At 43.4% G+C, this 63,437-nt stretch overlaps 1 protein-coding gene and 1 pseudogene across 2 annotated transcripts; both read right to left on the bottom strand.

Annotated features, from left to right (window-relative positions):
* Positions 1-4,351: 4,351 nt before the first annotated feature.
* On the bottom strand, positions 4,352-30,806 carry usb1 (U6 snRNA biogenesis 1). Of its 2 annotated transcripts, XR_013497619.1 has the most exons (8): positions 30,548-30,729; positions 24,966-25,117; positions 19,955-20,138; positions 17,504-17,557; positions 16,001-16,106; positions 13,708-13,788; positions 7,968-8,144; positions 4,352-4,634 (listed from the first exon to the last, which is right to left on the bottom strand). XR_013497619.1 is itself a non-coding variant. In XM_078211037.1 (7 exons), exons 1-7 carry the CDS (start codon positions 30,646-30,648, stop codon positions 8,040-8,042), a joined length of 783 nt encoding a protein of 260 aa, XP_078067163.1. In that variant the 5' UTR covers positions 30,649-30,806; the 3' UTR covers positions 7,310-8,039. The 2 variants fall into 2 exon arrangements, 1 of the variants encoding a protein (XP_078067163.1); XM_078211037.1 differs by lacking the exon at positions 4,352-4,634 and having other exon boundaries at positions 7,310-8,144; positions 30,548-30,806.
* Positions 30,807-57,579: 26,773 nt separating this feature from the next.
* LOC144493267 (U2 spliceosomal RNA) lies at positions 57,580-57,783 on the bottom strand (annotated as a pseudogene).
* Between the last annotated feature and the right edge of the window lie 5,654 nt (positions 57,784-63,437).

The raw sequence follows: 63,437 nt of genomic DNA, 5'->3' as shown, positions 1-63,437 counted from the left end.
TGATAGAGAAGATCATTTATTTTGAGATGTAAATTGAAGGATAAATATTGGCCAGGACACCTTGGAAAAACTAGTTTCTCTTCTTGGAAAAGTATGATGTGATCCCTTAAAGCCAATCGAGAGGGTAGAAAGAGTTTAGCAGCTCATTTGAAAGAGTGTACTCTCCTGCATTCCTTCAATATGGTGCTAGACGATCAGCCTAGATTTAATCTCTGGCGTGGCACTCAAACCCACGATCTTCTGACTCGAGAGTTCCAACTATAACCTTGAAGCATAAGGCCAACCATTTACGGTGGCAGCAACTACAAAGCAAGATTAGCTAAAATGCAACCCAAAGACTTAACTGTTTCGTCAGCTGAATGCGAAAGATGGACATATTTATGGTACAAGCATTTTATGCTTTCACATATTTTCCTACACTGAAACAGGATGATCCTGTCGAGAGCCCTCCTTCCCACCCCCATGACCAGATAAGTAAACTCAGCTGCTGCCTTGTGATCACAGCTCCACTCAATGCTACTATTCAAATCTATCACTGTGCCAAACAAAGCACAGAAAAACTTCTTTATAAATCTGATTAAAACATTGTTGAAATGTACTTATTTGAAATCATTCAGTTTTCGTCATCCTGGATACAGTGGTAATGTCACTGAGTCAAAAGGATTGAACTAATAACTTAAAGCCAGCCGCAAGTTCAAATTCCACCATGACAGTGTAAATGGGAACTCAATCAACTGAATAAGAATCAGAAGCTAACATCAGTAATGACAACCGTAAATGAAAGAATTGGATTGTCATAAAAATACACTGGTTCACCATGACCTGCTGTCCTGCCCTAGTCTGGCCGACATGTGACACCAGACTCAAGAATATGGATGATTCTTATCTGCCTGAGCAAGCCACTCAGTCGTATAGAACTTTTGCAGATAAGTACAAGTCAACCCTGCAAAGTCCTTCTCACTGAAAACTGGAATCGTGACAAAATTGAGAGCTGTCCCACAGACTGTTAAGCAACAGCCCGAAATAGTCATGCTCACTTTCATCATTGTCCCATCCCATTGGCCCCCTTGACTCCAGCAACACAATCTGAAACAGAGTGCTCTTCCTATAATTGCCTCATGTTGCTTGCGTGCTTGTAATGAGTGGTCAACCTCCATTTCCTAATTGATCCGTCACCTTTAATGCACACCACTGCATGTTAAAAGCACACCCATAGCTTCCTAACGCCACAAGAGATGACAATACACTTGCCCATGTCAAATACCTGCCACACGTGGGTAATTTATCTAAATGCACTTGCAACCTAATCTCCATCATTATTTTTGTATCAGTTACAAATTTAAGAATGGTTCTATTTCCTTCTGAAATTTAGTAATTTTTATTCCTACAAAAGCAAATTTAGAACCTTGGAGACAAGTCAACAGTTTTCTATTAAACGTCCTTCCTTTCTCAAAACATTAAAAGTGTATCTAATGTAGCCATTACACTGGAGCTGTTCCATTCAGCAGACTAGAGTTTCTAGCAATAAAGCGATGAGGCAACCAAAACCTCTTTTCTAGTCACAATCTACCATGCCAAATTACTCATGTTTTTGCACGCAATCCAACCGGGTGACTTAAATCAGGTGGTCAAGCAACAAACCTACTGTACTGCAAACCATACAGGACTCTAATCATGTCAGACGATGCGTAGCCCATTTGTCTGATTGCACAAACTATCAGCAAGGGAAACACATTTTCTGGAAAGATACAGTTCCTCGGTCCCATTTCTATTAAACATAGAAAAACTACAGCACCAACAGGCCCTTCGGCCCACAAGTTGTGCCGAACACATCCCTACCTTCTAGACCTACCTATAACCCTCCATCCTATTAAGCTCCATGTACTCATCCAGGAGTCTCTTAAAAGACCCTATTGAGTTCGCCTCCACCACCACTGACGGCAGCCGATTCCACTCATCCACCACCCTCTGTGAAAAACTTACCCCTAACATCTCCCCTGTACCTACCCCCCAGCACCTTAAACCTGTGTCCTCTCGTAGCAGACATTTCCACCCTGGGAAAAAGCCTCAGAGTCCACCCGATCTATGCCTCTCAACATCTTATACACCTCTAATGGGTCTCCTCTCATCCTTCGTCTCTCCAAGGAGAAAAGACCGAGCTCCCTCAGCCTATCCTCATAAGGCATGCCACTCAATCCAGGCAACATCCTTGTAAATCTCCTCTGCACCCTTTCAATCCTTTCCACATCCTTCCTATAGTGAGGCGACCAGAACTGAGCACAGTACTCCAAGTGGGGTCTGACAAGGGTCTTATATAGCTGCATCATTATCCCCGGACTCTTAAACTCAATCCCTCGATTGATAAAGGCCAGCACACCATACGCCTTCTTAACCACCTTCTCCACCTGCGGGGCCAATTTCAGAGTCCTATGGACCCGGACCCCAAGGTCCTTCTGATCCTCTACAGTATTAAGAGTCTTTCCCTTTATATTGTACTCCTTCATCCCATTTGACCTGCCAAAATGGACCACTATGCATTTATCTGGGTTGAAGTCCATCTGCCACTTGTCCGCCCAGTCTTGCATCCTATCTGTGTCCCTCTGTAACTTCTGACATCCCTCCAGACGATCCACAACCCCACCAACCTTTGTGTCGTCGACAAACTTACCAACCCATCCCTCCGCTTCCTCATCCAGGTCATTTATGAAAATGACAAACAGCAAGGGTCCCAGAACAGATCCCTGGGACACACCACTGGTGACCGACCTCCATTTAGAAAAAGACCCATCTATACCCACTCTCTGCCTCCTTTGGGCAAGCCAGTTCTGGATCCACCGAGCAGCAGCCCCTTGGATCCCATGCCTTCTCACTTTTTCTAGAAGCCTTGCAATGGGGGACCTTATCGAACGCCTTGCTAAAATCCATATAAACCACATCTACCACCTTCCCTTCGTCAATGTGTTTAGTCACATTTTCGAAGAACTCCACTAGGCTCGTAAGGCACGATCTGCCCTTGACAAAGCCATGCTGAGTATTCTTGAGCATACTAAATGCTCATATATCCTGTCCCTCAGGATCTTCTCCATCAGTTTACCAACCACTGAGGTTAGACTCACCGGTCGGTAATTACCTGGGCTATCCCTATTCCCCTTCTTGAAATTAGGAACCACATCCGCAATCCTCCAACACCTCTCCCGTCTCCATCAACGACGCAAAGATCATCGCCAGAGGCTCTGCAATCTCTTCCCTCGCCTCCCACAGTAACCTGGGGTACATCCCATCCGGACCCGGCGACTTATCTATCTTGATGCCATTCAAAGATTCCAGCACAATCTCTTTCTTAAAGTCCACATATTCTATCCTTTCAGTCCACCGCACGCCCGCAGTACATCCACCCAAGTCCTTCTCCTCTGAAAACCGAGGCAAAATACTCATTGAGCACCTCTGCCATTTCTACTGGTTCCGTACAGACTTTCCCGCCTTCACCTTTTATAGGCCCTATTCCATCACGTCTCATCCTTTTACTCTTCACATATTTATAGAATGCCTTAGGGTTCTCCTTAATCCTACCTGCCAGGGCCTTCTCGTGACCCCTTCTGGCTCTCCTAATTTCCTTCTTTAGTCCCTTCCTACAAGCCGTATACTCTTCTAAATCCCTATCTTCGCCAAGCTCTCTGAGCCTTTTGTACGCTTTCCTTTTCTTCTCGACTAGGTCCCGCACAGCCTTTAACCGACCAACACCTCCCTGTCTGCTCGGAACGTTGTCCTGTAGAACTCTAGACAGACATTCCTTGAAAAACTGCCACCTCTCTTCAGTACATTTCCCCGAGAATACCTCCTTCCAATTTACTCCTCTAATTTGCTGCCGAATGTCTTCATATTTCCCCTTACTCCATATAAACACTTTCCTAGCTTGCCTGATCCTCTCTTTTTCCAATGCAAGCCTAAAGGAGATAGAGTTATGATCGCTATCCCCAAGATGCTCTCCCACTGAGAGATCTGACACCTGTCCAGGTTCATTGGTCAGTATCAGATCAAGTACAGCCTCTCCTCTTGTAGGCTTGTCCACATGCTGTGTCAGGAAACCCTCCTGAACACACCTAACGAACTCTTCCCCATCCAATCCCCTTACCCGAGGGATATTCCAATCTATGTTTGGGAAATTAAAGTCTCCCATCACAACAACTCTGCTATTACTGCATCTCTCCAGGATCTGTTTCCTTATCTGCTCCTCCACCTCCCTGTTACTATTGGGCGGCCTATAGAAAACTCCCAAAGTGACCAACCCCTTCCCACTCCGAACTTCCACCCAAAGAGACTCTGTAGACAATCCCTCCACAGCATACACCTTCTCTACAGCTGTGACACTATCCCTGATCAGCAGTGCCACTCCACCCCCTCTCTTGCCTCCCTCCCTGTCCTTCCTGAAACATCTGAATCCCGGCAATACAAATAAAATACAAGTGTTTTATCTCTGTCTAAATACAATTATTTAAAAATAGTGAGACAACGGGCCAGAATTTGCTGGAGTGCCCAGTGAGTTAGATTTCTTTTTCATCATCCTGAAAACTTCTGTGCCACAGATTGGCAACGACATGGCAAAGTCTGATCCCAGAGCAGTCTGTCTCCTTAACCTATGAAATAGAGAAATGTAGTGATTCATAGACAAATAAGGTAATGGAGAGTAAGAGAGAGGGAGAGAAAGATTTGATTGAGAGAGGACAAGCAGGAAAAAACAAGTCTGTAACTGTAACACTATATTCTGTACTCTCTCCTTTCCTTCTCTCCCTATGTACTCTATGAACAGTATGTTTTGTCTGTACACGGCGCAAGAAACAATATTTTTCACTATATCCCAATACGTGTGACAGTAATAAATCAAATATTGGGCTGGTCTTTCTCTGCACCCTAGCTATGGCTGTGGCTCTGGATTCTACACTCTCTCCTTTCCCTTCTCTATGAACAGTATGCTTTGTACAGCACATGGGAGGCAGTGCTTTTCGCTGTGTCCCAATACATGTGAATATAATAAATCATCCCCTCAACTCAGGCTAACCTACAATAGGTGGAACCCGCCCAAAAAGAGCATAGGTGGAGCGGTTTTGATTTTTGATGATGTTTTATGTGCTGCCAGGGGTGATTATTAAGATGCCTTGCGTTTTGATAACACGATTTCCCTTTACTTGGAAGTATTTAATTTGGTGGGAAAATGGAGCAAGTCACTTCTGTTTCAACATATTAATATGTTCCATCTAGCAGTTTGCTAGCTCGAAAGGGAGTTGATGGGTTAAAATATCTATTTTTTTGGAGGGGAAGCTACGTGACATCAATATGTGGTGAGACGTTTGATGATTCGAAGATATATATGGTGTGAGTGTCAGCCAGACAACTCATTTAAGGCGCTATTCCCCTTGTATGTCCTTTCCCGCCCCACCCTTGAACATGAATTCATTTGATTGTGAAAGTTGAATGCAAAATGTGAAGGGGACGATTGAGAGGGAGGGGAGGGTCGGGGGGGGGGGGGGGGGGGGGGGGGGGGGGGAATTTTTGCCATGATCCCATCCCATCCCACCCTTCCATTAATGCTCAGCAGTTGACTGACAGCAGTTGGAATGTTTTGTTGAAGTTGTACAAGACATTGGTACGGCCACACTTGGAATACTGTGTGCAATTCTGGTCACCCTATTATAGAAAGGATATTATTAAACTAGAAAGAGTGCAGAAAAGATTTACCAGGATGCTACCGGGATTTGATGGATTGAGTTATAAGGAGAGGCTGGGTTGACTGGGACTTTTTTCTCTGGAGCGCAGGAGGCTGAGGGGTGATCTTATAGAGGTCTATAAAATAATGAGGGGCACAGATCAGCTAGATAGTCAATATCTTTTCCCAAAGGGTAGGGGAGTCTAAAACTAGAGGGCATAGTTTAAGGTGAGAGGGGAGAGATACAAAAGTGTCCAGAGGGACAATTTTTTCACACAGAGGGTGGTGAGTGTCTGGAACAAGCTGCCAGAGGTAGTAGTAGAGGCGGGTACAATTTTGTCTTTTAAAAAGCATTTAGATAGCTACATGGGTACGATGGGTATAGACAGATATGGGCCAAACACGGGCAATTGGTACTAGCTTAGGGGTTTAAAAAAAAAAGGGGCGGCATGGACAAGTTGGGCTGAAGGGCCTGTTTCCATGCTGTAAACCTCTATGACTCTATTAAATGGTTTATTTACTGTTGACAGGTGTGAAACCTCACTGTTATTAAACTTGCTTTTCTGGGTGTTCCGAAATTGCATAGCGTTGCATAAACAAAAGTCTTCTCAGTAAAAATGTCTTAATACTGAAATACCGGCCCTAATTTTCTGTGGTGTGTTCCATTGGTGTTTGCACAGCAAATCCAACAACCTCTTTAAATTCACAGATGGATTGATGGAGAGATCCCATTTTCACAAGGCTAATATTAGTAGCGATTCTGAATATTCAACATGAATTGCTGTTTCTTTTAAAAACAAATTAAAACATTAAACTTGCTGTTACTTCACCATAAATTCAGGGCCAGTATAATAGAACCCCTACAGTACAGAAGGACATTCGGCCCATCGAGTCTGCACCGACCACAATCCCACCTAGGCCCTATTCCCGTAACCCCACACATTTACCCTGCTAATCTCCCTGACACTAAGGGGCAATTTAGCATGGCCAAACAACCGAACCCGCACGTCTTTGGACTGTGGGAGGAAACTGGAGCACCCGGAGGAAACCGATGCAGACACGGGGAGAACGTGCAAACTCCACACAGTAGCCTGAGGCTGGAATTGAACCCGGGTCCCTGGCGCTATGAGACAGCAGTTCTAACCACTGTGCCACCGTGCCACCCTTGCAGTGATGTCACCCAACTGATAAGGAAACAAATAAAATAGCATATTCTTCACAATATATCCACAAATAAGCGCAGAAGCATTATAATTATCAAACCTTGACTTTACCAGGCTTTCAATCCAAAACAATTTAAAGATTATCAATATTGTCACGTTCCCTGTTTAAGTCTGTAAAAAGTCTAACAACACCAGGTTAAAGTCCAACAGGTTTATTTGGTCACATGTTGGACTTTAACCTGGTGTTAGACTTCTTACTGTGTTTACCCCAGTCCAACGCCGGCATCTCCACATTAAGTCTGTAAATACAGCCTTGACTGAAGTACATTTTTAGATGACTTCCTGATTTAATTTATATGACACTTTCACATATGTAATTACTTCAAACCAAAATTCATACTATTTTTAAAGAAATAATCAGAGGGAAAATAGAAAATGCTATATATTCAGATTACAAAAGCAGGAATTTTATAAATAGTTTCAAGTTGAAGCTTGTATGCGGAATAAAGCTTTTTACATACACAAGAACAACACTGAAAAAACTGAAACTCCAAACCCTTAATAGTTTCCGGTTTTAGTTCAATATTAAAATCCAAATAAAAGTTGTGAAACAAAAGCCAGAAATAAACAAAAATGGAAAAAAAAAAATCGAAACAATTTGTAAAGTTCTACTATCTTGATGGGTTTTTTGATCCTTTTTCGTGACACGGGCATTGCTAACAATGCCAGGATTTAGTGGCCACTCTGAGCTTCCTTTGCGAAGGTTGTGGGGAGCCTCCTTCTTAGTCCATGTGGTAAAGGTACTGTGACAGAACAGGCTCAGTTGCCCAACTGACATAGTGAAATTCTGCTGCTGTTTACCCATATGTAGAATTAGGATTTTAAAAGTCGCTCTCTTTGGATGTGGATTTAAAGCAAAGTTCCTATTTTCATACTTTAAATCCTTTTCCATTTAAAAAGTACAGTGTCTTAAATTGTTCACTGCAATGATGAATTAGCCTTAATGCACGATTCGTTACAGGCAAGAGATTGTGCTGCCTCTCCATAGCTGGAGCAGATAGTTGGGAAAGAATGGACCTCTTCCCAAGGTTGCTCAGTCATACCCCTGGCTTGAGTCCTCAGTTGAGTCAAGGTTCGAGTCCTCAAGTTGAGTCCTCAGAAAAAAGTAGCTGCAGCTATCGCAGCGAAAAGGAGAAAATCTTGTTTCCAGTTTTGCACCGCACTTGATCTGCAAACATTCGGAGGATCCTGGCACTGTTTTCAAATCTATCCACGATAGCCTGCAAAGAACATCAACATACAGTGTAAAATTTAGAGACAACACCAGGTCTGACGCACTAACATAAATAGGATTTTTTTAAAAATTTAACAAAGTTGATAAAACATTTCAATTTTTCATAATGGCGAAGCAATTGGTTCACGAATTTCTCTCGTGTTGTAGTTCCAACAAATGTTATATTTTTTGACACATGGAATAGAGGAAAGGACCAGGACCTGATGATAAAAGAACATTTGTAGTCTTTATATAATCATAGGAACTTACAGCACAGGAAGCCACCAGTTAGCTTGTTGTATCTGTACTGGTCTCCTCAATCTCACATCCTCACTTCTGTCTGTAACCCTGTAAATTCCTCATCCTGAAGTTCCCTTTTTAAATTATTTATGGAATCAGTTTCTACACTTTTTCGGGTCGAACATCCAAATCCTGAAACACGGAGCGAAAACAATTTCTCTTCAACTCCCCTCCCTCCAAGTCTTTTGTATGGTCTTTAGTTAGTGACAAACTTGCCAGAGGGAACAATTTTTCTCTAGCTACCCTATCACAAAAACCTCCAGCAGATCACTTCTTAGCTTTAACTATTCCAAGGAGAATAGTCCTAACTTCTCCAGGCCCCCCCTCAGTTGAAGTTTGGCAAATGTCCTCTTAAAAGGCCTTTGCACCTTTTGAGGTGTGGCCCATGGAATGATCTCCAATACTCCAGCTAACCAGTGAGTTAAGAAGATTTCACAATAGCCTTTGATAACAATAACAGAGTGCAGATATAGAAACATTTCTTTCAGTGGATCGAATGGATGGGGTGAAGTGCATGATATGGTAGTTTACTCATGGAAGGAACAGGCTGTACTCTTAAGCTCGAGGGTGGGATATCTTTTGGCACCAACTCCATACCCTAAGCAACAACATGATTTGTGCTGTCCATGAAATTGCATCAACAACCTGCATGACAAGAAAAGATTATTTAACTTCTCAATGCAACAGCTCAAGGGTAAGAGAAATATATATATATTTTTAAAAACAGGTTTTCACAACCTGGTGAAAGTTTCAATGAAAGGTCTTAAATCTGAAACATTAACTCGGTTTCTCTTTCCACAGATGCTGCCAGACCTGCTGAGAATTTCCAGCATTTCTGCTTTGATTCCATAGAAAGTGCCACGTGGTTCACACCAGACCTGATTTCAATCCCAAATTTATGCTTAAGAGTACAGCCTGTTCCTTGCATGAGTAAACTACCATAGTCTCAGTAAAGTTGAAATTATTGTGTTCTGGGGTAGGACAGCGAAAATGAGCCATTACTCAACACTGTCTAACAACACTTGTTCTGTAAGTAGCAGGCTAGATGTTAGGTGAGGATAGCATCAACCTCAAGTGTGACGCACCCCTGCAGCCAAACACCTTGCCATCAAGGCTCAGGTATTAGGACTGGCCACTTGAACAAAGTACGAGGTGGCAACTGCTGCCTGTGGAACATTAGCCCAGACAACTATGAATGACTTCAAAGGAGGGGCGGCACAGTGGTTAGCACTGCTGCCTCACAGCACCAGGGACCCAGGTTGGATTCCCGGCTTGGGTCACTGTGTGGAGTTTGCACATTCTCCCCGTGTCTGCGTGTGTTTCCTCCGGGTGCTCCGGTTTCTCCCACAGTCCAAAGATGTGCAGGTTAGGTGCATTGGCCATGCTAAATTCTCCCTCAGTGTACCCGAACAGGCGCCAGAGTGATTAGGGAATTTTCACAGTAACTTCATTTCAGTGTGAATGTCAGCCTATTTGTGACTAATAAATAAACTTTTACTTTACTTTCGGAGGAAAACGTTTAGTGACAAAGGAAATGCAACACAAAAAGATTCTCTCTCTTTTGGGAATAGCAATCTGTCAAAATAGTATATTATTCAGTCTGCTGTTTGCTGCCATCCACCTCTTCTCACACAAAATTAAAAGAGTTGTCACCATCAATACCCAAATAGCAGAAGAAACTGTTACAAAATAATTAACTTAATATGCTTTCCTTCATACACTTCATTTTAATTGGAACTGCTGACAAAGGTTTGCTGGAGTTACCAGGTCTGGCACTTTGATGGACAGAAGTAGCTGAAATATTCTCCCAAATCAGTGAATTTCTTACAGGTTTCTTACATTCTTTCAGTTTTCTAGGAGCAAGTGCTCCAAGCCAATTATCAGCAATCAGAGCTTAAACAAAATCTAATGATAACTCATTATCTGATTCCTGCAATTCAAAGAGCTCTCTGGAAAAGATAAATAAAACATAATCTCAATGAGCCAAGGTATGTGAACCCTCTTTGGGAATAGCTTTCATACCTGAATTACTAACAGCATAAACTACCAATCTATTTCATAAGCGATATCTATTCTTGCACAAAATCCTTGTCACAATGTAATGCCAGCTAGTCAACGCCACCTTATGGGAGGACTAGGCACTGTGACAGTACAATACATTACTGAGGCTCTCTTAATTCAACACCTCAAACTTTGCCAACTAATAAACATTTCCAACTTAAGCAGCGTTATTTACACCAATTTCCATGCTGAAAGACTGTCAAAAAATGTAACATAAATTTGGCCAATATCAATAATGCATTCTGACTAAACTCACTGAAGCCTGGAACTCTGTACAGATGTTGAGTATATTCAAGGCTGAGATAGGTAGTCTTTGTGGCTTTAGAGGAATTAGGAGATATGAGAATTGAGTGGGAAACTGGAATTGAGGTTAAAGATCAGCCAATATGTTACAATGTGGCAGCACAGGTTTGAGGGGCTTGTTCATCTTCTCCTGCTCCCATTTCTTATGTTCCGATCACAGAATCATAGAATCCCTACAGTACAGAAAGAGGCCATTCGGCCCATCGAGTCTGCACCGACCACAATCCCACCCAGGCCCTACCTCCATATCCCTACATATTTTACCCACCAATCCCTCTAACCTACACATCTCAGGACACTAAGGGACAATTTAGCATGGCCAATCAACCTAACTAACCCACACATCTTTGGACTGTGGGAGGAAACCGGAGCACCTGGAGGAAACCCATGCAGACACGAGGAGAATGTGCAAACTCCACACAGACAGTGATCCAAGCCGGGAATCAAACCCAGGTCCCTGGAGCTGTGAAGCAGCAGTGCTAACCACTGTGCTACCGTGCCGCCAATGTAGCACAGAACGCACATGAGGCTCTGCTTTTGCAAAGGTGAAGATTTTAATTCAGTAAAGTTACAACACGCTGAGTGTAGACATGAATAAACCCCATACATTTCCTTTTGCATAAAAATAACTTCAAAGCATCAAGAATTCACCGGTTCTAGATTACATGACCCCTTTGTGCACATCCATATCCATTCCCAGTTAGTATAACCAAAAGAGAAAATGCTGGAAAATCTCAGCAGGTCAGGCAGCATCTGTAAGAGCTGATGTTTCGAGTCCAGATGACCCTTTGCCAAAGCTAAACGGCATAGAAAGTGGGTGATATTTATACTGTAGAGTGAGGGAATGAAAGATGAGTCATAGCCACAGTAACAAGGGGAAAGGCTGCTAATGGCAGCCCATAGAGAGAATAAAAGGTGTGAATGGCCAAATGGCAGAGAAGCTGAAATCAGGGGGTAAACTGTGACAGATGAAGATGTGTGTGTGTGTGGGGGGGGGGCTCCCCCTCAACCATGGTTTCCCACCTACAGTTGTTGACAGAGCCCTCAACAGCGTGCGGTCCACCTCCCGCACCACGACCCTCATCACTCCCCTCTCTCCCAGAACAAGGATAGAATGCCCCTCGTTCTCACGTTTCACCCCACCAGCCTCCGCATGCAAAGCATAATCCTCCGCCATTTTCACCAACTACAGCGTGATGCCACCACCAAACACATCTTCCCTTCACTCCCTCTGTCTGCATTCCACAGACCGTTCCCTCCGGGATAACCTCGTCCACTCCTCCACTATACCCAACACCTCTCCAGTCATCCATGGCTCCTTCCCATGCAATCACAGAAGGTCTAACACCTGCCCCTTTAACTCTTCCATGTTCCAAAGGTCCAAAACACTCATTCCGGGTTAAGCAGCGTTTCACTTGCGTCTCTTTCAATTTGGTCTATTGCATTCGCTGCTCCCAATGTGGTCTCCTTTATATCGGAGACCAATTGTAGGCTGGGTGATTGCTTTGCTGAGCACCTTCAGTCTGCGCAATCAGGACCCTGACCTTCCGGTTGCTTGCCATTTTAACACACGATCCTGCTCCCATGCCCACATGTCAGTCCTTGGCCTGCTGTAATGTTCCAGTGAAGCTCAACGCAAACTGGAGGAACAGCATCTCATCTTCTGTAGGCACATTACAACCCTCCGGTCTCAACATCGAATTCAACAACTTCAGATGATTAACTCTGCCCCATCTCGACCCCTTTGTTTTCATTTTAGTTTTACTCTTCTCTACCTTTTATTTCTTTATTGTCTTTATTTTTCTTCCCCCCCCACTCTTCCCCCTATTTTATCCCCCCTTTCCTTACCTTTTCTCCCACTTTGCTTCCCCTTTTCTCCATTTTATCTCTCTCCCACCCATTTATCCCCCCCCCCCTCCCCCCCAACATCTTCATCTGTCACAGTTTACCCTCTGATTTCAGTGTCTGCCATTTGGCCATTCACACCTTTTATTCTCTCTATGGGCTGCCGTTAACAGCCTTTCCCCTTGTTTCTGTGGCTATGACTCATCTTTCATTCCCTCACCCTGCAGTATAAATATCTCCCACTTTCTATGCCTTTTAGCTTTGACAAAGGATCATCTGGACTTGAAACGTCAGCTCTTTTCTCTCCTTACAGATGCTGCCAGACCTGCTGAGATTTTCCAGCATTTTCTCTTTTGGTTTCAGATTTCAGCATCCACAGTAATTTGCTTTTACCCAGTTAATGTAATTTCAGTCTGTAAAGGTCAGGTATGATTTCTGTTATTTCTTTATAGTTATCCCTGTCCGAAAAAGTACTAGTGGTATTAACTTAAGAATAAAAATCACACAACCATCACAGCAGATCCCATGGTCCTACAGGTCAAATTTAGAATTATTTCAAAGAATCACAGAAGCAGTGGTCAGTGGCAATATGAACAGATCAGTCACTTGCTTCATGGTTATGCCAGAATGCCTTCAAAATTAAGCTCAAATATTTTTTTGCTAGATTTGCCTAGTCCTACTCCCAAGGCTACTAAAACACCATGACCCAGCAAATACATGGAAATCATCTGGGGGAGGATCCTGGGGCCCCTAGCTAAGTCTTACTGATCACCTATTTGTTAACTTAAATAGACAGGTCAGATGCTGCCTCCTGCTCCCTGCCCAATTTTCTTGAATTTGCTGACAATCCAATACATCAAGATAGAAACAACTGACTTTGAAAATAAATGTTAAAATTGAATTCAATAAAAATAATGCACAAGTTTGCTGTGGTAATGTGGTAAATCTGAGTTGCATTCTGATGGTGACGTTAAATCACTTGCTGGTCCTCAGTAAGATCAGTAAACAATTTAATTTTAACATCTGATATGGCTTTTGTGTTCTCATACTTCAGCACCTACCTGCAGCTCCTGTTGGTGTTTTTCAAGTTCAGCAGTAGCGTCCCCCAAGCACCAGGCCACACTAATGTGAAAGGAAGGTTTCTGTCAAAATTCAAGAGATAGTTATTATACGGATGAGAGAGTATACAGCACTACATGAAAGCCTTACTTTACATTATTTACAAAACCTGAATTTGAAGTGCTGGAGACATTTGCAAGACTTAAGTGTTTTTCACTGATGGATTCTATAGATGCTTGTTAGGCCCTCAAGTCTGTTCTGTTGTTCAATTAGATCACAACTGTTCTATATCTGATCTGTTGTGCTCTTTACTGAGCAGAGTAATCGAGCAAAAATATGTACATTAGTCCTATAATGCAAAGCAACCATCACCCTTCGCAAATTAATAATTATCACATGGTAGGAATTTGGCACTCGTGGGATACTTCAGGTGGGAATACTGTACAAGCAAAGAAAAGACACTGCACTCTGCAAGGAAGGGACTTGAAGAAAACAATCACACAATAACTACACTGCAAAATTAGGCTACTAACTGGGCTTTTCATTTTGCATCCTTACTGAATATATTGTGCTTATAACAATGAGGATATCAGCATCAGGAAAGAACCTTTTACCATTATGAGCACCAGACATCACAAATATAGTCCGACACTTGTATCGGATAGGTTTCTTCACACTGCTTAAACATGCCTCAACTCCAAACGAGGAGGAACATTGCCAACTGCAACAGTGTGGATTTTCTTTCCACATGCCTCAGAGATTGTCAGTCTGTGCCAAGTAGATGAGACTGGGCGAGTTTAATCCATAAAGTTTAATCCACAACTTTATCCCAGCAATCAGGGTTTCAAGTCCAAGTAAATCAACTACATAGTCAGAGGAAATTGTGATCAACGTGTGCGGTGCTCTGGTCAGCTAACACCTTGGATGTCAAGTTCAGTTCTGGCGCTGAAACACAGCATAATGTATCATGTGCTGGAGGATGATGCAGAAAAGAATCATGAGGTTGACTCTAATGAAAAACTAGAAAAACAGGCAGTTCAGTCTAAAAAGGTGTCTGAGGGTGATCTTATAGAGGTATACAAAACATGTCGAGTGAACACACAAAATGTACTGTACACATAAACTTACCTTTTTGATCAAGCTTTTTGTCACCCCTAATATCATTTCTTTATTTGATTACATTCCTGTGAAATAGCTTGGGGCCTTTCCCTTTGTTAAGGGCACAATTAAAATGCAAGTTGTTGTGATTTACTTCCATGTAGAGAAATAGAGGAAAAAGAACCCTGGAATAATTTAACAATAAAGTGCTACATTGGGAGAAAGGAAGGATCTTTCTTTATGGATGAAAGAATGTAGGCTAAATAACATTTCTCATCTGTGATCATTGTGCAATTTTGTGAACACAGTAAGAAGTTTAACAACACCAGGTTAAAGTCCAACAGGTTTATTTGGTAGCAAAAGCCACAATTTTGTGAACTCAGGATTGCAGAAATGAAAGGACACTGTGCTAATCTATTGCATCATCTCGTCTCCTTGATGTAACTGAATTAGAGGAGGCAGTGGCGTAATGGCATTATCACTGGACTAGTGATCGAGAGACCCAGGATAATGCTCTGGGGACCAGGGTTCAAATCCCACCATGACAGATGGTGAAATTTGAATTCAATACAATTACCTGGAATTAAAACTCTAATGATGATCAAGAAACCATTGGTGATTGTCGTAAAAACCCATCTGGTTCACTATTGTCCTTCAGGGAAGGAAATCTGCCTTTCTTACTTGGTCTGGCCTATATGTGACTCCAGACCCATGACAATGTGGTTGACTCTTAAATGTCCTCTGAAATGGCCCAGCGAGCCATTCAGTTCAAGGGCAACAAATGCTGACCCAGCGACGCCCACATCCCACGAATGAATAAAAGCTGCACATTGAAACTCCATTTTACATTTGCATCTGATTCATACCAAGACTGTGAGGATTTTTACTTATTTATTTATTCTAAGGCACTATTTTATTAAGTAGGAGGGTATAGTCATGGAGTCATTATGGTACAGAAGGAGGCCATTTAGACTATCAAGTCCCTACTGGCTAGATCTTAGAAAAAAATCAATCTTAGGAAAAATGATTGCGTATTTTGGGCATCCTAATATCTTAAGCTGTACAAACTTTAAAACAATAAAGCTTATGAAATGTGGTTCTAAAATGCCAGAAATTTTGCAAAGTAGTTAATGTGTTGTACAATAGATCATTGGTGATGTACTCTGAGACACAGCGTGGATTATAAAGGGGTCAAACCTTATAATAAGTTTTTAGATCGAACTCCTTCATAGATTTATCCACCTCGTTGACAACTTCCAGTAAATAGTTACTGCCAGCTGAAACCTCTAAACCAAGGAAGGTCCTGTGTAAGAATTAGAAAAACATCTGTAACTTCATGAGACAATATTGGTGGAGCCTATTGAAGGATCAAAATGAAAAGTCTTTTATTACTGGCCCTTGCTGTCATGTGATAGGATACGAAAGGTCCACAGCTGCTATTGATCCCCCATTACTTGGAGGTCATATCTCACTAATGCTTCCAACAAACTTCTCTGAGCAACCTAGTTTAAATTGAGTTTAGCTCTTGTGATCTGCTGTATCATTGGAACCCTAACAGAGGCTTGTAATATGAATACCTGGCTACCATACCAGTGAAAGCCCTATTTCAGTAAACTCTCAGATTGTAATGATGCGTGCTAACTGAAATTGTTCAGAATCAGTAACCAGCACAGACTAGTTCTTCAGTACTTCATAGGATGTCTGTCTCACTTTGGATGATGACACACAGAGGAATTTGTCATCCCGCACTGTGCATGGACACAAACAAAATTAGTTGGCTCAATTCAATATCTTTTAACCATGAAAACTTGGCTGCATAACAGTGCTGTGGATGTATCTATACCACAAGAAATGCAGTGGTTCAAGGTGGTAGCTCTTCACCACCTTTTCAAGGGCAATAAAAACGCTGGCCTAGTCAGTGATGCCCACACCCTGTGAAAGAAATTTTAAAATCACTTTGGAATGCTGAACTAGAAGCAAGGCCACCGAGAGATGGGTTAACCCATTATTGAGAACACCCCAAATGATGATTTTAAAGATTACAGTGCATCAGCACTATAGTCAAGGGCAACCATATTAGATCTTAGCATTCCCATTAACAGAGTCTAAGCACAAGAAACTCAGATTAATGGTTTGATACAAACAGTTAAACATTAAGAATATTTTTCAACCAATTTTAAAAGTTTAAAACATAGATAAAATGAGAACAACGAGGAATCAGAATCAGTGTCTGAAAAATAAGTTGGCTAACAAGCAAGGAGTGGGGGGGGTAGTTATTTTTACTGTATATAAATTTCAATCACATGACAAAAAGTCCCTGCCCTTTTTAACAGGTCACAGGCAGTCCTTTGCAATTTTATACCAGAGTTCTTTAAGAGTGCTGTACAAATCACCTGATAACAGAACAATTGTGCTGAAGTTTTGACAGAGGAAGATAGAGCTAGCCTCAGAAGTATTCCATACATTGTTATCCAGTTATGATACATTTCTCAATTGGAATTCTGTAATTCTCATCAGGAATTGTTTATCAGAAGGACAATTCTTCAGAATAAAAGACTCCAAAGAATCTGGTGCGATCACTGGGAAGGGGCTTTGTTATTTTAACAATTCTCAAAGACTGCTGTGATTTTCAGAGTTTTAAAAACACTCCTGGGAGCATGCTTTGCAGTCATAATAGTGGTTAAAAATAGGTCATTGTACCTGGTCTTCTCTTGATTGATGTAGATCGTCACTTTATCTGAAACACAGTAGAACCTGCAGTATAATGGGGAAATTCCATGCATGAATGTTATTAAGCTATAACAGTGACTACATAATTAAAGTATTTCATTGGCTCTGAAGTTTTCTGGGATGCGAGGTCTTGAAAAACACTCTATAAATGAAAGTTCTTGCAGCAATTTCCAATTTGGATACTTTAGTCTAGCCTTAGAGATTCATACATTATAGAATCATAGAGAATCCGTGCAGTGCAGAAGATGGTCATTCCGCCCATCGAGTCTGCACTGACTCTTCGACAAAGCATCCCACCCAGGCCTTATCCCTGTAACACCTGGTAATCCCCCTTACCTACACATCTTGGGACATTAAGGGGCAATTTAGCATGGCCAATCCAACTAACCTGCACATCTTTGGACTGCACACAAGTTCTAATCATATAGAGATCATCTCATAGAAATCATAGAAACCCTACAGTACAGAAAGAGGCCATTCGGCCCATCGAGTCTGCACCGACCACAATCCCACCCAGGCCCTACCCCCATATCCCTACATATTTACCCACTAATCCCTCCAACCTACGCATCTCAGGACACTAAGGGCAATTTTTAGCATGGCCAATCAACCTAACCCGCACATCTTTGGACTGTGGGAGGAAACCGGAGCACCCGGAGGAAACCCACGCAGACACGAGGAGAATGTGCAAACTCCACACAGACAGTGACCCAAGCCGGGAATCGAACCCAGGTCCCTGGAGCTGTGAAGCAGCAGTGCTAACCACTGTGCTACCGTGCCGCTCCTACATTCCTAAAGAAAAGGTGGAGAATGGAAAACACAAGGGAATCATAAAATGATATAGTACAAGAGGCTGCCATTCAACCTATTGTGCCTGTGCTAGCCCTTTGGTGGAGCTATTCAATTAGTCCCATTCCCCAGCATTTTTTCCTTTCTGGTATTTACCCGTTTCCTTTTGAAAGTTATTATTGAATCTGCTTCCACCACTCTCTCAAGAAATAATGCATTCCAAATCATAGCAACACTTTACATAAGATTTATTTTCTTCATATTGCCACTGGTGTTTTTGCTAATTACCTTAACTCTGTTCTCTTGTTACCAATCCTCCTGCAACTGGAAGCAATTGCTGCTTAATTACTCTTCAAAGCCCTTCATGATTTTAAATATCTCTATCAAGTTTCCCCTTAACCTTCTCACTTCTAGTCCAGCCATCCTTGGTACCATTGTGGTAAATATCTCTGTCCCCTCTCCAATTGTGGTTCCCAGAATTAGACACAAAACTTCAACTGAGGCCTAACCAGTACTTTATAAAAATTGAGCATAATATAGTTGTGACTTTAAAAGAAAAATATTGCTAATTTTCTCCCCACTTTCCTATCCTGAAGGTGCTTATACTAAAAGATACAAAGTCTGAGAGCATGAACCTTGCTGGGATACAGGGCACTGATTATTGCTGAGATAAAGATCGCAAATATGCTGGCTGCATGGGTGTCAGGTCTGGGTGATCCATTTTGAGAGTTTAGTATTTGTCAACATTCGTCACCAGGGGAGTGAAACATGATCCTGAATTACAGAGCAGCTCTACAGCTCGGGCAGAAGACCATACACCAAACTCTCTGTTTGGCCCAACACATCCATGACGATGTTTAGGCGCTATAACAGCTCTCACCCAACCACATCGAACGCTGCTAATATATCCTTCTCTTCTTTCCTCCCTCATGTGTCTATCTAGCTTCCGCTGAATACATCTAGGCTGTTCACTTCAACTACTCTTTGCAATTGTGAGTTCCTCATTCGCTACTCTATGCCTCTGTCCCGTCATCGTCAAAGATGTGTACGCATACACTACACCTTTGCTCTGCTCCTGAACATCTCCCCACCCCCCACCCTTTTGTACCACTTAATTTCTCCTCATTCTTTCTACTAAAATGAATTACTTCACAATTCTCCGTGTTAAATTTTATCTGTCACCTTTTTGCCCATTTCACTGATGAGGGGTCATCCAGACTCGAAATATTGGCTCTATTCTCTCTCCACAAATACCGTCAGACCTGGTGAGATTTTCTAGCATTTTCTGTTTTTGAGCCCATTTCACCAGTCTATGTTGATTTGAAGTCTATTACTATCCTCCTCACTGTTTACTACATTTCCAAATTTCATACGGTTTTGTAAAGCAATTTGCTGACCATGATTTGAACCTGAGCTGCAGCAGTGAGAGCAGCACATCCTAACCACTACACAAACCACACCAGAAACCAACAAAATGGTACTAAAAATATCAAAAACATTTTTTTAACCATGTTAATAATACAACAAACATATGGATAGTAGCTAATCTGTTATAACTACTAAAGAACAAATATATTTCAGTCATTGCCTCTGACTGGTTTATGCAACAATAGCACAGTAACTAAATCCTACCTGTCAAGGGAGGTCATCTTTTCCTTTAAGGACGCCACAAAGATGTTTATCCAATGATAGCGCAGCACCACAGTCTGTGACAGACTGATATGAAACTCTGCTAGCCGAGCCATTGGCAGCTTATGTGTTTGCAAATGGGTCAGCAGCAGATCAATAAGTTCCATAAACTCCTCTTCAGGGTAATCTGAAAGAAACCAGGGTAATATGGATTTGAAAAACAGAATCATGCAACTTCTAAAAAATATATGTTACAAGCACCAACTTCTCCGTTGCCTTGTGGTTGACTTGCATTAGTCACATGACCAATCATGCAAGTTGGTCTGACACAAAATATTTAGAACAGTGAAATCAAAATTCATGGGCAATTGGTTCTGTCATTAAATCGGACAATTAAAGCGTAGATTCTCATTTGTATTGGAATCATTTCCTTCTGCCTGCTTCACTTAGTTGAGACTTTTTTTTATTTTGCACTCTTCTCGTAGCGTCTCTTGTACCAAAAGCAACTTGCAATTGGTGCTGTGTGCGAGAAAGTTTCTTTCTGCCTTTGGGCAGTATCTGGTCGCTCATCAACAATAACATCAGGAAGTCAGTGTATAGAGTAACAAATGTTGAATTTATAAGATGGAGATGTTTAACTGTCTCCTTTAATTCAAGGTAAAATGGAGTAGTTTGGAGGGGGGGGATATGGCCTTCTACAAAATCTGCCTAAGATAAGGTCATGCGACCAGGTTGCAGGTACAGTGGCCCAGGTCAAAACTTACTGAAAGCAAAGTGCAAATTCAACTCCGGACATAAAAGAGGAGACAACTATCCTCGCTTCATACAAACTCTCAGAGTCAGTCAGAGAGATTTGATGTAGAAGATCCACAAGTGTTGCTATGCCAAGCAGAGGAAAAATAACTTTTTGGGATAATCTTTAAGTAGGTGATCGAGGATGAATGATACCAAGGATGAATCAAAGCTTGTGAAGAGTTAAAGACCAAACAGCCATTAATGAGAGCAATGCTATTAGGAATCCATTTAAGCATGCTCAGGCAAAAGACAGGAAATTGCAGGCCGGTTAGCCTGACTTCGGTCGTTGGTAAGATTTGAGAGTCCATTACTAAGGATGAGATTTCAGAATACTTGGAAGTGCATGGTAAAATAGGGCGAAGTCAGCATGGTTTCATCAAGGGGAGGTCATGCCTGACAAATCTGTTAGAATTCTTTGAGGAAGTAATGAGCAGGTTAGACAAAGTGAATGTTATCTATTTGGATTTCTAGCAGGCCTTTGACAAGCTGCCACACAGGAGGCTGCTGAGTAAGATGAAGGGTCCACGGTGTTAGAGGCAAGGTACTAGCATGGTTAGAAGATTGGCTGACTGGCAGAAGACAAAGAGTGGGGATAAAAGGGTCTTTCTCACGATGGCAGCTGGTGACTAGTGGAGCTCAGCAGAGGTCAATGTTGGGACCACAACTTTTCGTTCTATACATAAACGATCCAGATGAAGGAACTGAGGACATTGTGGCTAGGTTTGCAGATGATACAAAGATAGGTGGAGGGACAGGTAATATTGAGAAGATGGGGGGACTGCAGAAGGGCTTCGACAGGTTAAGAGAGTGGACAAAGAAGTAGCAGTTGGAATACAATGTGGGAAAGTGTGAGGTTATGCACTTTGGTAAGAAGAATAGAAACATAGATTATTTTCTGAATGAGGAGAGAATTCAGAAATCGCAAAGGGATTTGGAAGTCCTAGGTTCAGGATTCTCTTAAGGTTAACTTGCAGGTTAATTGGTAGTTAGGAAAGCAAATGCAATGTTAGCATTAATTTCGAGAGGACTAAAATACAAAAGCAGGGATGTACTGCTGAGGCTTTGTAAGGCTTTGGTCAGACCACATTTTGAATATTGTGAGCAATTTTATGAAAACATGAAATCTTTGGTGCAATTATTTGCATTGGACACTGGGCAATTCAGATCCTTTTAAAAGTTATTGGTGTCTATGAGAATCATAACAATAGGAAAATTAGTTAGAATGCTTGGAACACTGATACTGTTAATCTTTTACTTATAGAAGGGGGTGGCAGCTATAATTGCTTGTAATCAACTTCCTTACTCAATGTTACTACATACCTGTACCAATCCCAAAATATATTACAACACGTGGCAGTTTTAACTTTAACTTGGTATATTTTCCCTAGTTGAAAACAATCAAATATCATTACAACAAATATATAATTCTCTTCTTATGGCAATAATGCTGTGGCTATCATCAAAGTGGACTTGAAAAGATATTCAGCTAACCATGCCACACTAAACAGCATGAGATTGCATCTCGTTGGAGGGGAGGGAAAAACTAGGTGTTGCAATTTTGGTTTAAAATAAAAATGATTGTCATACCAAAGTTTTCTTCAACTTATTTAAACAACCTGTTTGATCGCTGCCAATGGAGCCCATCAAATAGATTCTCTTTCACTCAAGGACATTGTGGAACAAACTATAACATGGGCCACCAGGGGGCCATTTCTAACCAATTCTGAAGTTGCACATGCCACTGTTTCTAATGGAGGCACAAGAGGGGGTTTTCAATGACTGAGATCATGCCAGCGACATAACAGGGAAGAAAATCTTCTTCAAGGGCCTCAGCAGTGGTAAAATTGACACTTTATAAAAGTTTTGAAAACACAGCTGTGTTGTTCTCCACAAAAGAAATTTCCTTCTCCTTTAACTTTAAAGATTCAGCATCAAGTTCATAAAATAGGCATTGGTTAGAACACTTATCAGTGGTTAAAATAAGATATAGCAACAAAGGGCAATAAAGAGAACATCCTGCTAAATGAGAATTAAAGAACAGTCCTCTAAATTTAGTCCAAAAAAAAATCACCCTACCCTTCCTGGAAAGAAAGCTATTATCGGGACTATTTCAAGAACAATCTCACCATACATAGCTAAGATCATGTAAAAGAAATGCAGAAGTCTCTCAACGCAGCACGTTTCAACACAGCAAGCGTCACAACATTTCATTCAAAAATAATTTACGTATTTTTACTTTGCTTGATTCAGTTAAACATGATTACAGGCGGTTAGCGTTACCACATTTGTACAACCAGTAAGTATATCATCCCATCATTCATTAAAATCTGACAATTCTTTCAAAACTCAGATTCTTTGAAAGTCTTTCAGTGAATAATTTCCGAGAAACTGTAAACTCTGCGAGTCAAATTAGCTGCTCAAAATCTAATACTTAATCAAGAACCCTAACCTGGACATTAAAATGATTCAATAATCGTAACTTTGCAGCATCACTTCTGGAGCTACTTCTGTCTAATCTGCATATCAATACAAATACTTTTTCGATACTGGAGAGATTTTAGTGGTTAATTTTAAAATTGACCTGATATGAATATCAGAGTAATGGATATTAGAATCATTCGATCGAATATGTATGATAAATATAACAGATAACATCATGCACATCGAAGCAATATTCTCTGTGATGATTCAATTACACTCAAACTTTATCAAAGATGGACACCAATATGTGATTTTAAAAATGAACTTTAATACAATTAAGATCATTCACTAGTAGGCAGTTGAAACAAACAATTTGATAGGAAAACAATTTGATTAGATTATAGCCAATATCCCCAAAAACATATATGGATGTGTCACAGAGGGGAATGGTAACATACAAAACTAGCAAAACCATGGCTGTATGCTAACGCATAACAACTGCAATCAGGATTGGCTAGAAGTGAAAGTGAATTCTAACCGCTCCTGTTTATTTCTCTTTTGGAGCGTCTCATCATCCTTTTGATAGCCTTTTCATTCCAATGATTACTATGGGATATGATTACTGTTTAGTCCATTTGATATTTTTGTATGGTGTTCATAGTGTTTCAGTGATGATTATTATGTAATGCAGGGTATGTGTTAGAATACAGTTTTGTAAGCTTGCCATTGAAAAACTCTTTTTGATGTTTCCCATTATGAGGCTTTTGCCAAATTAAAGAAAGCTCTTCCTGTTTTAATGAATTTGAACTTTAACCTTCTTTATCACTATTATATATCAATATTACTCACACAGTGCATCAATACTCCAGCAACATGCATAACAATGAACTCTCATTGTATAGGCTATTTACCTTGAGTGATGACAAATAACCATAAGACCATTTGCACCACAAACTGTCTTTGCGCAGTTGAGAAACATACTGCTGCCCAATGTGCATAGTGGCACAGTGGTTAGCACTGCTGTCTCACAGTACCAGTGACCCAGGTTTGATTCCGGCCTTGGGTGACTGTGTGGAGTTTGCACATTCTCCCCATGTCTGCATGAGTTTCCTCCAGATGCTCTGGTTCCCTTCCACAGTCCAAAGGTTGCAGGTTAAGTGAATTGGCCATGGTAAATGCACGGGGTTATGGGGACAGGGGAGAGGAGAGGGCCTGGGTATAATGCTCTTGAGAAAATAAAGGCCCTCTGCTGCATTGTAGGAGTTCTATTCTATAGTGCAAGAGTCCACAGTCCATAAACAATAGGATACACAAATCCTCGACTTTCCATGTGTGGCCAACATTTCTTTGTCATTCAATACCGACAAAAGATATAAGATCTTAGTGATCCACTTCATTGTTGTACGTGTGATCCTGCTCTGCTCAAATTGACTGTGGTAGCTTACTATCACAACAACACTGATTACACTTCAAAAGCAATTTGTTTGCCCTGAAGCACTTTGGAACAACCTGAGGATGTGACAATACAGTATGTAAACCAGAGTTCCTCCTTTTCTTTCAGACTTTGTACTGGCTTCACAATACTTTTTGGGTGGAATTTTCCAATTTTTCGCAGAGTGGCCCAGTGGATGGGAAAAACAGCGTTAAAGTGGCCGACGCCAACGGCTTTTGGTCCTCTCGTTGGATTTACCACTCCCACACCTGATCCCGCCTGCCAAAACCAAGAGCAGAATATCCCCCCCATTTGTTAACAGTTTTCAGTGTCCAAATTTGCTGAAGTTTAAGAACAATAACTCACATTCCACATACACAAGCGTCGACCAGTTGCCTTGTTGGTGCGGGAAGCTACGCATGCGGCCATCATGTTGAACATTGTCATCCAGATGCTCTTCCAAATCCTTGAACATCTCCATTACACTCTCTGGGACAGGTAAGTGTTGGGATTGCAATCTATCAGAAGTTTAAAAACAGATCATCACTGGGAATCCCCATGCAACAGTTTCAACTAGTACAGCATTGTGCTAAGCAAAATCCAGACAGGGAGTTCAAATAAAAATTGACTGCTTCATTTAACATTGCTTTTTGTTTAATTGTGCATCTTTGTTTCTCTCTCATTTGTAATCTTTTTTTCTTTCTCACACATCTGCTTCCCTCATTGTGCTCTCCATCTCTCCCTCTCCAGTTTGCAGCTGGGAAATGTAGAGAATTATTGTCCCAGAGCAGACCCACAAATTTTATGATCCAGTTATGGACCAGTAACTGTTGATGTAAAGTGGATAAAATTTGAAAGCCCAGTTACAGAGAATAAAGCCACAATATTCCGCGACTTTAAACAGACAGAAGAAATTTTACTATTCAACAGTCAACATTATCCATCTAATACTCCAACACCTAGAATTAACCCGAGGTAAACCTGAAGTAACAGGAAAACTATGGTCGAGCACGCCACCAACTGCATATTAAATGGCAGACAAAACCAAGGCGGGTGCTCTGAATTTTCTCAGCAACTCACCCAGATGTCAGGTTGTCACAAAAAATATTTAAAACTCGGCCTTCCTCCTGAGGATCTCAGTTCCTTTCTTTTGAGGATACAGCTTCTGATTTCCTCAACAGCCACTCCAACTCAGATTGCCCCAATGGCTGCTTAGTTGTTCAGCTCACCTCTCGAGACTGGGTCCCACTGGATTCATAAGGCCCAGCATCTAGTAACCAGCACAATTTCAGCTCACTAGCTACTCCGAGCAGAACCCCACTGCCAGCTTCATGGAGCCAACAGTTACTGTGTGCTTCACTGTACTGATAACTGTCCTGGGATTCTCTTCATCCAATTTCCCCCAGCAGCACAAAACTTAATATTCTCCACCCCAGATTCACCTGAGTGACCACTCCTCACCACAGGCTGCTGTTCCTTCTGTGCCTTGAACTGATCTGCGTGACCTGCTAATATCTCCCAACAGGGTTCCACCCCTGCCCTGAGGCAGGATCAAAAGTCTCAACCCTTGGTACATTGTGTGATTCAAATGTTACAAGCCCCGGACAACCAAAGGTCACCACCACAGATGCTAACTTGCAAAAACATACAGGCAAAATTATCCAAAGATATTGATTCCCTTACCTGTCGCATATTGATTTTTTAAAACAAAATGCAAAGATACAACCTGATGCACTAAAATATAACAAGGCATATTTATTATTGCTAGAGAGTAAGAATATTAAAAAGCTCAATACACTGAGGATAAAATTTCTACATTGCTTAGAAAAAATGAGGTATAGAAACAAAGGGATCCGGGAGTATAAATACACAGATCACTAAATGTAACAACACAGGTTAATGAGACCATCATAAAGGCCTTTTGGCTCAGATCAAGCATCAGATCAAGCCCAAGATGGGGTGCAATGCCTCACCTTGTCAGCTTGGATCTTGCTTGTCTCTCTTAGGAGCTTGAATTGGATTCAATTGGATTTTGAATTTGGTTTCTGCAGCAAGCAAGGAATGGATTTAGGTTTGCCCGGTCCACTCTGGGCATTGGCTTTGTAACTTTAAGGATGGAGTAAAACATTTAAAAGGCTTCTTGGCTAAGTGGATCAAGCCCAAGATGGGGTGCAATGCCTTATCTTGTCAGCTTGGATCTTGTTTGCCCCACTTGTGCAGACAATGAATTGGATTCAATTTGAATTTGGTTTTTGGAGCAAACAAGGGATTAATTTGGGTTTCCCTGGTCTATTCTGTGCATTGGCTTTATAACTTAAGGATGGAATAAAAAATTAAAATTAAAAACGTAAACATTAACAGAATTGAAATTATGCTGAACTTGCACCAAACCTTGGTTAGGTCCTACCTGTACACAGTGTACTGTGCACAGTTCTGATTACCTCATATTAATTTAGATAAATGCGAGGGGATGCATTTTGTAGATTGAACCAGGGCAGGACTTACTCAGTTAATGGTATGGCGTTGGGGAGAGTTACAAAACAAAGAGATCTAGGGGTACATGTTCATAGCTCCTTGAAAGTGGAGTCACAGGTGGACAGAGTGGTGAAGAAGACATTCAGCATGCTTGGTTTCATTGGTCAGAACATTGAATACAGGAGTTGGGATGTCTTGTTGAAGTTGTACAAGATATTGGTAAGGCCATACTTGGGATACTGTGTACAGTTCTGGTCACCCTATTATAGAAAGGATATTATTAAACGAGAAAGAGTGCAGAAGAGTTTTATTAGGATGCTACCAGGACTTGATGGTTTGAGTTATAAGGAGAGGCTGGATAGACTGGGACTTTTTCCTCTGGAGCGTAAGAGGCTGAGGGGTGACCTTATAGAGGTCTATAAAATAATGAGGGGCATAGATCAGCTAGATAGTCAATATATTTTCCCAAAGGTAGGGGAGTCTAAAACTAGGGGGCATAGGTTTAAGGTGAGAGGGGAGATCCACAAAAGGATCCAGAGGGGCAATTTTTTCACACAGAGGATGGTGAGTGTCTGGAACAAGCTGCCAGAGGTAGTAGTAGAGACGGGTACAATTTTGTCTTTTAAAAAGCATTTAGACAGTTACATGGGTAACTGATATGGGTAAACCCATAGGGGTTTAAAAGAAAAAGGGGCGGCATGGACAAGTTGGGCCAAAAGGCCTATTTCCATGCTATAAACCACTATGACTCTATGACCATATTATTAACAGAATATAGAGGCACTGAAGAAGATTCACAAAGATGATACCAAACCTGCAAGGTTATAACTATCAGGACAACTTGATCTTTTCTCTTAAAAAGCCAAAGCTAAGGAGTGACCTAATGAAGGAATTTAAAATGATATAAAGGTTCAATAGAATTTTCACTTGTGGGAAGGGCAAAACAAGAGGCCATCAATATAAAATAGTCACCAAGAAATTAAACAGGGACTTCAGAGGAAACTTGTTTATGAGAACTTGGTGTACTTGAGAATGTGAAACTCACTCCACAAAAAGCTGAGGTGAATAGTATAAATACATTTAACAGGAAGCTGGATAAGCATATAAGGAAGAGAGAAATAGTGTGTTATCATGGAATGGTTACAGAAGGGAGCCATTCAGCCCATTGAGTCCATGCCGGTTCTCTGCAAAAGCAACTCAGCTCGTCTGTCCTTCCTCCATTACCTTTCAATTTTTAACCATCAGGGGAGGGCTTATCCAAATTTTCTTTTAAAAGCTCTGATTGAATTTGCCTCCATGATACTCTCAGGCAGTACATTCCAGATTTCTAACCATTCACTTTGTACAGTGGTTAGCACTGCTGCATCACAGCGCCAGGGGACCCAGGTTCAATTCCGACCTTGGGTCACTGTCTGTGCGGAGTTTGCACGTTCTCCCCCATGTCTGCGGGGGTTTCCTCCCACAGTCCAAAGATGTGCGGGTTAGGTTGATGGGTTAATTTAGTATGGCCATTGTGTCAGGGAGCTTAGCAGGGTAAATGTGCAGGGTTATGAGAATAGGGCCTGGGTGGGATTGTGGTCAGTACAAACTCGATGGATCGAATGGCCTCCTTCTGTACTGTAGGGATTCTATGAAAAAGCGTTTTCCTCGTGTCGCCAAAGCTCCTTTTGTCAATCACCTTAAATCTGTATCCTCTGGTTCTCAACTCTCTACCAATGGAACAGTTTCTCCCGAGCTACCCTGTCTCAATCATTCATGATTTTGAATACCTGTCAAATCTCCTTGCTACCTTCTATAAGGAGAATCCTAGCTTTTCCAATCGATCCAAGCAACTGAAATCCATGATCCCTGAAAACATTCTGATTCTTTTCTGCACCCTCACTAAAGCCTTCACATCCTTCCTAAAGTGTGGTGCCCAGAATTGACCCAGAATACTCCAGTTGAGGCTGAAATAGTATTTACTTAAAGTTCATCATAAGTTCCTTGCTTTTGTACTCTCTCTCTATGTATAAAACCCTTTTTAAACTACTTTGTCACCACTCAGCCAACTTTGTAACCATGCTGTCACTGTTTACCTTATTTCATGGAGTTCAACTTTGCTAACATGAGTATTAATAGGCATTTGATAGAGTATGAAGTGGCATTTTATCAAATGCTTTTAGCAAGTATAAGTACACCATATCAACTACATTACCCGCATCAAGACTCTCTTGTCAACTCATCAAAAAGCTCAATCAAATTAGTTATACATAATTTACCTTCAAACAATGTATGCTGGCTTTCCCTGATTAATCCGTGTCTAAATGACTGTTATTATTTTCCTGCATTATCGTTTCCCACCACAGAGGTTGAACTGAATGGCATGTAGATGCTATGTTTATCCTTATACCTGTTTTTGAACAGGAGTGTCACATTTGCAATTTTCCAGTCCTCTGGGACAATCCCCATCTTTAAAGAGGATTGTACCTCCTCAACGTCCACCCTTATTTCCTCAGCATTCTCAGATGCATTCCTTTCAGTCCTTGTCATAGAGTCATAGAGGTTTACAGCATGGAAACAGGCCCTTTGGCCCAACTTGTCCATGCCGCCCTTTTTTTTTAAACCCCTAAGCTAATCCCAATTGTCTGCATTTGGCCCATATTCCTCTATACCCATCTTACCCATGTAACTGTCTAAATGCTTTTTAAAAGACAAAATTGTACCCGCCTCTACTACTACCTTTGGCACCTTGTTCCAGACACTCACTACCCTCTGTGTGAAAAATTGCCCCTCTGGACACGTTTGTATCTCTCCTCTCTCACTTTAAACCTATGCCCTCTAGTTTTAGACTTGTGACTTATCAACTTTAAGTACAGCAACTTTTTCTAAAGCTTTATCGATTTTTAGCCCATCCAATGTCTCAGCTTTTTGACAGCATTTTCTTTCTTAATAAGTTACTCATTTAGTACCTTGACCATGTCCCTCTGCTTCCATGCATAAATCCTCTTCTTGACCTCTGATCAGCCTCTTTCACCATCCCTTTATTATTTAAACGCCTAAGACGACTTTTGGATTCCCTTTTATGTTAACTAACATTCTCTTTTTATACTCTCACTTTGCTGTTCTTATTTGCTTTTTCATCTCACCTCTGAACTTCCTATGTTTAGTCAGGTTCTCACGTTTATTATCCATCTGGCGTCTGTCACTCTTTTGTTTTCTGCTAAGCAATTCTCCCTTTCATCATCTAGGAAGCTCGAGCTATGATTGTCCTACTTTTCCCCCCACCTGGGACTCTACCTGGACCGTCAACTCTTTGTGCTTGATGATAGGACTGGATGCAAGAGGATGGGGTGGAGGGTAAACACTGGCAGGGACTGGCCACTTTGTGTGTTGTATACTGTATGTGATATTGATTCAGCTTTGGCTCGGGGGAAATTTCCTGACGGCGGAACACACCGGCTCTCCCTCCGCTAATTCCGCTCTCGATTACTCACTCAGCCCCGCCAGCTGCTCCCTCTGCTCGGAGCCGCGGGCCCGCTCCAGCCGGGCCCTCCTCCTCCTCCTCCGAGCTGCTGCTATAATTAACCAGAAACATGCCAGCTCCTGGCGCTCTCACACCAGTTACTATGCCACCGCCATTTTGGACCCAGGTGCCACAGTCTTGTATGTTCCGGGTGGAGCCGCGCACCACGCAACTAGGATTCCGGGTGCCTCAAACACCAAACAGTCCTAGCAACCTCCCCTGAGCCACTCAACCTGATTCTAGATATTTCCCAAGGCCACTTGTCATAAAGACATAGGATTCTGAATACATAAATTGCATTTATTTTAGCATTTTTAAAAAAGGATCTTCGCCAGGATTTCTCTGGTGCTGCAATGCCAATTTTGATATGTAAACCATTCTTGTTATGTCAGACAATTTTCACAGCAGCAATTTAACTAACCAGATCATCTAATTTGCTGATATTGGTTGAGGGAGGATTGTGGTGGGCAGGACATCAGGAGAGTTGGCTGTCCTTTGAATAATGACATGGATCTTTTATATCAGGCTTTGTTTAATCTCTCCACGAACAATCAATGTGCTGACGCTATCAATGATGTTCCATAGTGTTGTAGTGGGGGACTTGAACCCACAAAGGCAGAACCAACTGACCTATGCTGACAACGGAACTGCTTCCAATTAAAGCTTGGTTGGCATATATCACTATATGTAGGTTAGGTGGATTGGCCATGCTAAATTTCCCCTTTGTGTCCAAAGATGTGTAGGTCAGGTAGATTAGCCATGGTAAATCTGTAAGGTTTCGGGAATAGGAAGGGGGAATGGGCCTGAGTAAGATGCTCTTTTGGAGAGTGGGTATAGACTTGATGGGCTGAATGCACCGTAGGGATTCTAATCTGATCTCTAGTGCTGCCAAATTATGTGGCAGGCACTGGAATTACATAGAAACATGCTTAGGAAACAGAAGCAGGAGTAGGCCACTTAGCCCTTCAAGCCTGCTCCACCATTCATTATGGTCATGGCTGATCATCAAATTCAATACCCTGATCTCACCTCCGCCCGCCCCCCCCCCCCCCCCCCCCCCCCCCGCCCCGCCACATCCTTATTAGCCCCAGGAGCTAGATTTAACTTCTTCTTGAAATCACACAATGTTCTGGCCTTGTTAATTCACGCGATTGGGAGAATTTCAAAGCAATTTGTAATTTAAATTTGTCCTCTAGACCTTCCTTGCAATGAAGGCCTTTGGGAATCAGTGATCAAAGAATCAAGTCGCAAGCTTGTATGGATCGGCTGAATGATTTATGGAAGTACATTGACCAGGATTGGGGAGAAGTGCTTGTGGCCAGATCAGTGTGGCTCAGTTGGTAGCACTCTTCCTTCTTACTCACAAGGTAGTGAATCCACATCCCACTCCAACACTTGAGTATGAAAATCTGTGCAGTACAGAGAGTGCACTCCCTTTAAGATGCAAAGTTAAATCAAGATTCTACCTATTCTCTCAGGTAGATGTAAACAACCCTATATTGTATTACTTTGAAGAAGAGCAGGGGGGTTGTCCCCAGTGTCTTGGTTAATATTTATGTCTCAGCATTACCAAAGCAGATTTTCTGATTATTATCTCACTACTGTTTGTGGAAGTTTGCTTGGGAAAATTGGCTGCTTTGTTTCCCACATTACAGTAAGGAGTCTAACAACACCAGGTTAAAGTCCAACAGGTTTATTTGGTAGCAAGCGCCACTACATCACATTTCCCACATTACAACAGTGATCTCATTGGTTGCAAAATATGTTATATAAGTGTAGATCTTTCTTTCTTTAGATCTTTATCACCAGTAAACAGATGTTAACATCTTATTGCAGGATGGCACTTTAGACCATAGAGGGAGTGCAACATGCACCACAGACTAATCCCTGGGATGGCAGAATTGTCCTGTGAGGAAAGATTGAGGAGACTGGGCCTGCACTCTTGAGAGTTTAGAAGAATGAGGTGATCTCATTCAAGTGTGCAAAATTCTTACAGGGCTTGACAGGGTAGATATATAAAAGCATATTTTCCCCTGGTTAGAGGATCTAGAACTAGGGGACTCCGTGTCGGAATAAGAGGTAGCCATTTAGGACCAAGATGAGGAGAAATTTCTTCAGAGAATGGTGAATCTTTGCAATTCTCTACCCAAGAGCGCTGTGGAGGTCCAGTTGAAAGCGAAGGGCAATCGATTTTTAGATACCACTGACATTAAGGGATACGAGGATAGTGCAGGAAGATGGCATTGAGAAATCATAGAAATCATAGAAACCCTACAGTGCAGAAGGAGGCCATTCGGCCCATCGAGTCCGCACCGACCACAATCCCACCCTGGCCCTACCCCCACATATTTTACCCGCTAATCCCTCTAACCTACACATCCCAGGACTCTAAGGGGCAATTTTTTAACCTGGCCAATCAACCTAACCCGCACATCTTTGGACTAGAAGATCTTTGAGGTAGAAGATCTTTGGACTAGAAGATCTTTGAGGTAGAAGATCAGCCATGATCTGATTGAGTGGCAGAGAGGGTTCGAGGGACTGAATGGCCTACTCTTGCTCTTGTGTTCCTGTGTTCTTCCCAGGCAGCACATCCTCAATACTGCACTGGAATTTCAAACTAGATCATGGGCTTAAGTTGTGCAATACAATTTTGCCATTTTTACTTAGAAGTGGGAATGTTACCAACTGAAGCACACTGGTTTGTTAAGGGAAAAAAACATTCCCAAGCCAAGAGACAGGGACAGAACATCCCTGAACCATTGCCACTGTCGGCTTATCGAGTCATCAGAAAGAGTGCCAGAGTACTGTAGTTCCTGGTGATTGGTAACATATCAATGTTCTAAACCTGAATACAGATCTTTAAGGCTTTTTCCAAACAGGATCAGTGTAAGTGGCGGAGGTTCGGCTGTCTGTTTGGCTGTGTTTCATTCATTTGAAGTGTTTCCATTTTATTCTCCAAAGACCCAATCCAATGTGGAGTAGAGACAGGGAGGGGGACGAGGTGGGGGCATAGCTTAAATTCTTCCATTTCTTGCTTTGCTACTTAAACGTTCTTGAAAATTTGAACAATGTCAATAATTAATGACCCTAACCAAAGAAGTAATTGTTTAAAACAACTTTTATATTTTAAACAAGTTACAACCCCCTAAAACCCAAAGATTATTGGGTGTAAGTTTTCTAATTTTGTCCAAATGTACACCCAGTGATGCTGGGGCGCATCAGAAAGACAACTGACAACTTTTTTTGCATCCACAGAATTTTGCTTCTTGTCTCCACTCTGATGCAGACTGGCAACCATATGATTTTTAATGTCCAGATTAGGTGAGTGATATTTCCAAACAGTTGACTCAAAACCCAAAACTGAACTGACAGCAATCCTATGTACTTTACCACCGGTTACCCGAATACCATTTATTCCTCAGATACTCACAGCATTCTAGTGGCACATTCAATGGCCGAAGCTTAACTAAAGCATACCCAGTCTTAGTCCCACTGTCCCCAGAGGGTGTCAGAGTACATCCAATGCTTGATCCATCTGTACTTCCACTCTGATGAATAATCTGCACTGTGCAGAATAATGAGAAAATGGAATGCATAAATACTCATCATAATAGCCTGATAGGCCTTTCCCTATGTATTGAGAGATATATATTTTCCAATTGTGATTCATTTTAACCTCCTTCTTTGTTTATCCATTACGCTCCTTCTCCCTGGCCACTCTCTTAAGCTGTACCTTAAAGATAAGGATCGCCCATTTAAAATGAAAATGAAACAATATTTCTTCTCTCAAAATCTTTGGCACCCTTTTCCTGAAAAAGGCAGTGGAAGCAGAGTCTTTGAATACTTTTAAGGCAGAGGTGGATAGATTCTTGGTAAGCAAGGAGGTGATAGGTCATCAGGGGTAGGCAGGATGCAGATTTGAGGTTACTATCAGATCAGCCTTTATCTTATTAAATGGTGGAGTAGACTTGATGGGCCAAATGGCCCACTCCAGTTCCTTCTTCATATGTTTGTTTGTTTGTATGCTCCAGCCTCTGGTTATCTGATGTAGTAAGATGCATCTATACCTTTGTTACCTTTAGAGTTGACAATTCCAAGGCATGCTTGGCTGTGTCCCACCTTTCAAAAAAATACTTGCATTAAATAGTCTGCTTTCCACAACCAAGGCTGTCTCAAAACGTTGGACAGCTAATGTTTAATTACTGTTGCAGTGTAGGAAACCCTCTTAAACATCAGCACATCCACATTTCAACTGATTTTATTATAACTATAAGAAGTCTCACAACACCAGGTTAAAGTCCAACAGGTTTATTTGGTAGCACAAGCCACAAGCTTTCGGAGCGCTGCCCCTTCATCAGGTGACTCACCTGATGAAGGGGCAGTGCTCCGAAAGCTTGTGGTTTGTGCTACCAAATAAACCTGTTGGACTTTAACTTGGTGTTGTGAGACTTCTCACTGTGCTCACCCCAGTCCAACGCTGGCATCTCCACATCTTATTATAACTCACAGCAAGTACCTATCTCTCCTCCCATACTTAATGACCTACAATGGGTCCTATTCAGGCAATGCCGCAATCTTAAAGTTCTCATTCTTATTTTGAAAGCCTTCTATGGCTTTTCATTGAATCCCTGCAAAGCAGAAAGAGGCCATTTGGCCCATCGAGTTAACACCGACTCTCCAAGAGAGTATCTTACCCAAACCCTTCCCTCCCACTCTGCCCTATTCCCGTAACCCTCTACATTTACTATATCTAATCCACCTAATCTGCACAACTTGGGATACTAAGGGCCAATTTAGCTTGGCCAATGCACCTAACCTGCACATCTTTAGACTGTGGGAGGAAACCGGAGCACGCGGAAGAAACCCACGCAGACACAGGGAGAACGTGCAAAACCCAAACAGACAGTAACCCAAGGCTGGAATTGAACTTGGGACCCTCCCTATCTTTATCAGGGCTTCCTGCCCCAAAACCCTTCAAGATATCTGTGCTCCCTCAGTTCTAGTCCCTTTGACATTCCCAATTTTAATCTTCTACCATTGGCAACCATGCCTTCATTTGCCGAGACCTTAAGCTCTCAAATTCCCTTCCTAAACCTCTGCATATCTCTATCTGCCTTTCCTGTTTTGATGCGCACCTTAAGACCTACCATTTTGATCAGGTTTTTTTGACTCGGTGTCCAATTCTGTTTGATGATAATCATGTGAAGTCCTGTGTGATGTTTGAGTATGTTAATGGGGCTGCATAAATGAATGAAGCAGGCTGGGCAGCACTGCCTGCAGCTCTGCCATGATTAGCCCTCACAGCACCCTCCGTGCTCTCGTCCCATGTATTCTCCGCATTGGAGATCTCTACTGCCTCCCGAAGATACACAAGGCCAACACACCCGGCCGTCCACTTGTATCAGGCAATGGGACCCCATGTGAGAACCTCTCCGGCTACGTCGAGGTCATCCTGAAACCCATTGAACAAAGAACCCCCAGCTTTTGTCGCGACACTATGGACTTCCTACAGAAACTCAGCACACATGGAGAGTTGAACCAGGAGCATGTCTCATCACAATGGATGTCTCGGCACTCTACACCAGCATCCCCCACGATGATGGCATTGCTGCAACGGCCTCAGTACTCAATGCCAACAACTGCCAATCTCTAGATGCAATTTTACAACTCATCCGCTTCATCCTGGACCACAATGTCTTCACCTTCAACAACCAGTTCTTCATCCAGGCACACGGAACAGCCATGGGGACCAAATTCGCACCTCAATATGCCAACATCTTCATGCACAGGTTCGAACAAGACCTCTTCACCGCACAGGACCTTCAACCAATGCTATACACTAGATACATTGATAACATTTTCTTCCTTTGGACTCATGGTGAACAATCACTGAAACAACTATATGGTGACATCAACAAGTTCCATCCCACCAGCAGACTCACCTTGGACTACTCTCCGGAATCGGTTGCATTCTTGGACACACGCATCTCCATCAACGACGGTCACCTCAGCACTTCATTGTAACGCAAGCCCACGGATAACCTCACGATGCTCCACTTCTCCAGCTTCCACCCTAAACACGTTAAAGAAGCCATCCCCTACGGACAAGCCCTCCGTATACACAGGATCTGCTCGGATGAGGAGGATCACAACAGACACCTCCAGACACTGAAAGATGCCCTCATAAGTACAGAATATGGCGCTCAACTCATCGATCGACAGTTCCAACGCGCCACAGCGAAAAACCGCACCGATCTCCTTAGAAGACAAACACGGGACACGGCGGACAGAGTACCCTTCGTCATCCAGTACTTCCCTGGAGCGGAGAAGCTACATCTTCTCCGGAGTCTTCAACATGTCATCGATGAAGACGAACATCTTGCCAAGGCCATCCCCACATCCTCACTTCTTGCCTTCAAACAACCGCACAACCTCAAACAGACCATTTTCCACAGCAAATTACCCAGCCTTCAGGAGAACAGTGACCACGACACCACACAACCCTGCCACAGCAACCTCTGCAAGACGTGTCGGATCATCGCCAGGGATACCTTCATCTCACGTGAGAACACCATCCACCAGGTACGCGGTACATACTCTTGCAACTCGGCCAACGTTGTCTACCTGATACGCTGCAGGAAAGGATGTCCCGAGGCATGGTACATTGGGGACACCATGCAGATGCTATGACAACGGATGAATGAACACCACTCGACAATCACCAGGCAAGAGTGTTCTCTTCCTGTTGGGGAACACTTCAGCAGTCACGGGCATTCAGCCTTGGATCTTCAGGTAAGCGTTCTCCAAGGCGGCCTTCACGACACACGACAACGCAGAGTCGCTGAGCAGAAACTGATAGCCAAGTTCCGCACACATGAGGACGGCCTCAACCGGAATCTTGGGTTCATGTCACACTATCTGTAACCCCCACGACTTGCCTGGGCTTGCAAAATCTCACTAACTGTCCTGGCTGGAGACAATACACATCTCTTTAACCTGTGCTTAACCCTCTCTCCACTCACATTGTCTGTACCTTTAAAACTTGAATACCTGTAAAGACTCGCATTCCAACCATTATTTTGTAAATTGAGTTTGTGTCTTTATATGCCCTGTTTGTGAACAGAACTCCCACTCACCTGATGAAGGAGCAGCGCTCCGAAAGCTTGTGGCTTGTGCTACCAAATAAACCTGTTGGACTTTAACCTGGTGTTGTGAGACTTTTTACTATGATTAGCCCACACATTACCCAGTCTGCCACAAGGGGGTGACTTCGTTCTATCCTTTCACTGGCAGACGCCTCACTCAGGAGAAAACTGATTCCCACACAGACCCTACAGGGTAATTTCCTGAAATTAACAAACTTAAGGCTGGTGTTCAGGCTTTGGGTGGCCAAATGCTTCTTTGTGAGGCTGAAGGGCTCACTGCTTTTCCTGGCCCACAGGGAGTGCTGAGCAAGGCATTTACATTGTGGAATCATCAGCCCCTACCTTACTTTCAGTGCCAGGCATCATGATCCCCAGGAAATCTATGCAGCAGCTGTGAATTTATTGCAATATGGCAGCCTAATTAAATATTTCAGTGAAGTATCCCATCTCTCCACAGCAGGTGCCTTGGACACAATGCCATTGTTAAAACAGTGCGCAACACAGTGGGTACATTCCAGGTATTTAACTCTTTAACCCCTACAACAATTAAAAGTTGGCTAAGTGATAGGAAACAGAGAGTGGGTATAGATGGGCATTTCTCAGACGGGAGACAAGTTGGAAATGGTGTTCCCCAAGAACTCTTGCTTTTTCTGTTTTAAATAAACAATTTAGAGAGGGGTGAGGGCAAAATCTCTAAGCAGCAAAGAGAGCGGCTCTCTGACACAGACCATCTGGGGGCGCAGGGGGTGCGGGGTGGGAGGAGAGGGGGTGCGACGTATCATCCTCTGGGGGGCGGGGGGAGGGGGTGTGACCGATCATCCCCTGGGGGTGAGGGGGGTGGGAGGAGAGGGGGTGTGACGTATCATCCTCTGGGGGGGTGGGGTTGGAGGGGGAGGGGGAGGGTGTGTGACGTATCATCCTCTGAGGAGGGGCGTTCCGCTGAGGTGAATAATGACAGTCGTGGTGTTTGAAGTATGCGGCCACTCCGGAGAGGAGGGATTCGTTCCTCCGGTGGGGAGGAGGGATTGGCAGCAGAGTGGCAGCGGAACCCCCCACCTCCTCCCTCCCCACTGATCGGCCGCAGAGTGGCAGCGGCCCCACCCCCCCCACCCCCAAGAGGATGATACGTCACACCCCCTCTCCTCCCACCACCCCCCCCACCCCCAAGAGGATGATACGTCACACCCCCTCTCCTCCCCCCCCCCCCCCCAGAGGAGGAGCTGGGTCAGAGAGCCGTTGCAGTCTCTGACCCCGCTCTTCGGAGGCTGCAGTGACGACTTCAGATTTTTATTCGGCAGGTCGATTAGAGCGCGGATCCGCATCGGACCAGAAGTCGGTAAAGTGGGATTTGGCGGTAGAGTTGGGCGCGCGGTTCATTAAGTCGATTTAAATGCATGCAAATGCATTTAAATCGTCGGGCCACCCGATTCGGGCGTGGGCTGGACCCACGCCCGAATCGGGTGGCAGTAAAGCCGTGATCTGCTTGGAATCGGGTGCAGATCACGGTTTAGGCCCGACGCCCAACTTTACCGTGATTTCGCGCCCGAAAATGGGCGTGAAGTTTTGGTAAAATCGGGCCCATGGAGTTTAAAAGCAAAGAAGTGATGCGACACTTCTGCAAATCATTGGTCAGACCACAGTTGGAGTATTGTGTTCAGTTCTGGGCACGTTATTTAAGGAAGGATGTTAAAGCTCTCGAGACAGTTCAGAGGAGATTTACTAGAATGATACCAGGAATGAGGAATTTTAGATACAAAGAAAGGTTAAAGAAATTGGGCTATTCTCTTTGGAACAGAGAAGATTAAGAGGTAACATTATTGAGGTGTTCAGAATTATGAACAATTTTGACAGGGTAAAGAAGGATATTCTGTTTCCAATAGTTTGCATGTCAGTGACTAAGGGTCACAATTTCAAAATGATCAGCAAGAGAGCTGGGAGTCGGATGAGGTTAAACTCCTTTACTCAGAGAGTTGTTGGAATGGGCTGCTGGGGAGAATAGTGGAGGCAGGTCCTACAGGAGTTTCAAAAGAGAGCTGGATACATATTTGAAAGTCATGAATTTAGAGAGCTATGGAGATAGGGCTGGAGAATGGGACTAGCCGGGTAGCTCTTTCAGGAGTCAATGCAGGCACGATGGGCTGAATGGCCTCCTTCTGTGCTGTTAAGTTCTATGATTCTAACCCTCTTTCATCTGTCATGATAGGGTTATGATTCAGGTCAGTGTTTCTCCTTCTCTCATCCCAAAGAAGAGAGTTGTTATCTATAGTCACTAACTAGTCACTCCTTAGGTTTATGTTGACTCGTTTCAATAACTGATGCTTGTTAGGAATGTAGAGCTTGATGCAAAGATAACAAAGAGCTTGCATTTAGTTACTGTCTTACACAACTTCAGGACATCACAAATGGCTTCACAGGCAATGACATCCATTTTAAGCTATTGCTGTAGGAAAATGCTGCAGCCAATTTGTGTCCAACAAGGCCCCACAAAGAGCAAATTGCAGTTCTCATGCCGAAAGGCTATTCTCCTTGTGCGAAGCTTGACTGTGTCTGTCAGGAAAATATTCAACATGTTGCAGGATATATTATAGCCTTATGGGCGCACCCAGATTATGTGCAATGAACCTGTCCAAGCAGGGAATAATCTTTCGCAATTTGCCCACATTAGCTTGAGAAGCAGTAGACCACACCCACAGAGTGTTTTTAATGTACTTGGCACACAGAGAGAGAAAGGGTGGAACTTGCTTACCTATCAGAGATGTGGCTTTCAAGCTATAATCTCATGTAGTGGTTCTGCTCATCTTCATGTGAAATGCTTCATAACTGAAGCTGAAAGTGTTTCGAAAGATTTCGCTCCCTCAATGCAGTTTAGCTATTGGCTGGTTCATATGGCCTCTTTCTTCACCATCAGCTCTTTTCACTCGTTCTCCATTCACTTTTCACACTCACTTCTTTGAAAAGAAAGAAAATGTGATATCGAACAAACATCACTGAAGACCAACATTGGTTTTTCAATGGCTTGGAATCTGCTTTTGATCTGAAGAGGCAATTGGATGTGGCAATGACGGAATGGTAGAATTGTTCTGGATTAATGAAGTTTAATGGGTCAGATGGCCTTCCTCATCAATCGCTACCTTGTGAAATATCACAGGCAAATTCCAGCTTGTTCTTCCACAGCTACACACATAAAACGTTCCCATGAGGGTCTCTGGAGGAAATCAGGATTTCAATCCTGACTGATTTTTAAAATATTATTCCCCTTGCCCAGAAGTGCATAGGCCATGAGTCACTTCTCGTACCCCCGGGACTAAACGTACAGAAATGGGACAACACCAAGAGTGGGAACAGATACTAAGAAATTATCTGAATAACAAATGGCCCAAGGCAGCATGGTGGTACAGTGGTTAGCACTGCTGCCTCCCACCGCCAGGGACCCGTGTTCAATTCCAGCCTCAGGTCACTGCCTGTGTGGAGTTTTGCACGTTCTCCCCGTGTCTGCGTGGGTTTCCTCCGGGTGCTCCGATTTCCTCCCACACTCCAAAGATGTGCAGGTTAGGTGGATTAGCAATGCTAAATTGACTCTTAGTGTTAGGGGGGCTAGCAGGATAAATACACGGGATTAAGAAAATAGGGCCTGGGTTGGTTCGTTGTCAGTGCAGGCCCGATGGACCAAATGGCCTCCTTCTGCACTGTAGGGATTCTGTGGTTCTATTCGATAAAGTGGGCAGCACTCTGCAATAAGCTGTAACTGAGTGTGGGATCCGAAGGTCGGAGATGTTGTAATGAGAGAAACAGAGATCAACGAAAACTTGCTTTGAAATTGAGTAAGACTATCGCGATTGCTACTTTGTTAGAACAGGAATAGACTTGGCCACTTCAGTCTAACCGGGTATTAACTAGTTTCAGTTAAAGAATTAGAGTTAATGTTCAGTTAAGAGTTGAAGTTTGAGTTGGTACCTAATGTATTAAATAAAGGAAGATTGTTAAGAGAATTAAGGATTGACTCCTGTCCTTGTTTGTCACATTATACTGGAATGCTTGGAAAGAGTCTAGATTACTAGTTCTGTTCAGCACTGCAACAAGCAGGGTTACTGGCTGCACACGGCTCTTGTTCCCTTTTATTTAATTAGCATGTATGCTCCTATTAACCTGCAGCAGGAAAATGTAAATTGACAGGATAATTACCTGGAAAAGGATTACTGTACCAGAAATACAAGCTGTTTGTACCAATCCAAAGCCCAACCCTGTAGTTAAACCACAATTTCTGTCCTCATAATGATAAGGCACCACCCTGAAAATATCCACTTTCAATACTGAGTGCTATATTTAAGTTACACCCTGAACATAATTATTCCTTTGGATATTTTGATACTCTACGTAGGCTGCTAAAATTCTAAATTTTCATTCTTGTTTTCAAATTCTTCTCTAACATTGACCCTCACTATCCTTATAACCTCTCGACATCCCTCTGAGATCCCCACACTTCTCAAATTGGATATTGGTCAGATATCTCCACTATTGGCAGCCGTATCTGTTGCTGCCAAATTCTAAACTCTGGAATTCCCTCCCCAACCCTCTCCATGATTCTCTCTCTCTTTCACTTCTTTTAAGACACTTAAGGTGGCACGGTGGCACAGTGATTAACACTGCTGCCTCACAGTGCCAGGGACCCAGATTTAATTCCCGGCTTGGGTCACTGTCTGTGTGGAGCTTGCACCTTCTCCCTGTGTCTGCATGGGTTTTCTCCAGGTGCTCTGGTTTCCTCCACAGTCCAAAGATATGCAAGTTAGGTGAATTGGTATGATAAATTCTCCCTCAGTGTACCCGAAGAGGCGCTGGACTGTGGCTACTAGGGGATTTGCACAGTAACTTCATTGCAGTGTGAATGTAAGCCTACTTGTGACTAATAAATAAACTTTACTTTACATTACACTTCTTACAATCTACCTCTTTCCCTTGTCCTACATCTCCTTATGTGGCTTGGTGTCAGATTTTATTTGATGACACTCCTGTGAAGCACCTCAGAATATTTTAATATATTAAGCAGAGTGTTGTAGAGGGACATAAAAAATGTCCCTTCAGCCCATCATGTCTGCATTGGCCATCAAGCTATTCTAATCGCATTTTCCAGCACTTGGTCTGTCGCCGTGTATGCTTTGGCACTTCAAGTGCTCATCTAAATACTCCTTAAATGTTATGAGGGTTCCTATCTCTAATACCCTTTCAGGCAGTGAGTTCCAGATTCCAACCACCCTCTGGGAGAAAACGTTTTTCCTCAAATCCCCTCTAAACCTCTTGCCCCTATCTTAAATCTATATCCCCTGGTCCTTGACCCCTCTACTCAGGGGAAATGTTCCTCCCTATTAAAGGTTTTATATTAATGAAAGTTGTTGGCATTGCTGAAATCGGTGGATTAATATCACAACCTTCTCAGAAAACAGTCAGAATCTGAAATGTGTGCTATGCTTGTGTGTAGAGGGTGTAGAGACGCAGAGGGACCTGGGTGTGCAAGTCCACAGATCTTTGAAGGTGACGTCACAGGTGGAGAAGGTGGTGAAGAAGGCATATGGCATGCTTGCCTTTATAGGACGGGGCATAGAGTATAAAAGTTGGGGTCTGATGTTGCAGATGTATAGAACGTTGGTTCGGCCGCATTTGGAATACTGCGTCCAGTTCTGGTCGCCACACTACCAGAAGGACGTGGAGGCTTTGGAGAGAGTACAGAGGAGGTTTACCAGGATGTTGCCTGGTATGGAGGGGCTTGGTTATGAGGAGAGATTGGGGAAACTGGGGTTGTTCTCCTTGGAAAGACGGAGGATGAGGGGAGACTTAATAGAGGTGTATAAAATTATGAAAGGCATAGATAGGGTGAACGGTGGGAAGCTTTTCCCCGGGTCGGTGGTGACGTTCACGAGGGGTCATAGGTTCAAGGTGAAGGGGGGGAGGTTTAACACAGATATCAGAAGGACATATTTCACACAGAGGGTCGTGGGGGCCTGGAATGTGTTGCCGGGCAAGGTGGTGGAGGCGGACACACTGGGAACGTTTAAGACTTATCTAGACAGCTATATGAACGGAGTGGGAATGGAGGGATACAAAAGAGTGATCTAGTTTGGACCAGGGAGCGGCGCGGGCTAATTGTTCCTGGTTTCTCGTTTCAAGGCTTCATTCTACGATCATCTTGCTGGTGCCAGTACAGAGTGAGACTGCGGATAGTTGGGAACCTGTCTCGGGGGCAGGGGATTCATATGGTGTTCGTGGAAGTGGAAATGACTAGGGTTGGGAAGCATTTTCCGATCGGGGCCATTGTGATCTCCTGGACTCGTTTCGATCGCCTCAGGGGGTCGGAGAGGAATTTCCCAGATTTTTTTTCCCCATATTGGCCCTGGGGTTTTTCACTCTGGGTTTTCGCCTCTCCCTGGAGATCACATGGTCTGGAATGGGGGGGTGGGGGTAAGTTAATAGGTTGTAATGAACAAAGCATCGTAGCTGTGAGGGACAGCTCGGTGGATAGGATATTGGTATGTAGATAGGCTGGAAAATTGGGCGGGGATCCTGGATTCAGGATTCAATCCTGGACCGGGGAGCGGCGCGGGCTTGGAGGGCCGAAGGGCCTGTTCCTGTGCTGTATTGTTCTTTGTTCTTTGTTCTTGTGATTATTTTTCTATCTGAACTACATTCACTGCTTTGCTGCATCGTCTGCTACACACTGTGTATAACAATGCTGGTAAACGGAAAGTTTCGCATGAAATAAACTGAGGGGAGGGGGTACTTTATCCTAGGTGCCAGTTGATACAGGCCCACAATTTGTCATAATCTTATTTATATTGCCCTTTATATTAAATATTGCCATTGATGGCATGGTGGCACAGTGGTTAGCACTGCTGCCTCACAGTGCCAGAACCTGGGTTCAATTCTCAGCTTGGGTCACTGTCTATGCAGAGTCTGCACGTTCTCCCCCGTGTCTGCGTGGGTTTCCTCTAGGTGCTTAGGTTTCCTCCCACGGTCTGAAAGATGTGCTGGTTAGATGCATTGGCCATGCTAAATTCTCCCTCAGTGTAACCAAACAGGCGCCGGAGAGTGATGACTAGGGGATTTTCACAGTAACTTCATTGCAAGGTTAATGTAAACCCACTTGTGATGTTGGTAAATAAACTTTAAACTTTACCTTTAATCTTGATGCTTAACATGAACTCAATTATTTTGCTGTGATGTTGAGAGGTGCCAGTGACCACATCAACATGCTGAGACCTCAGGCTGGAACATAATAGTCATGTATGACCAAGTTTAACCTGGTTTCTGAAATAAATAATCATAAAATATAGGAGCAGAATTAGGCCATTCAGCCCATCGAGTCTGCTCCGCCATTCAATCATGGCTGATAAGTTTCTCAACCCCATTCTCCACCTTTTCCCCTTGACCTTTTGATCCCCTTACCAATCAAGAGCCTATCTATTTCTGTCTTAAATACACTCAGTGACCTGGCCTCCACGGCCTTCTGTGTCATGAGTTCCATAGATTCACCACCCTCTGGCTGAAGAAATTCCTCCTCATCTCAGTTCTAAAGTGTCGCCCCTTTACTCAGGCTGTGCCCTCAGATTCTAGTCTCTCCTACTAATGAAAACAAAAATGGAGTGGACGTGGGGAAAAATCTTCCCCACGTCCACTCTATCCAGGCCTTTCAGTTTTCTGTAAGTTTCAATGAGATCCCCCCTCATACTTCTAAACTCCATCGGGTACAGACCCAGAGTCCTCAGACACTCCTCAAACGTCAAGCTTTTCATTCCCCAGGATTATTCTCGTGAACCACATGAGAGGTAATGTTTGACTTGCCCAAAACTGGGAGGTTTTGAGAAATAATATCGGAATAAATCAATCTGAAAGAAAGTCTGTAAAGCAGAGAAAGTGTCAAAACTGAAACATAGAAAGTGAAATTCTTAACATGACAGAAATAAACTTGTGAAATGGACCACAGGTCTTATTTAACTGCTAATGTCTTTCAGTGTGGGAGTACTTTTTAAAAATCATAATCGAGAGAATGACCATCATGAAGTTTTAGTTAATATTGGATAAGGAGACAACTGCCAAAGGAAAGCAATGACAAGCAACAAGCTGCAGTTATACCCACAGGTGAAGCTGAGTATCCTGGAGAAAGTATAAACATCTATTCCATCAAGTACTGAGTAATCAGGGTTATGAGGCTGTGCGCCCCCTCAGAGTATTCAAAACCCAATATTTACTGGTTTTGTGTTAAATATAAACTGCAATAGCTAGTAGTGGTTATCTTGACACTCCGACAGTCACACACACAAAACTGACAGATCATTTCTATGTTATGTCTATCTACGTCCTATTTGTGGGCAATGTCTTTGCAGATTTGGCAGCATTCTCTGTGGTTGAATAAGCATGCTATATGGGAACTTTTTAAAAATTAATTCACGTGATGTGGGCATCGCTTGCTGGGCCAGCATTTATCGCCCATTCCTAATTTCCCTTGAACAGAGGCCATTTCAAGGGGCATTTAAGAGTCAACCATTGCTGTGGACTTGGAGTTACGTGTAGGCCAGACCCGTTAAAGTAAGTGTGGTAGATTTCCTTCCGTGAAGGACATTAGTGAATAAGATGGGTCTTTACAACGATCAACAATGGTTTTATGGTTATTCTCAGAATTTTAGCTACAGATTTTTATTGAATTCAAATTTCCCTATCTGCCATGGTGGGATTTGAGCTTGGATTCCTCCAAGGGTGGTATCCTTGGTCTGTGGATTACTAGTCCAGTACAAAACCACTACGTCACTGCCACCCCCCACTATGTAACATACAAAGATTTTTCATTACATGCAAGTTGAATACAATCAATGCATTTAAAGAAAAGGTGGGTAGGCATATGAGAGGTAGGGATGGTTGGTTTAATTTTGATGTTTGCTGTACTTGTCAATATGTGGTCCGTAGGAAACCAAGATTCCTGGTGGAGCAATCCACAGAGAAATGGGTTTGGCTTGCCTGTTCTACAGACATTGGTAATTCAGATCCTTACTGCATATCTTACTCCAATTTAAATCAGTTACAACATTTGTTGAGCTTTACAACATTTCAGAATTTGAATATATCCTCCACAATGGGGCTCCCTCTATGTGGTGGCAGAGCATCTTTCCCTGAATCACAAAATAGACACAAGAACCCAACTCACCCATTATTTTCTTGTTAGATGTTGAAGCTCTATCATCCTAACCCATATGAATCCTAACATTGAAGTAATGACACTGTCAAATCATTCACTCCACTATTCCCCACACTGATCAAGCATCACAAAGCACCTCTCCCATCAAACTGCACAGGTTATCAGGTTTTAAGCATTGTTTGATGCAAAGTGTCCCTTTGGCTGGAATTAATTCACTACATGTCAGTTCTCATTAGAAATATGATGAATTGCAGTCATCAATAGCAAATAGTTTATTTTCCGATACTAAGGTGATCATTACAAAATCAATTCATACTCTATGGACTACCCTGTAGACACACACTGAGAATCCCATCAACAACAGCTGGAGATCCATTAACTCAATGAAAGGCACTGTGGAATCTGCCAAAACTGGTTGGTCTCCCAGCGCAAAGAGCTAGGCACACAGTAGTACAGTGGTTAGCATTGCTGCCTCACAGTGCCAGGGACCCACGTTCGATTCCGGCTTGGGTCACTGTCTGTGTGGACTCTGCGTGTTCTCCCCATGTTTGCGTGGAACTCCAGGAACTCTGGTTTCCTCCCGTAAGGATAGGCAACAACACCTCCTCCACGATCATCCTCAACACCAGTGTCCCACAAGGCTATGTTCTCAGCCCCCTACTATACTCCTTATACACCTATGAATGTGTGACCAAATTCCCCTCCAATTCGATTTTCAAGTTTGCTGATGACACCACCGTAGTGGGTCGCATCTCAAACAATGATGAGACAGAGTACAGGAAAGAGAATCTGGTGAACTGGTGCGGTGACAATAATCTCTCCCTCAATGTCAACAAAACGAAGGAGATTGTCATTGACTTCAGGAAGCATAAAGGAGAACATGCCACTATCTATATCAATAGGAGTCATGATGTGGAGATGCCGGCGTTGGACTGGGGTAAACACAGTAAGAGTTTTAACAACACCAGGTGTTGTTAAACGTGTTGTTAAATGTGGTGTTGTTTAAATTCTTACTATATCAATAGGGACACAGTAGAAAGGGTCGAGAGCTTCAAGTTTTTAGGTGTCCAGATCACCAACAACCTGTCCTGGTCCCCCCCATGCCGACACTATAGTTAAGAAAGTCCACCAACACCTCTACTTTCTCAGAAGGCGAAAGAAATTTGGCATGTCAGCTACGATTCTCACCAACTTTTACAGATGCACCATAAAATGCATTCTTTCTGGTTGTATCACAGCTTGGTATAGAGCGCAAGAAACAATACTTTTCACTGTATGTTAATACATGTGACAATAATAAATCAAAATTAAATCAAATCAGTCCAAAGATATGCTGGTTTGGTGCATTGGCTATGCTAAATTCTCCCTCAGTGTACACGAACAGGCGCCGGAGTGTGGCGACGAGGGGAGTGTCACAGTAACTTCATGGAAGTGTTAATGTAAGCCTATTTGTGACACTAATAAATAAAATTAAACTTAAAAATTAGCTGGGGCATCTCACACATTACAATAAAAGTCATTCATTGTAATAAAGTGCTTTGAAACATGCAGTCATCAGGAAAAGCCCAGTGTAAATGCAAATCTTTATTTTCCTTTCTTTATATTGTCACACTCTGTGGGGTTAATGTGACAGAGCAGCACCCATGTCAAAACAGTATTCTCCTAACTTACCATCATTTGCAGGATGATGTTGAAACTGTAAACAGCAAACTAACCGACGCTGAAGCCACAACACCATCAAACCACTGACTGCACCTTTCACCACACTGATCCATCACAACATGATTTACCTCCTTCCACCACAATGCACAAAAAGGCAGTATTGCCTCAAAGCAACATTTTCTTCAATGTGTCCTGTTTCGGCACAAACCCATCCCCAACACGCAGCACTGTCATTAGAAATGTCATTTCATAATGAAGAGAATGATTCTGATCACAGGATTTGAAGTAGTTTTATTTATTCACCAATACCAAAAATGATCATTTCAAAATAAATTCATTCATTTTCATTATTTTATACAAACACACAACTGATCAGGATAGAGACACAGGGAACATGCAGCTTGTGGAACACAGTACATATGGACAATATTTCATATCTTGTGTCTGAAGGGTCTGTTGTTCAGGAACAGCAGCTGCATTTGGCAGAGGATTTGTCTTTACACACACAGCCACTGGCACAGTTGGTGCATCCTGCAGGACAGCAAGAGCAGCAACCTGAAAGGAGAGACAAAGACACAAATCAGTAATAATCAATGAGTTCACTGAAACATCCCCAGAGCCTCCCATTCAGCTCCTCCCTCACAAACTGATCTGTCTCATATCTCCAAGTAACCCATCTGCAGAGGACCAGCATCACAACACTGTGTGAGAGAGATTGCCTGAAGACGTCCCACTCATTGGACCTATTTTACCATTTTGATTCTAAGTACTTGGCGGACTTGAAACTGGGAGTGCTTCAGACCCGACTTTCGGACCCGCTCTGAGGCACACTCTGCCTGCAAAACTATCAGCGATTCCGCATCACGCTGCAGAAGCCTGTGGGCAGGGCTTAACCACGCCCGAAATCCTGCGGCTCCGATCGGAGCCTCCAACTGTGCAAGCGCAGAAAAAAAATGAAAGAATGCTGCTCCCCTGCCACATCCCTCCTGGGCCGGATACTGCCTCCCCCTGGCCCCCATAGACATTTCTCCACCCCCCCCCCCCAGACAACATTACTGACCCCCTTATCCACCACACCCTCCACCACCCAGACTGATTGCAGGTTCCTCCCCCCTTCCCCCCCCACTGATCTCAGGCAGAGTGGCAGCGGACCCCTCTTCCCCTTCATCAATCTCAGGCAGAGTGGCAGCAGACACCCCTTCCCCCCTGATCTCAGGCAGAATAGCAGCAGATCCCTCCTTTCCTTCCACTGATCTCAAGCAGAGTTGCAGCGGAACCCCCCCCCCCCCCCAACAGATCTCAAGCAGAGGGCTGTCGAGCGCTCGGCACCTACCTCCTCACTAACTGGAGCGCCCACATCGGACTTTTATGGAGCATGTCTGCTTCGCGCCGAGGCATTTAAATCACTGTCGCGCCCATTTTGGATGCGGTCCCAATCGTGGCTATTTTCAGGGCTTGGTAAAGGGGGAGCCTGCAGAGAGGTGGGCGCGGATCGCGCTACTCGCCTCATGTCCAACTTTACCAAGTTTTTGCGCCCAGAAACGGGCGCAACGTGAAGGTAAAATCGGGCCCACTTTCTCTACAACACTATTTCGAATGATCAGTCTAGAATATCAACACTTTCCCTTGTTAAACGAAGACATTTCTTTAACCAGCATGGTTCCTGTCTCCACATTCTTCAGACTGGACATTGACTCAATCTGATGGCAATTAAATCAGCTGAAATGCTGGATCTTCTACTTTTCTATCGTGTTCCTCCCTGAGTTGTGCCCAGAACTATCTGTCACATCAATACAATGTGAGGAGTTGGAAACTCTCCCAAACTGACTCACTTTTCTGGCAGCGTCCAGCTTTGCTGATGGGACATCGGCAGTCGGAGCATCTGCAGGTGTTTTCACAGGAGCAGGATCCTGAAAAGGAGAAAGACAGACATTGAGTTGTGTTCAAAGCCTGAGAAATGCCCCCCTCCCGTGTGGAGCAGGGCCGCCTCTTTGGCACATTCCCTTCTCCGGTCAGTTGAATAAACAGCTTCCCCGACAATGCTGCAGTCCCTCAGTGAGACTGAGCCGGCACACTGTGCTGAAAGGACTGACACCAGCCACCACTCACCATCCAGGCACACACAGGGCTTCGAGTCAGACATTTCACTAACTTCTTCTTCAGCTTCCAGTCCTCCCCAATCAGCGCTTCTCGCTCTTGTGCCTTTTGCCGAATCGGAGCCGAGTTTTATGGGCTTGTGATCGGTGGGGAAGCGGCTGCAAAACCAGGGAAGGGGCGGCTCGCTCCGCCCTGAATGCACCCGGCACACCGAAGTGACTCAGCGGCTGAAAGTTTGATTTGCTCCCGGCTCCTTCGCTCACAACACGGCCCAGAAAGATTTCGCAATGACAGCAATTTGCCAACATTCGGTGTGGAATCAGCGTGTGTGTGAGCGTCTGCAACACGTTTCACCCCCACAGTCTGGGGGCAGTCCAGGACTGCACTTTCTCTCTGAAGTTTCATTCAGTGTTTTCACTCGGGATATTTGCTACTTTCTCATTGCTCTCACAGATCCTGTGTCCACACAGTTTCTCACCTGTTTTGATATCTACAGGAGTTGACATTGATATTGGGATTTCCATGGGCAGCACGTTTGAAATGCCCAGTGTTTGGAGAGGTGGAGAATTGATCAGTTTAGTCTGATCAGAGTGAGGAAGCAGGAATACAGGTGACCTGTGAACCGTGTGCACATTCCTGTCTGTGTAAAGACTGAACTACTGTACACTACAACAACAACCTGTATTTATATAGCACCTGGAAATGAATAAACACGTCCAATGGCGCTTTACAGATATTTTTGTTAAAACTAGGATGTGATTTTTAGATGATGTGAGTTGAGAGCGAGGACAGGGGTCTAATTGAGAAACATTTTGGTCTGGAAACATTTCAGCCCAGTTACATGGGTAAGATAGAGGGATATGGGCCAAATGCGGGCAATTGGGACTAGTTTAGGGATTTTAAAAAAAAGGGCGGCATGGACAAATTGGGCTGAAGGGCCTGTTTCCATGCTGTAAACCTCTATGACTCTATGGTGGGCTCGTGAATCGGGTGATAGCCGCTGATGAGACAGTTTAGAAAGTCAGAGGGGGTCCATTCGGCCCATTCAATCTTTGACAAATGAATCTGTGAGCTCCTGATCCTTATTGTTGGAGGTGAGGGTGGAGCAGAAGGAGGGGTTTAGAAATGTGGTTTGCAATAGAGAGCAGGTGGCAGGGACTGTTTTCACATTCCAGGATGATCCTGGAATAATGAACAATTTTAATAGAATGATTAGCTATTTCCAAGGGCTGAAATGGTTGCTACGAGAGGACACAGGTTTAAGGTGCTGGGGGGTAGGTACAGGGGGGATGTCAGGGGTAAGTTTTTCACTCAGAGGGTGGTGGGTGAGTGGAATCGGCTGACGTCGGTGGTGGTGGAGGCAAACTCGTTGGGGTCTTTTAAGAGACTTCTGGATGAGTACATGGGATTTAATGGGATTGAGGGCTATAGATAGGCCTAGAGGTGGGGATGTGATCGGCGCAACTTGTGGGCCGAAGGGCCTGTTTGTGCTGTGACTTTCTATGTTCTATTATTGTGTAATTTGGTGTAGCAATATCAGGAGGCGAATAGGGAAAGCAGTTATCCCCCCTGTCCACTCCTGTGAATTGAACAAAAGGGAACAGAGACGAGGATTTAACAAGTGGACTGGCCAGGGTGAGGGAGAGTTAGGGTTTCATTGGGACTATGTCATCAGTGGTGTTGGTGAGAGAGCAAGTGAGCAAATCAGTCAGTGAAGAATTATCACCGTAGGGATGGGGGGGGGGGGGGGGGAGGTGCGGGGTGGGGGGTGGTGATGGGTGGGGGGAGAGTTCACATGCAATGGCTGGAGAGTTGGAAGTTTAAAATTGCAGCTGTAACTAAATTGGGTGATAGATTTTTATGTTCCGATACAGAAGAGTATAGCCACAACCCTGTACAGCCACAACACTGGTCAGCTACAAAAGTGTACAGCTACAACAACTCAAGAACAGCTTCTTCCCTGCTGCCGTCAGACTTTTGAATGGACCTACCCTGCATTAAGTTGATCTTTCTCTACACCCTTGCTATGACTGTAACACTACAGTCATCATTCTCTTCTTTCCTTCTCTATGAACACTGCTTTGTCTGTATAGCATGCAAGAAACAATACTTTTTATTGTATGACAATCATAAATCAAATCAAATCAAATAGTGTATGCAACAACACTGTACAGCGACAACGGTGTACAGCTACACCAAAGTACGGATACAACACTGTACAGGTACAACAGTGTACAGATACAACAGTGTACAGATACAACAGTGTACAGCCACAACAGTGTACAGCTATAGCAGTGTACAGCTACAACAGTGTACAAGTACAACAATGTACAGATACAACAGTGTACAGGTACAACAGTAAACAACAACAGTAGTGTACAGCTCCATCAATGTACAGTCACAACAGTGTATAGCTATAGCAGTGTACAACTAGAACACTGTACAGCTACATCAATGTACAGCCACAACAGTGTACAGCTATAGCAGTGTACAACTAGAATACTGTACAGCTACATCAACGTACAGCCACAACAGTGTACAGCTATAGCAGTGTACAGCTACAACAGTGTACAGGTACAACAATGTACAGCTACAACAGTACACAGCTACAACAGTGTATGGCTGCAACAATGTACAACTACAATAGTGTACAGCTGCAACAGTGTACAGCTACACCAACGTACAGATACAACAGTGTTCAGCTACAACAGTGTACCGCTACAACAGTGTACAACTGCAACAGTGTACAGCTACAACAATGTACAGCTACAACCGTGTACAGCTACAGCAGTGTACAGGTACAACATTGTACAGCCACATCAATGTACAGCTATAACAGTGTACAGCTACACCAATGTACAGATACAACAGTGTTCAGCTACAACAGTGGACCGCTACAATAGTGTACAGCTGCAACAGTGTACAGCTATAACAGTGTACAGCTACACCAATTTACAGAAAAAACAGTGTACAGTTACAACAGTGTGCAGCTACATCAATGTACAGCTAAAACAGTGTACTGCTACACCAATGTACACTGCAACAGTGTAGAGCTACAACAGTGTACAGCTCCACCTGTGTACAGGTACAGCAGTGTACATCTACAACTGTGTACATCTGCAACAGTGTACTCCTACAACAGTGTACAGCCAGCCAACATGGAAAATTCCTTAGCTATGCCTTAGCCACTAATCTCACTCACTGTCTCACTAAATCTCACTAACTGTCCTGTCTGAAGACAATACACATCTCTTTAACCTGTGCTTAATGCTCTCTCTACTCACATTGTCTGTACCTTTAAGACTTGATGACCTATAAAGACTCGCATTCCAACCATTATTTTGTACATTGTGTCTTTATATGCCCTGTTTGTGAACAGAACTCCCACTCACCTGACGAAGGAGCAGCGCTCCGAAAGCTAGTGGATTTTGCTACCAAATAAACCTGTTGGACTTTAACCTGGTGTTGTGAGACTTCTTACTGTGTTAGCCACTAAAATCAGGACAATTGCAGTGTGGTCTGACCTTCCCCATGCGCTGAGTCAAAATGATCAGCAAAGAGATGGAAGGTGTTCTCTCCTGTGCTACCAAACACCACTTATTGTTCAATAATCTGCTCACCAATGCTCAGTGCGGAGTCCATTAGGGCCACTTAGCACAGCCTTGGTCTCAATCTGTACAGTGTAGCTGAATTTCAGCGGTGAGGTGAATGCAGTTGCGCTCGATGTCAATGTGTCATTTGATCGAGTGAGGCTTCAGGAAGCTTCAACAAATCTGGAGTCAATGGTAATCAAGGGGAATCTTCTCCATGGGTTGGAGTCTTCAAGTGGGGGTTGGAGCTCAATCACTTCAGCTCCAGGACATCATGCAGGACTTCCTCAAGGCAGTGTCCTAAGACTAACCATTTTTTGTTGCTTCATGAATGAGCTTCTTTCAGTCATAAGGTCAGAAATAGGGATGTTAGCTGATAATTGCTCAATGTTCAGCACCATTCACAACTCATCAGACTGTGCAGCAGTCCATGTCTGTATAAAGCACAATGCGGACAGCAGAGAGGTGTGGGATAAAACACGGCAAGTAACATTTTGCAATACACAGGTGCCAGACAATGACCATTTCCAACAAGAGGGACTCCAACCATTCCCCTTTATATTCAGTGGCATTACCATCACTGAATCCCCACTGGCAAGATCCTGGGGGGTGACCACTGAGCAGAAACTGAAATGCACAGGCCAGATAAATATTGTGGTGGCAGGAGCTGGTTAAATGCCGAGAAATATTGCAGTGAAAAACTCACCTCCTGAGTCTCCAAAACCTGTCTACTATCTACAAAACACAAGTCAGGATTGTGATGGAATGCTCTCCTCTTACTTGAATGAATGTGTCTCCAACACCTCTTCACACCATCCAGAACAATGCTGTCCTTATAATTACCACCCTATGGGCCCTAAACATTCACTCCCTCCATCGTCCATGTACACTCCATGCACTGCAGCAACTTATCAAGTCTCCTTCAACAGCACCTTCCACAGAAACCATAGAAACCATACAGTGCAGAAGGAATTCATTCACCCATTGAGTCTGCAATGACAACAATGCCACCCACACCTTATTCCCATAACCCAACATATTTACACCACTAATACCTTTAACCAATGCTTCCCGGGACACTAAGCACTTGAACATGGCCAATGCACCGAACCCACACATCTTTGGACTGTGGGAAGAAACCGGAGCACATGGAGGAAACTCATGCAGACACGGGGAAAATGTGCAAACTCCGCACAGACAATGACCCAAGCTGGGAATTGAACCCAGGTCCCTGGAGCTGTGAGGCAACAATGCTAACCACTGTGCCACTGTGTCGCCCTAGGTACCACCTAGTACCAAACCTGGTTCCAAAACCACCCAGAAGGACAACGGCAGCAAATGCAGGGAAATACTACCACCTGCAAGTTCCCCTCCAAGCCACACACCATCCTGACTCTGAACTATATCTTCGTTCATTCACTGGGGCCGCATCAAATCCTGCAACTCCCCAACTGCACTGTGGATGTACCAACACCACATGTCTTACAGCGATTCTAGAATCTAGATGAACAGCATCCTGCAAGGGCAATTAGGGATTGGGAATAAACCTTTTCTCACTGACGCCCACATCCCAAGTGTTGTGGTAAAAATCCACTAGTAGCCAGATCTCGAGATTCCAAAACCCTACAGTTTATTCAACGGAGCTCCGTGGAGACAAGGCACATGTCTGTAGCAAACCTTCTCTCAGTAAAATGTTGGGAACGGTCCATCTTTATACTTTTTGCACAATAGATGGACAGGTGATTTGAACATTATCATATCGCTATAGGCAGATACAAACAGATACAGACATTTAACATAGTATTGTTCTTATGAATGGGTACATTTCCTATGACTGTGGCTATCAATGGTTGGTTTCGGCTCATTCAGGTGCTAATCGGGTAATTCTTGTATTCCAGGAGGATTCTCGAATGGTGAGTTGTGTTGAGAGAGCAGAGCAGAAGTGGATAGTATGTAATTTGGAGCGGCCGGATCTGGCGGGGAATGGGGAAAGCAGTTCCCAGTCACTCTCATTGCTGAATGAGGATGGAAGCGGGGGAATGGAGAGGAGCCTGTGGACACCTTGTAGACTGGAGTTTGATTGGAGTCACTCTGTCAATATTTCCAGTCACCAAGGAGCCGCTCCAAATTGCTGTCATTGAGAAATCTTTCTGGGCCGTGTGGTGAGTGAAGGAGCCGGGAGCAAATCAAACTTTCAGCCGCTGAGTCATCTCGGTGTCCCGGGTGCATTCAGGCGGGGGTGAGCCGGAAGTTTAATTTGCTCCCGGCTCCTTCACTCACAACACGGCCCAAAAAATATTTCTCAATGACAGCAATTTGCCAACATTCGGTGTGGAATCAGCGTGTGTGTGAGCGTCTGCAACACGTTTCACCCCCACAGTCTGGGGGCAGTCCAGGACTGCACTTTCTCTCTGAAGTTTCATTCAGTGTTTTCACTCGGGATATTTGCTACTTTCTCATTGCTCTCACAGATCCTGTGTCCACACAGTTTCTCACCTGTTTTGATATCTACAGGAGTTGACATTGATATTGGGATTTCCATGGGCAGCACGTTTGAAATGCCCAGTGTTTGGAGAGGTGGAGAATTGATCAGTTTAGTCTGATCAGAGTGAGGAAGCAGGAATACAGGTGACCTGTGAACCGTGTGCACATTCCTGTCTGTGGAAAGACTGGACTACACTGAAGATTGTTATTCACTCTGGAAATATCTAGAATCAGAAAGAATCCTGTTGGCAATCTTTAATTTCAAATCTCAAATCACACTCAAATCCCGGCACTGGTTTCTGTCCAAAACTCCTACACAGCTCTGTGCAGCTTCCAGCCAATTGAGCTGCTGACTGCAATGAAAAGTTGTGTGTTTGAAATAGTGCTGAGCTGGTTCATTGTTCCCTGGTGCACGCGGCTGGCTCTAATCTCTGTGTCCTTCGCTTTTTCTCCAGCACCAACTCAGTTAATAAAACCCACAAAACTCCAGTTACTGGCGGAGGAGAGAGAGGGTGTGGCATCTGTTGTAAATGATCAAGTTTCCAAAATTAAAATTCTACATTCGAATTTACGCACTGTCCCAGTGGACACGCAGATCTCCATTAACATTGCTAAAACCAATGACCTGGTCATTTTACTTATTGATATCGCTGGGATCTTCCTGTAAGTAAAGATCCTGTGATGTTTCCCTGTATTAGAATGGTAATTATTCTTTTTTTTTGTTTTATACTTTTCCAATTCAATCAAATCAAGTCCAATTCAGAGTCTCAACAAGTTGAGACATTTCCGATCCAGGCTGGCCAGACAGGGCAAGCGACCATTTACCCTGTCCTGGGCCTGATCTACATGAGCCAAGCTGATTGGAGGAGGGAAAGCAATTCCTCCTCCAAGACTTGAGCTCATTTGCATCTTAGCCAAAAGGCCGAGATACCGCTTTTAAAAATTACTTCATATGAAACATATGAAGCTTCAATGTAACCTAATGATCTCAACCAAGTGCAGCATCCAATCCATACTACACTTGATCTTAGCCAAAAGGCCGAGAAGCGATGGTAATTATTCTTTGAAAGCATTTCACCTCTTCCTGACTGCCCGCTTATTGTTGTGTGACTGACAGAGTTCTGAACATAGGGTTGCAGTGCTACCTGCCCTCCTGTATGCGTCAGATACATGGACAATGTACAGCAAACACCTTCAATCCCTGAAGAAATATCACCAGGACTTCCCTGCAAAATCCTGCAAATTCAATGACAGAATCGATGCTCCAATATCAGTGTCCTCTCTCAGGCCAACATTCCCAGTGTGGAGGCCCTGGTTATGGTTAATCAGGTACATTGGGTGGGCCACGTGGTCCGCATGCCTGATTCAAAACTTCCAAAACAAGCTCCTTACTCTGACCTCCATCACAGCAAGCAGTTACCAGTAGTTCAATGGAAATGTTTCAGGGAATGTCCTCAAAATGTCCCTGAAAAAAAATGTAACAGCCTCACAATTTGCAGGAACTGATTGTTCGAGACCCTCCAAACTGAAGATAAAGTATCCGCAAAGGTACCAGACATTTTGAGTATCTTCAGCAGATGCAGGTGGAAGCCAAGCACAGACAGCAGAAGGAGCATTCCAGAACCCGAGCTTGCCACCCACCCCATCAAACATTACTTACCCCAATCTGTGGCACAGTGTGTGGACCCAGCATTGGGCTTTTTAGTCACCTCAGGGCCCACAACGCTGGAGTGGAAGAAATTCATCCTCAATCCTGAGGGGCTACCTAAGAGAGAGAGAGAGAAAGAGAATGACAGAATAATTGACAATTCTGTACACACACGGTTAGGAACTTTGCAAATTCAATAAATTCCACTTTCAAATTTCCTGTTGAGTTTGCTGTCTGTCTTTCAAAGCATGTGTCTCCTCAACAACCAGCCCCATCTCTCCTAAATCCAGGATCTTTTTGTCATCTTACAGGTTCACACACATCTTTCCCAGAATTTCCTGATTGATCCTCTCCAATCAAGATTCTCCCCATGACACCCCTGTGAGGAATATTCCCAAAGTCACAATGACATGCTCTAGTGATTATAATCTGAGCCCATTATCACTGCTCATCACCCTGCAGTCTTTAACATGGCCAATGACACTTCCCCCATCTCCTTCAATACCTTGCTCAGTGCCATTGCTCTCACATGGTTCCACTCAGACCAATGCGTCTGTAGACTGAAATACGGGTCACATGTTTCTGTATGGACAGGCCATCCGATTACTCCTCATGTGATTCTTTAGATTTGCTCTCCCTCCTGGGTGTTTGTTTGAGTGTGTTCTTGTCTTTCCAGTCTTAGACCCAAAACGGCCCGCTATGTATACTCTTCCTGTTCCTGCACTATTATTTCTGGAGGTGTCCACCAAAAATCTATCCTCGGCCCTCTCCCATCTTCTCATCTACATGTTGCCCCTTGGTGACATCACACCAAAACCTGAGTGTCCACATTTACACTGATGGAACCCAGCTCTCCTTCTCCACCGCCTCTCTCTGCTCCTCCACACTTTCTTAACAACAGCAGACTTCAGTACTGGAAAATAAGAAATTTCCTTGCACTACATATTTGGAAGTACAAGCTGTTGCCTGCTGTAAGGGGGAAAATACAAGGGGGGCACACTCTAAAATGGCAATACAAGAAAGCACACTCTAAAATGGCTGCCTGGCACATAAAGGGTTAACTGGGAAAGCCAAAAGAGCAGACACAGGCTCCTGCTGTTCAGAAAAACCTAACAGACAAGCCATTTCCAAATCACAGACAGTGACTCATAGCAAACAAACACCTCAGGAAGCCAAAGCCAAGGGTCAAGACATCTTTTAAGATAAGGAAACCCCAAAACAAAGAGCTTAGATTAATGTTAAAGGAAGGCGGGAAATATGAATGCGAGGGAACCGATTAGCACCTGAACGAGACGAAACTAGCCATTGATAGATACAGACATAAGGAGATGTACCCATTCATAAAATGCTAAATGTCTATACCTGTTTGTACTCTTGTAAACATGGGGAAATGTACCCATTCATAAAATGTTAAATACTTGTACTCACGTAAACAATGTGATAATGTTCGACTCACCGGTTTACCCATTGTGTAAAGGGTATAAAATTGAACCGCTCCCGGCATACAATTGAGAGAAGGTTTGCTACAGACCAAGTACCTTGTCTCCATGGAGCTCCATTTAATAAATCGTATTTTCTGAATCTTGAAGTCTGACTACTAGTGGATTTTTCCCACAACACCTGCTATAGCTGCCCCAGCCTTGTCTCTGGGCACTGACCCCATCCTTCTGCCCTGCAACTCCCTGAGGCTGAAGCCGTCAGTTTGCAATGTTGGGGTCATATTTGATCCTGAGGTCAGCTTCTCACCACATTTGTGTTGTTGTGGGAAAAATCCACTAGTAGTCAGATCTCGAGATTCCAAAACACAGTTTATTCAACTGAGCTCCGTAGCGAACCTTCTCTCGGTAAAATGTCGGGAACGGTCCATCTTTATACTTTTTACACAATAGATGGACCGAAGATTTGAACATTATCACATCATTATAGGCAGATACAAACAGATACAGACATTTAACATAGTATTGTTCTTATGAATGGGTACATTTCCTACGTCTGTGGTTATCAATGGTTGGTTTCGGCTCATTCAGGTGCTAATCGGTTTTCCTGCATTCATATTTTCTTGCTCTTCCTATGACTAATCTACTCCCTTTGTCTCGGGTTTTTCCTTATCTAAAAGATGTCTTGATCCTTGGCTTGGCTTCCTGAGGTGTTTCTTTACTTTAAATCACTGTCTGTGATTTTTAAATGGCTTGTCTGTTGGGTTTGATTTGAAGTGATCTTTGTATAAGTGGAAGTCGGTATCTGTTTAATTGTTCCTTTCCCAGTTAACTCTTTATGTGCCAGGCAGCTATTTTAAAGTGTGCTTTCCTTACATTTTTCCCCTTACCGTGTGCTGTCATTTGGCTGCCTATTTCCACCTCTTTAACATTGCTCGACTCAACCACTGCATCAGATCATCTGTGCTTGAAATTCTCATCCATTCCTTTGTCTTCTCCTGATTTCTGATTTCAACACATTTTTGACCCTTCGCCCCACATTATATCCTTCATGTACCTGAGGTTAACAAAACTCTGCCTCTCAGGACCTAACATGTAGGCAAATGGGACAGGCTTACATCTAATTTCCTGTATAGTTAACAGCAGGATGCAGCTACACTCGTGCATGAGAGTCAGCAGTATTACATAGAACATAGAACAGTACAGCACAGAACAGGCCCTTCGGCCCACAATGTTGTGCCGAGCTTTATCTGAAACCAAGATCAAGCTATCCCACTCCCTATCATCCTGGTGTGCTCCATGTGCCTATCCAATAACTGCCTAAATGTTCCTAAAGTGTCTGACTCCACTATCACTGCAGGCAGTCCATTCCACACCCCAACCACTCTCTGCATAAAGAACCTACCTCTGATATCCTTCCTATACCTCCCACCATGAACCCTATGGTTATGCCCCCTTGTAATAGCTCCATCCACCCGAGGAAATAGTCTTTGAATGTTCACTCTATCTATCCCCTTCATCATTTTGAATCATTCACTCCTCAATGGTTCATCATCATATAGCTTAACCTCACTGACCAGATTGAAACAGATGTTACTGTAGCTTGAATACATATTATTTTGCAATGTGGCTGGATAGTACTGTTAGATATCAGCTAATTGGTCAGACAAGGTGCTGTCATTAGGAATAACAGATCCTTAAGTATGAAAATGGGATTGATCACAAGACATCAAATAACGGAATCTTATTCAATTCTTAACACAAAAAGGATAATTTCAATAATATTCATTCACTTTTCATGGCTTCATTTAAACACACAATTTATCAATTTACAGATACTGGGAACATGCAGCTTGTGGAATACAGTACATTTGGACAATATTTCATATCTTGTGTCTGAAGGGTCTGTTGTTCAGGAACAACAACTAAATTTGTCAGAGGATTTGCCTTTATATACACAGTCAGTGGCACAGTTGGTGCATCCTGTTTGTGAGATCCTCCTGTGCGTATATTGGCTGGCTATTTCACACATTACAATAACATTCTTTCATAAAATATACAGTGAAGAAGGAGGCCATTTGTCCAATCCAGCCTGCAAAGACAACAATCCCACCCAGGTCCGAGCCCCAGAATCCCACTCATTATCCTCCGACGCTATTTAGCATGGCCAGTCAACTTAACCCACAGATCTTTGGAATGTGGGAGGAAACCAGAGCACCCGGTGGAAACCCACAGAGACATGGGGAGAATGTGCAAATTCCACAGAGACAGTCCCCTGAGGCTGGATTTGAACCCGGGGCCCTGGTGCTGTGAGGCAGCAGTGCTAACCACTGTGCCACATTTTCTCTTTTCATTATGCTCCTTTCATTGGTTATAATCTGCTTTTAAACAGGCAGTGATCATGAAAATCCCGGTGTAAATGTTAATCTTTATTTTCCTTTCTTTATATTGTCACACTCTGTGGGGTTAATGTGACAGAGCAGCACCCATCTCAAAACAACATTCTCATAATTTACCATCATTTGCAGGTTGATGTTGAAACTGGAAACAGCAAACTAACCGACATGAATCCTAATGCTGAAGCAACAACACCATCAAACCACTGACTGCACCTTTCACCACACTGATCCATCACAACATGATTTACCTCCTTCCACCACAATGCACAAAAAGGCAGTATTGCCTCAAGGCATCATTTTCTTCAATGTGTCCTGTTGAGGCACAAACCCATCCCCAACACGCTGCACTGTCATTAGAAATGTCATTTCATAATGAAGAGAATGATTCTGATCACAGGATTTGAAGTAGTTTTATTTATTCACCAATACCAAAAATGATCATTTCAAAAATAATTCATTCATTTTCATTATCTTATACAAACACACAACTGATCAGGATGCAGACACAGGGAACATGCAGCTTGTGGAATACAGTACATGTGGACAATATTTCATATCTTGTGTCTGAAGGGCCTGTTGTTCAGGAACAGCAGCTACATTTGGCAGAGGATTTGCCTTTACACACACAGCCACTGGCACAGTTGGTGCATCCTGCAGGACAGCAAGAGCAGCAACCTGAAAGGAGAGACAAAGACACAAATCAGTAACAATCAATGAGTTCACTGAAACCTCCCTCCCGCCCCCTCCCACCCCGCCCCCCTCTCCCAAAGCCTCCCATTCCAGCACTCAGTTCCTCCCTCACAAACCCATCTGTCTCATATCCCCATGTAACCCATCTGTAAAGGATCAGCATCACAACACTGTGTGAGAGAGATTGCCTGAAGATGTCCCACTCGCTATCTCTATAGCACTACTACGAGCGACAAGTCTAGAATATCAACACTTTCCAATGTTAAACTGAGACAGGGTTCCCGTCGCCACATTCTTTAGACTGGACATTGACTCAATCTGATGGCAATGAAATCAGGTGAAATGCTGGATTTTCTACTTTTCTATCGTGTTCCTCTCTGAGTTGTGCCCAGAACTATCTGTCACATCAATACAATGTGAGGAGTTGGAAACACTCCCAAACTAACTCACTTTTCTGGCAGCGTCCGGCTTTGCTGATGGGACATCGGCAGTCGGAGCATCTGCAGGTGTTTTCACAGGAGCAGGATCCTGA

The sequence above is a fragment of the Mustelus asterias genome, chromosome 4 (assembly GCF_964213995.1).
Source record: "Mustelus asterias chromosome 4, sMusAst1.hap1.1, whole genome shotgun sequence".
In the NCBI taxonomy this organism is placed as follows: domain Eukaryota; kingdom Metazoa; phylum Chordata; class Chondrichthyes; order Carcharhiniformes; family Triakidae; genus Mustelus; species Mustelus asterias.
Note: the sequence above shows the minus strand (reverse complement) of the source record. Positions and strands in the feature narration are given on the sequence as shown.

What these genes read in the sequence shown, in the direction of transcription:
- usb1 (XM_078211037.1), bottom strand. Translation starts at nt 30,648, where the DNA reads ATGTTTCTGGTTAATTATAGCAGCAGCTCGGAGGAGGAGGAGGAGGGC. An exon ending in AAGATGACCTCCCTTGACAG is followed by an intron (nt 17,558 to 19,954) that starts GTAGGATTTAGT and finishes ATTATACTGCAG; the next exon opens with GTTCTACTGTGTTTCAGATA. An exon ending in ATCAATCAAGAGAAGACCAG is followed by an intron (nt 16,107 to 17,503) that starts GTACAATGACCT and finishes ATTCTTACACAG; the next exon opens with GACCTTCCTTGGTTTAGAGG.